Genomic DNA, 72089 nt, shown 5'->3' with positions numbered 1-72089 from the left:
TGAGCATGTGTGAGGTGCTAGGATCGATCCTCAGCACAACATAAAAATAAATAAATAAAAATAAAGGTATCTACCTACAACTAAAAAAATATTAAATATAAAGATTTACTTTAAAAAATTTTAAAAAGAGTTGGGGATGTAGCTTCTTGGTAAAGTACTCCTGGGTTCAATCCTGAGTACCAAAATAAATCTAAAAAAAATAAATAGAATCAAGAATGAAAATCACATGATTATTTCAATAGATGCAAACTAAGCCCTTGACAAAATTAAACATTGCTTCATGATAAAATCCCTGAATAAATTAGGTATAGAAGGATCATACCTCAATATAATAAAGGCTATACTCAACAAACCCATAGCCAACATCATAATAATGGGGAAAAACTGAAAGCATTTCCTCATGAAATTAGGAAAAAGTGTATCCACTCTCACCACTCTTATTCAATACAGTACCTGAAATTTTAGCCAGAGAAATTAGTCAAGAGAAAGGAAGAAAGGGGATATAAATAGGAAAGGAATAAATCAAGTTATCCTTCCTTGAAGATTATACGATTCTATACCTAGCTCTAAAGACTCCAACAGTCAGGTGTGGTGGGGCATACTGGTAATTCCAGCAACATGGAAGGCTGAGGCAGAAGGATTCTAACTCCCAAGCTAGCCCCAGCAAATTTGCAAGACCCTGTCTCAAATAAAAAGGACTGTAATGTAGCTCCATGGTAAAGTGGCACTGGCTTCAATTCCCAGTACCACAAAAAAAAAAAAAAAGACTCCACCAAAAGACTCTGGGAAGAGATAAACAAATTCAGCAAAGCAGCAGGATCCAAAATTAACATACAAAAACAAGAGCTCTTCTTTTTTTTTTTTTTTGGCGGGGGGGGGGGGGGTTGGGGGGATGGGGGGGTGGTACTGGGAATTGAACACAGGGGCACTTAAGCACTGAACCACGTCCCCGCACTGAACCACGTCCCCAGCCCTTTCTTAATATATTTTTAAAAAATTTACAGACAGGGTCTCATTAAGTTGCTTAGGGCCTCACTAAGTTGCTGAGGCTGGCTTTGAACTCACAATCCTCCTGCCTCAGCCTCCTGAGCAGCGCTGGAATTATAAGCATCCACCACCGCACCTAGCTAAACAGCAGCTTTTCTTATATACCAATAATGAACTTGCTGAGAAAGAAATCAGGAAAACAATCCCATTCACAATAGCCTCAAAAAATACCTAGGAGTAAAGCTAACCAAGGAGGCAAAAGACCTCTACAATGAAAATTGTAAGACACTGAAGAAAGAAATTGAGTACACTAGAAGATGTGAAGAACTCCCATATTCATGGAGTCAGAGAATGAATATTACTAAAATGACTATACTACTGAAAGCAATCTACAGATGCAATACAGTACCCATGAGAATGTCATTCTAGAAAAAACAATCCTAAAATTTATATGGAACCATGAAAGACCCTGAATGACCAAAGCAATCCTAAGCAAAAAATGCAATGCCGGAGGCATCACAATACCTGATTTCAAAATATGCTACAAAGCCATGGTACCAAATGGACACGAACCAATGGACAAGAATAGAGGACCCAGAAATAAACCCCTGCCTCCATAGCTGATTCTCAACAGAGGTGCCAAAAACATACATTGTAGAAAAGACAGCCTCTTGAACAAATGGTGCTGGGAAAACTGGAAATCCACATGTAGAAGACTGAAACTATACCCCTATCTCACCCTGTGCAAAAATAAAACTCAAAGTGGATCAAAGATGACTAATGTAAGACCTGAAACTCCTAGAGGATAACATAGGGACAATACTTCCAGGTACTGACACAGGCAAAAATTTCCTGGATAGGATTCCAATAACTTAGAAAACAAAAGCAAGAATTTACAAATGGGATTACATCAAATTAAAAAGCTTCTGTATAGCAAAGGAAATAACTAATAGAGTGAAGAGACAATCCACAGAATGGGAGAAAATCTTTGCAAGCTATTTATCTGAGAGAGGATTCATACCCAGGACATATAAAAACTCAAAAAATTAATAACAAAAGAACAAGTTAATTCAATCAAAAATGACATACCATTTCAAAAGAAGAAATATAAATGGTGAATAAATATATGAAAAAATGTTCAAAATCTTTAGTCATGAGGGAAATGCAAATCAAAAGTATACTGAGGTCCGGCACAGTCGTGCATGCCTGTAATCCCAGTGGCTCTGGAGGCTGAGACGGGAGGATCGCGAGTTCAAAGCCAGCCTCTGCTAAGCAACTCAGTGCCCTGAGATCAAACCCTGGTACCCCCCCCCCAACAAAAAAAGTACACTGAGATTCCATCTTATTCCAGTCAGAATGTCTATTATCAAACAAGCAAGCCAGGCACAGTGGCACACACCTATAATCCCAGTATCTTGGGAGGTTGAGACATGAGAATCACAAGTTCATGGCCAGCTTCAGCCACTTAGTGAGACCCTGAATAATTCAGTGAGACCCTGTCTCAAAATAAAAATAAATAAATAAATAAAAATAGCTTGGGATATGGCTCAGTGGTAAAGCATCCCTGGGTTCAATCCCCAATATCAAACACAAACAAACATGGGCTAGGGTTGTGGCTCAGTGGTAGAGCACTCACCTAGCATGTGTGAGGCACTGGGTTCAATTCTCAGCAGCACATACAAATAAATGAATAAATAAATATCAATATCTAAAAAAAAATTTTAAAAAACCAACCAAACAAACAAACAAAAATGCTAGCAAGGATGTGGAGGAAATGGACCTTCATACACTGTTGATGGGAATGTAAATGAGTACATGGAAAACAATATAATGTTTCCTTAAGAAGCCAAAAACAGAACAACCATATGATTAAGCTATCCCACTCCTGGGTATACAACCAGAGGAAATGAAGTAAGCATACAAAAGAGATACCTACATACCCAAGTTCACTGTAGCACTATTCACAATAGCCAACATATGGCATCAGCCTTAGATGCCCATCACAGATGATTGGATAAATAAAATATCGTAGGGCTGGGGATATAGCTCAGCTGGTAGAGTGCTTGCCTTACATGCACAACGCCCTGGATTCAATCTCCAGCACCACAAAAAATAAATAAATAAATAAATAATAAAATATGGTGCAAACCAGGTGTGGTGGCACACACCTGTAATCCCAAGTGGTTCGGGAGGCCAAAGTAAGAGGATTGTGAGTTCAAAGTCAGCCTCAGTAACTTAGTGAGGCCCTAAGCAACTTAGTGAGACACTGTCTCCAAAGAAAATACAAAAAAAATAGGGCTGGGGAAGTGGCTCAGTGGTTGAATGCCGCTGAGTCCAATCCTCGTTACCAAAAAAAGTTTTTTTTCAAATGGCTGAGGGTGTGGTTTGCCTAGCAAGTGCCAAGCCCTGTGTTCAAATCCTAGTACCATTATAAAAAATAAAAATAAAAATTTTTGTGATTATATTGGACCTACCTAGAAAATTTTAGAAAATCTCCACATCTCAAGATGTTTTATTTAACCACATCAACAAAGTATTCTTTTAACATGTAAAGTCATATATTCAGCTTCCACATTAGGACAGGGGCATCTTTAGGGGGCCCAAAATCAGGATAGCACAGAAATATAGACACAAACCATTAGATACTTTCCATCACAAAACACACACCTCCAGAAATCTCAGAGGCCTAAAATTTAGACATATTTGGGGACACCACAAACAGTTCACAGACCCCATCCTGGGTCATATATCTAGAAAGTAATCAGAGATTTCCAACCTTGAGACACACACTTAACAAGATCAGACACACCCACATTCTAAGACATATACACACAAACAGCTCTGGGACTTCACAAATTGGAATATATACCCACAAACAGAACAAACTTCATACCCACAAGTCAGCAAAAGAATTTGCTTTGTTTTGTTTATTTGCAGTGCTAGAGATGGAACCCAGAACTTCACACGTGCTAGGCAAGTGCCCTACCACTGAATTACATCTCTAGCCCTCTTTATTAAATTTATTTATTGATTTTTGGTACTGGGGATTGAACCCAGGGGCATTGAGCCACATCCCCAGCCCTTTTTATGTTTTATTAGAGATAGGGTCTCACTAAGTTGCCCAAACTGGCCTTGAACTTGCAGTCCTCCTGCCTCAACCTCCAGAGTAACTGTGACTACAGGTCTGTACTCCCATGCTGGGCTCCAAAAGACATTTTTAAGAAATCTTACAAAATGTGATTTATCCTGCAGCAAGGATCCACAACATGTTAGATACTTCAAATCCTGAAAAATATACCCAGAATAATTAAAGATATTTAACATCTTAGATATATATATCCACAAGATGATGAGACTACTCCAATCCTGGGACATATATCTGCAAAAAGATCAGAGGCCTTAACCCTGAGATATTTACCCCCAAAGAACTCAGAAACCTTGTACCTTGAATATATATACATCAATGAATAATAAACTTCACCACCTGTTATATATATAAGCATACAAATCAGAAATCTCATATTCTTGCAAAAATGCCAAAAGCATCAGAAATATGACAACCTGGGATGTGCATCCACAAACCTCTGAAAACTCACACCTGGAATATATCCCCACAGCTTTGAGATCTCATATCATAGTACATGTATTCAGAAACAGAGCAGAGAGAACTCACATCCTGGGAAAACACCCTCAAACACATTAGTCCTCTGAACCTGGCCCATTTTCTATAAAATATCAGAATCTTCATACCACTAGCCAAATACCCACGAAAAAAGATCAGGGAGTTCCCATCTCGGGATATACCTTCAAAAACAGATCAGCTGTACTTCATAAGCTGGATAAAGAGATCACAGACCTCAAAGCCACAAACCCAACAACATATACCCACAAAGAGATCAGAGACATACACCACCACCAACAACAAAAAATACTGGGAAGCTCACGTCTTGGTATATACTCCAAAACACATCGCAGACCACATACAAATACAAACACCCACTAATAGATCGGAAATCTCAAATGCCACAACATACACTTATAAGCATATCAGAAACCAGACATGCTATGAAAAAGAGCTAGAAATACATCATAGACCTAATATCCTGTAACTTATACCCACAAAGAGATCATAAAGCTAATATCTCGGGATGTGTACCCACAAAGAAATCAGAGGATTCAGTCTAAAGGATATACACTCACAATCAGCTCTTTGAAACTAGACATTCAAAACAAAACAGATTAGGTTATGCATATGTACACCTAGGACATACATGTCATATGTCATGTATCAAAGCCCGGTACATATACCTTAAAGAGTTTAGATAAGACTGGGGATATAGCTTGGTTGGTAGAGTGCTTGCCTCACATTCACAAGGCCCTGGGTTCAATCCCCTGCACCACACACACATACACACACACAAAAGAGTTCAGCTAGGGCTGGAGATGAAACTCAGAAATAGAGTGCTTGCTTAGCATGTGTGAGGCCCTAGGTTTGATTTGAGCAATGCAAAAAGAAAAAAAAATAGTTAAGATATGTCATATTCTTTAATCTAACCCAAAAAAGATCAGAGACCTGAAAGCCTGGGATATACATCCCCAAACCCATCACAACCCTTATTCCCTGGGACATAAATTAACAAAGAGCTCAGAAACCTCACATGGTAGGACAGTCAACACCAAACAAAGTTTATGACTTCCATAAAACAGATAAGAGAACTCACATCCTTGAAGAAATTCACAAAAATCATATATTAAAACATGTAGCAATGAACAGAGACTTTATACCAAGAAATATACAACCACAAGAAAGTCACAAGGGCTGGGGAGATAGCTCAGCTGGTAGAGTGCTTGCCTCCAAAGCATTAGGCACTGGGTTCGATCCCCAGTACCGCAATAAAAAAAAAAAAAGAAAGTCGCAAACCTTACACTCTAAATATATATGCACCCTAAGAGATCCTTCACATTTTGTAGGGCACATACTGAATATAGACTTCACACACTGAGACACATACCTCCTTAATAAGAGACCTCACACTCAGGTTCATGCAATCACAACCATATCAGATAACTTCTATTCTTGTCATATACCCAAGAAAAACATCTCACACACTGGTAATTATAGTGACAAGCATTATCAGACCTTAAATCCTGGGACATACCTGCATGAGAAGATCACTGATTAGCACTGATCAGCTATTTCACTGCTGTGACTAAATGATATGACCAGAACAATTATAAAGGAAGAAAGGTTTAACTGAGGACTCATAGTTTCAGAGGTCTTAGTCCATAGAAGGTTGGCTCCATTCCTTGGGGCTCCAGGTAAGGCAGAACATCATAGAGGAAGAGCATGGCAGAGGGAAGCAGCTTGCATCATCAGGAAGCGGAGAGAGTCTCCACTCTCCAGGTATGAAGTATATACCCAAAAGCCACACCCCAATTCCAATTTCCTCCAGTCACACCCTACCACTTCAATTAATCTCATTAGGGATTCATTCACTGATTGAGTTAAGGCTCTTACAACTCCAGTCATTTCTCCTCTGAACCTTCTTGCATTGGCTCACATGTGAACTTTTGGGGGACACCTCATATCCAAACCATAATCTTCCACCCCTGGCCCCCAAAAGCTCACACTCATCTGACAATGCAAAATATATTTAGTCCATTTTCAAGAGTCCCTATAGTCTCAATAGTTCCAAGATTGCTCCATGGTCTTCTCTGAGGCTCAGGCAATCTCACATTGTGAGCTCCTTAAAAGCAATCTACAAATGCTCAACATATAAAGGTGCTGAGTAAACATTTCCATTTACAAAAAATGGGGCATAGAAAGAAGGGATAGGACCAAAATGAGACCAAAATTCAGCTGGGCAAAAAAGTCCTGTAGCTCCAAGTCTAGCACCTGAGGCACATGGCATCTTGATGTTCTCTCCAAACAGCATGTGTAGCTCCGCCCCTGTGGCCTATCTGTTGGCTTGTCTCTGCTCAATTCCTGCAGCTTTCCTAGGACAATGTTTGACATTACTAGCATTTCTTAATCTTGGGGTGTTTCCACTGAAACTTCAGCTTCCTCCTTACATCTTCACACTTTGACTTCTCAGGGGGTGCCTATGGGGACTCTGACCCTGCTGCACTTTGCCTGGCCTACCAGGCCTTCCTCTGAAATCTTGGTGGAAGCCTCCATGACCCCCTAACTCCAGTATCCTGCATTTCTGCAGAGCTAGTACCATGTGGTTCACACCAAGGTCTGCCGCCATCTTGAACAGTAGCCAAGCCTCCAGGATCTGTAGCAGCCTCTGAGGGTCAAGGTGGCTGAGCATGTTGAATAAACTTCCTAGGCCTCCTTGTGTAAGAAGGGTGCCCCACTGAAGTCTCTTCTCAAGAGCATTTTTACCTTTATACCCTTGAGTTTGAGATGGGTGTGGCCTTGCCAGCTCCAAGATGCCCTCAAGACATTGTTCTCATTGTCTCTAGGCATAGTCTTTAGCATTCCTTTGATGGCCCTAATGTCTTTAACAGTTGAAAATTCCTTAGCCCTGGTTTTACTCCTGCCTTTCAAGTTGACCTTTTTAAAATCTTTTTGCTCTGCTTTCTGCTCCTAATTATCATAATAAATTTGGCTAAAAGCTACCAGCAATATCCATGCCACTTCCTGAATGCTATACTGCCTAGACATTTCTTCTGCCAGATTAAGAAGTCCATTGTTTCTAAAATAAGCCTCATAGAAAGTCTCTGGACATGGGCAAAATGCAGACTTCTCCGCCAGACCATAACATGAATGGCCTCTACTCCAAATTCCAATAGAATTCTCCTTTTCTAAATCCTCTTGAGCCCTGTCTTCCCTGACCATGGTCCTATTGAGATTCTGGTCTTCTGAGCTCCCACCACAATCGGCCATTAATCTCCACTTACAACAATATAAAGCATTTCCAGCTTGCACTGCTAAGCATCTTAAAATTCCTCCCATCAATTCCAGGAAACTCCAAAATCTTCTGAAACACATGGTCAGGACCCCACTTCTTGGTACCAATTTCTGTTTTAGTCAGCTATTTCACTGCTGTGACTAAATGATATGACCAGAACAACTGAAAGGAGGAAAGGTTTATTTGAGGGTTCACAGTTTCAGAGGTCTTAGTCCATAGAAGGTTGGCTCCATTCCTTGGTGCTCCAGATAAAGCAGAACATCATAGAGGAAGAGCATGGCAGAGGGAAGCAGCTTGCATCATCAGGAAGCGGAGAGAGTCTCCACTCTCCAGGTATGAAGTATATACCCAAAAGCCACACCCCAATTCCAATCTCCTCCAGTCACACCCTACCACTTCAATTAATCTCATTAGGGATTAATTCACTGATTGGGTTAAGACTTAACCAAATCATTTCTCCTCTGAATCTTCCTGCATTGTCTCACATGTGAGCTTTTGGGGGATACCTTACATCCAAACCATAACAGTGACCTCACACTCTGCGGCACACACCCACAAACATATCAGAGATCTCTCATTCTATTAAACATATCCACAAACAGATCAGATCATAGATCTTCACCTCAAATCCTGGGATATACATCCACCAACAGGTCAAAGAACTCATATCCTGGGACAAACTTACAGGAACAACCCAAAAACCTAAAATTCTGAGACATAAAGTCACAAACATAATATAGTCAGTATACCTAAGGATTATAACCTTTATGGAAAGAGAAGGAAGACCTCAAGTTCTCAGTATATCCAGAAACAGATCAGAGACCTTACATAGAGAGGAATGTATAGAAAAACAGATATCTCACTCTGGGACACACATTCAGAAACAGATCAGAGACCTAATACCCTGGGAAATACACCCACACCCTGACCTTGATATGAACCAGTGAAGACAGATTCACATAGTAGTATACATCAACAAAAGAATCGGAGACCTTACATTCTGAGAAATATACCACCAAAGAGATTAGAGAACTCACTTCAGTATATATACCAACCAAGAGCTCAAGGATCTCACACCATGGGACACATGGACCAGAAGAGATCAAAGACCTCAATCTGAGGTCATATGGTCACATACAGACTTAAGAACTCACTCTGTAAAATCTACCCCAAACAGGTCAGAGACCTCATATCCTGGGACCTATAAACCACAAAAATACCAAAGACCTCATACCCTTGATAAACATCCATGAAAAGATACCTCATATACTGGGACATATATAGGGACAGCCAGGAATAAACCTGAAACCTCACATTCTGGGACATACATTAAGTAAGAGTTCAGGGAACTCACATCCTGAGAAGTGCAACCACAAATATTTCAGAGAACTCACACCTAGAGACATATACCCACAGCCAGAGAGAAGAAACCTTATACCCTGAGACATACACCCTTGGACAGAATACTCATCATGTTATGAAACACACACACGACAAACAGATCAGAGTATTCACATACCTAGATAATACAACCTCCAAAGATCAGAAATATAGCCCCAAGGAGTATAACCCACAGGGCTTAGAAGCCTGACACCTTGGGACATATACCCACAAATAGATCAGAGATCTAACATCCAGGGACATAAAACAGTTTGGAGATCTCACACTCCTGACTTATACACATGAAGAAAGACCTCACATCCCAGGACATACAATGAAGGATAATCAGAGACCTCACATTTTGGAGCATACTCCCACAAACAGCACAGAAATCTCATGTATACCCTGTAACAGATTCAAGAATTCCCAGCTTGGGATATATACCTATAAGTGAGTCAGTTATCTTTTTTCTGAGACATACAGACCTAAATAGATCAGAGACTAAACGACCTTGGAAACACACACACACACACACACACACACACACACACACCACACAGAGGTTAGTCAACCCATAAGATGACACACAAGCCCATAAACAAAGATATCATATACTGCAACATACAACTATTATCATGTCAGGGATACCCATGAACAGCCCCCCAAACACATATCGGGATATACATTCATAAACAGTTCAGAGAGCTGAGACTCTAGGACACAGATTCCCTCTTTCCTCAAATAGAAATATCAATATCTGGACACACATCTTAAAATGCATCAGAGACATTGTATCCAGGAACTCAGTGTTCCAAATTGCTCTGATATCTACTGTCCTGGATGCAGATTCCAGTTACCTTGGTGATGTCTCTTCCTGTGATTAAAAAATCCATATAACTCAGAGAACAGATAAAACCAGTACACAGTGTTCCGAAGAGTTCATGGATGCGAAACCTGAGACACAAACTCCCACACACCTCAAGATCTCACATCCAGAAAACAGACTGCCAAAGAGCTCAGAAGCTTCAAATCCAGGTCCAAAGCACCAAGTATCTTAGAGACATCACACACTGGAATTAAGGATAACAAACAGTTACCATCACATTATGGACATGAACAGAAAAACAGCCCAGAATCCCCACACTTTGAAACATAGATCCCCTACTAATTCAGAGACCTAAAAGCCTAGAGAGAGAATGCACAAGGATCAGAGATTTAAAAAGGTGAAATCCAGCATGCCTCCCAAACCCAGCCATCACAGGAGGGGTAAAATTCTTGAAAAAGTCCAAATTTCAAACCCTTAACAGCCCCTTGAAGAGGTCAGAAACATCATTTATAAGTTATCCATTACTGCATCACAAATTACCCCAAAATCGACCTTCTCAAAATAGTAAACATTCATTTTCTCACAGTTCTTGGGAGTGAAAAATTCAGGAGTGACTAAGCCGGGCGGTTCTGGCTTTGGATACTCAGGCTGCAGTCATTTGAAGACTTGACTGGGGCCAGGTGCACCACATCCATGTTGGATCACTCCTGCAGGTGGCAAAGTGGCACTGGCTTTTGGTTGGGATGCCTCAGTGCTGCCTCATCCTCAAAGCTATTGAGTGTCGAGGTGTCCTTAAAACATGGTGCCAACTTCCCCTCAAGTCAGTCATCTGAGAGAGGGCAAGGCCAGGCTGGGGATATAGTTCAGTTGGTAGAGTGCTTGTCTTGCAAGCACGAGGCTCTGGGTCCAAATCCCCAGCACTGCCCCCAAAAAAAGGGCAAGGCCAAAGCCAGAATGCCTTTAAAATTTCTCTCTTTGGAAGCGCTGCTTTGCTATATCCCACAAGTTTGGCACGTCTTAATTTTGTTGTGTCCAAAGACTTTTTTTTTAAATTTTTGAGACAGGGTCTAAGTTGCTCAGGCTGGCCTCAAACTCACGTATCTCCTGTCTCAGCCTCCCTCAGCCTTTCAAGGAGCTGGAGTACAGGTGTGTATCATCATGCCTGGCCATACTATTTTTACCTTTCTCTGAAGACTTCTTTATGGTGTAATGGTCAGCAATCTGGACTCTGAAAACTTCTCTGCCCCACTGAGGTCCTGCACTCTCCCCCACAAAACCTTTCTCTACAGCTCATATATATATATATATATATATATGTATATATGCCTATCTCCCCATCCCCCTCTGTTGCAGTGCTGGGGATCACACCCAGGTCCTCACACATGCTAAGCCAGTGCTCTACCACTGACCTACACCCATAGCCTGAAGCCTGTCTGTTTTATAACCAGATTCAGTAATCAGAAGAGGAACAACTGTTTTCTGTCACTATGCATCCTGGCCTGATGATGCTGTTAATGGTGTATATTCTCAAGGTAACAGCTGAAGTAAAATGGTGGATATATACAGAACGACACACAATTCTGGACATACTTTCTTGAGTTCAACACATTATGATATTAAACCCAACACATTATTGAGATTGCCGTCTATACACATTGTTCCTCTATTCCAACTGAGACGCTCTCACACTTTCCCCTGGCCAGTGTGACAATTTTTTAAGAACAAATATTGGATTTTCTTGGAGACAGAATTTCAAACTGTTTGGTTTCAAACTCCTGGGCTCAAGCAATCCTCTGACCTCAGCCTCCTGAATAGCTGAGTGTACAGGCACAGGCCACTGTGCCCAAGACATTTATGGTTTATTATAAAGGATATTATAAAGAATGCTTATGACTACCAGACAGAAAAGATGCATAGGGCAAGGTATGGAGGAAGGGGCACAGAGTTTCTTGCCCTCTCTGGGCATGCCATACTCCAGGATCCTCCATGTGTTTGGCTACCTGGATGCTCCAAGAGATGGAATTTACCTGGATCGCTTGCCTCCCGTCCCCCACCCCCAAATTCTGCTTTCAATGGGGTGTGTGAATAGGGAGAAGGGGCTCAAATCAAGGGAGCTCCCTCAGTCCATTCCATATTGCTATAATAAAATAACAAAGGCTGAGAAAATTATAGAATAGAGGTTTATTTGACTCATGATTCTGGTGGCTGAAAGGTCCAAACAGCATGGAGATGGCATTCTGCTGGGGGCATCAGTGTCTGGACTGTATATTATCTTACTGACACTGACCAGTATTGTCTGCAGTTCAAGTCAAGGCCTCTGGAGTTGCAGGCTTTGAAATGAGCTCTACCAGGCTCCAAATCCTACATGCACTGGATTATTATAGGTATGAATAGGCCTGAGGGGAGATGGACACTAACATTTGAGCAGTGTGCATTCTGAGACAGGGGTTTTGCTCCATGGTTGGTGTCAACAATTGCTGAATAAATGCTGCTCTATAACACAGTCTCCACAAATGGTTTCATTAGGGACCGTGACCTTCAGAACAGAGGGTGAGACTGAGGTTCTGCAGGAGGCAGGTCACCAATACTTCATGGTTTAGACAAGAGAATCTGGATTGCTGTAAACCCCAATCCTAATGTAGAAGAGTTCACACACAAAAATAAAATAAAATCACACAATTCCCACTTCTATCTTTCTAAACTGGCATGGATCATGGATGGGTGGGACGTACCACATGGACTTTATGTTTGGATTTCACTCACTCCTGGTACAGTATCCCAAAGAGCTTTCAAACTGTGGGAGAGAATCCCTGAGACAGACCAGAGACCCCAAACACTAAGACTCAAATACCTCTCAGAGTACACAAACGTCAGACAATATCCCTTTAACTGTTCTAACCCTTGGTACCTTAGACCAGTGATTCTCACCAGAGGCAATTTTTTGCCCCCTCAGGGATATTTTGGATATCACAAATATGGGGGGGATGCTAATGCCATCTAGTGGGTAGAAACCAAGGGTGTTGCTTGTCACTCCCCTTTAGCCAAAGATCCCCCAAGAACATACCTGTAGTTGAACATGTTATTATTCATTATCACTCATTAGAGCCAAGAAGGATGTACACCATGGGGAACCATGAGATGGCACAGTAAAACTGTGTTAGAACTGATTACAGGATCTAAACTGTGGTGTAACAGTTTAGGGAGGGGGTCTAAGAAAACAGGGGCTCATCCTAGATTGGATGATGTCATAAAATGAGGCCAATTTCATGTCTGAGTCTCTCTCTCTCTCTCTCTCTCTTTTGCAGTACTGGGGATGGAACTCAGGACCCTGTGTAAACTAGACAAGTGCTCCACCACTGAGCTATACCGCCAGCTCTATAAAAACCATCTTGAGGGAACTAATTCAGGCCACAGACTTGCATTAATCCCTTCCAAGGGTGGCACCTCCATGATCTGATTAATTTTCCCTAGACAACCTCTTAAAGATCACACTGGGGATGAGGACTCCAGGAGACAAACCATATTCAACCATAGCAGGCATGTTAGTAAATATCTTTAGGGAGGCCTCGGGTTGTAGCTCAGTGGTAGAGTGCTTGCCTAGCATGTGTGAGGTACTGGGTTTGATTCATAGCACTGCATAAAAATAAATAAAATAAAGGTATTGTGTCCATCTACAATATATTTTTTTAAACCTACAGGGAGGGGGAAGATTTGAGTGAGGCTAGAACTCCAACTGCCAAAGAAGCAGCAGTCACTTGTTTTAACTGAGGGAGGGGTAGTGCTTGGTATCCTGTGGGTGACACAATGTCCTTATCTATGCTTAGACAACATTATAAAGGAGCTTTGGAAGCCAAGTGTGGTGGTGTGTGTCTGTAATCCTAGCAACTTGAGAGGCTGAGGTAGGAGGATGCAAGTTTGAGGCCAACCTGGACAACTTAGTGGGGTCATAGCAACTTGGTGAGGCCCTGTGTCAAAACCAAAAGTAAAAAGGGTTAGAGAGTAGGTCAATGGTAAAGTGTCCCTGGGTCCAATCCCTACTACCAAAATAAATAAAGGAGGTTTTGTTTGTTTCATTTTATCATGGCTTCAGAGTAATCTTTTCTGAGGCAAGTATTCTGTGAGATTTTTTATGGCTAACAGAATGACAAGGCCAGGCTACTAGTGCCATGCCAGCTTTTCGATGTCACAGACTGCTCCTTCCTTCTTTCCTTTTATTCTCATGCTAAACATGCTATGGGTAGAAGTGTGTCCCCTAAAAATGCATATGTAAGTCTTAATTGTCACCATCTCAGAATGTCCCCTTACTTGGAAATAGAGTCTTTGTGGATATAGTCAGTTCTTTTTGATGAAGTCATGCATGATCAATGCGTGCTGTATACATGTGTGGAAACATCACAGTGAATACCACTAATTTGTATAATTAATATGTTAATTATAATTTTTTAAAAAGACTACCACAATGGAGTAGTCCAGTGTGACTGGTGTCTTTATTGAAAAGTTAAGTTTAAACACACACAGGGAGAATACCATATGAAGAGGAAGGCAGAGATGGCGGTGATACTCCTGAAGGCCATGGAATGCCATGGATTTCCAGAAAACCACCAGAAGCAAAGAGAAAGGCCTGGAATAGATTCTCTTTCTCAGCTTGCCTAAGGAACTAGCCCTGCCAACACCTTGATTTTGTACTTCCAACTCCCAGAACTGTGAGACAATACATTTCTATTGTTTAAGTCCCCCCACCTCCAACCGTATTTTGTTAGAGCAGCCTGAGCAAATGAATACAATATCCTACAATGCACAGAATAGCCCTCCATAACAAAAGAATATTGGGGTCCAAAATGTCAGTAGTACTTAAGTGGAGAAACCCTGCCCTACACACAGAACCTAAGTGTTTACTGACCTAATAATTTCTCATAGAGGCCAACAGAATCTTGCTGAAAGTACATCAGCTTTGAATATAGTCCCCCCAAATACTCAAAGACCTCAACCTAAATGCAGAAACATCAACAACTCAGAGAAAATAAGCCCAGAAGAGGCCTCCAATAGGTCAAAGGCATCCTACTCTGAGACAAAAATTACTGAAGGAAATGGAAAGATTTAGCATCAAAAAACATACACTATGGGCTGGGGATATAGCTCAGTTGGTAGAGTGCTTGTCTCACAAGCCCAAGGACCTGGGTTCAATCCCCAGCATCAAACACACACAAAAAACACACTAGGGTTGGGGTTGTAGCTCAGTGGTAAAGTGCTTGCCTAGCACACAAGGCACTCACTGGATTCGATCCTCAGCACCACATAAAAATAAATAAATAAATGAAACAAAGGTACCATGTCCATCTACACCTAAAAAATATTTTTAAAAATACACTAGGACTAGGGTTGTAGCTCAGTGATAGAGCACTTGCCAAGCATGCACAACACCCTGGGTTCCATCCCCAACACTGCAAAAAATAAAACTAAAAATTAAAAAGATGAAACAAAAACATACATTAAATGCTTGTAGACATCACATCATGGGACATTTTGTGAATCAAGAAATCTCTGAGGAGGCTGGAGTTGTGGCTCAGTGGTAGAGCGCTTGCCTAGCAAGTGTGAGGCACTGGGTTCAGATGCTCAGCACCACATAAAAATAAATAAGTAAAATAAAGGTATTGGGTCCACCTACAACTAAAAAAATAAAAATAAAAAAGAGGTCTCTGGTCCAAAAGTTCAGATATTTCACATACTGGACACAGACACCAAATAGATGAACAAGAGCTCATACACAATAGTATTATCCATTTCCTGGATTTAAAATTGTACTGGAATTTTGTAAGTTCTTAACATTATGGGATACAGGGTGAAGGTATACACCAATTCTTCATACTCTCTTTTTGTAATCTTTCTTTAAAATGATTTTAAAATTCTCAAAAATTGATTTTTTTCATGGTACTGGAGATTGAACTCAGGGCCTTATATATGCTAAGCAAGTACTCTATCATTGAGCTATATCCCCAGCCCAAAATTTTAAAAAAACTGAAAAAGGAAAAATGATCACAGGTCATAAAATATAATTTATAAAACTTAAATAAATTTTGAAAGCAACACAGATAACCATGTTAAGCATCTCTATAATTCATAAACATGCCAATAAAACAAAAATGAAAATGAATTTTAAGAAAAAAATAAGTTTGTGCATCTTGGGGCAAAGCCCCAAATGGCTTAGAAATTTCACATCCTAGAACAGAGGTCCACAAAACTTCTCAAACAACTAAAATTCTGAGACACAGGATCTCCAAACAGCTAACAAACTTCCCAGCCTGTGTATAGATGTTATATCCAGAAGTGAGATTCCAGAACAAGATTCCAGAACATTTACATCCTAGACTAAGTCCACCAAATTTCACATAGCCATATATCTACCTTATAATGAGCTGACTTGAGAACCACTTTCCTTACTTATTTTCCTTTCCTCTTACTTACCTACACTCAGCAAAACACCTCCCCTGCCTGATGCCTGAAATCCCTTTATTAAAAAGTTGAGCTGCTGGTGGTGGTGATGATGGCACATGCCTATTTAATCCCAGCAGCTAGGGAGGCTGAGTCAGAAGGATCACAAGTTTAAAGTCAGCCTCAGCAATTTAGCAAGGTCCTAATAAGCAACTCAATGAGACCCTTTAAATAAAAATTTAAAAAGGCTGCAGATATGGCTTAGTGATTAAATGCCCCTGGGTTCCATCTTCAGTACTGGAAAAAAAAAAGTTGGGCTGGGGTTGTAGCTCAGTGATAGAGTGCTTGCCTGGCATGGACAAGGTCCTGGGTTTGATCCCCAGTGCCTGGGGGAATAAATAATATAGTTATAGCCAGGCCCAGTGGTACAGGCCTGTAATCGCAGCTACTCAGGAAGCTGAAGCAGGAGGATTTCAAGTTTGAGGCCACCCTTGGCAATTTAGCAAGATCCTATCTCAAAAATAAATTAATTAACTAACAAATTAATTAATTTTAAAAGGGCTGGAGCCAGATGCAGTAGTGCACGCATATAACCCCAGTGACCTGGGAGGCTGAGGCAGGAGGATTGAAAGTTTCAGGCTAGCCTAGGCAACTAAGCAAGTCCTTAAGAAACTTAGTGTGATCCTTTCTCAAAATAAAATATAAAAAGGGCTGGGGATACAGCTCAGTGGTAAAGTGCCCCTGGGTTCAATCCCCAGTAGCACACACACACACACACACACACACACACACACACACAAAAGGCATCTATGGCCCACCCAATCACCACACTCCTCCTCTCTCTACACACCTCCACACATCTCCACACACCATAGACTGGCCTGCTTCGGAGTGGGACAAGAAGCCTACACATCCTCCCCTCCTGGGGGAGAAGTGCTGGCCCAGAGGAGAAGCATGAAATCACCTTGAACCTTATCTGCTGGACTCAGATCTATGGGTAGCCTAAAAACAAATGCCAGGGTCCCTGGAGAAGAGTTCTTCTTCTTCTTCTTTTTTTTCGGTGCTGGGGAGAAGAGTTCTTCTTAATGCTGCTGTGAAAAGTGAATGGATCCTAAAATCAATATAATAAGATGCAATAAGCATTGCTTTTTTTTTTTTTAAGGAGAATTAGAAGAAGAACTGTAATCTCAGCTACTGAGATTACAGTAGGATCACGAGTTCGAGGCTAGCTTGGGCAATTTAGTGAGACCCCTGTCTCAAAATAAAACATAAAAAGGGCTGGGGGTGTAGATCAGTGGTAGAGCGCCCCTGGGTACAATCCCCAGTACCGCAAAAAAAAAATAGACATAAAACATTAAAAAAGAATAGAAGAGAATAGCCCTTGAGTACAAGTCAATAATGCCAGCTTCTTTTACAGGTGTGCAAGTAGGGATTCGAACCTACGGCCTCCAATAACCAAAGCCCTGCCTCAGCAATCTGAACACCAACCCAGGCTCCAGACGCCTGCGCAGAACCAACAGCCAATGGAAGCAACTGAGCCGGAGGAAGCTTCCCATAAGTAATTCCGGGAAACCTCGGTACCCTGGAAGAGCTTGGGTAAGAATCTCGCGGTTACCAATTGAAGTTCAGGAGGGGATCTGATCCCGCCTTACTCCTCCTGGAGCCAATCATCTCTCTGCGCCCTTCCGTTTCCCCCCAACCGCACGTTTGATTAAAATCTGTAGAGCCAATCCAGAGCAGATGGTGGGAGGGGTGGTTGTTAAGACGAAGGCGGTAGCCGCTGTCAGTCCGGTTGAAGCTTTAGGTCGAAGGTGAGGTTTGTTTGGGACCGGGATGGGTCAACACAGCGCCATTTTTTCCTCAGTTTTGGGGTCGATTCATTGAGGGGATATGGAGCCCTTTCATATCTCCACACATACAATGCATACAATGGTATCTTCCAAAATACGTGACCCCTCTCCTGTGGTACCTCCCAGAGTGGACTGTTCCATTTCCGTGTCTCACGGTAGTGTGTCCCCGAGCTGCACTGGCTCATCTTTAAGACTCCATTCCTTAGAGGAACAGCACTAGCGATTATTGAGTGCCTGATAAATTCCAGGTTCTTAACTAAAAGTAAAAGTAACTAATAATGGTTAAACAATCATTATTTATTTTTAAAAAGACTATTCCCACCCATGCTTTCCTTGTGTATCTGACCTAGAAATGGCTGTGCCATGTCAGTGTGGTAAAATCATTCAGTTTTCAGTTTACCTCAACGCAACTAATAGACTCCTTTACGTCTTCCTCACCCCTGCCCACTTTTATTTATTAATTTTTTGGTACAGGGGATTGAACCCAGGGGCACTCAACCAGTAAGCCACATCCCCATCCCCCATCCCTTTTTAAAAATATTTCATTTAGAGCCAGGATCTCACTGAGTCGCTTAGGGCCTCGCTAAGTTGCTGAGGCCGGCTTTGAACTCATGATCCTCCTGCCTCAGCCTCCATCCACGTTAACTCCTGTCCCCCGCATTCCTCCATGGACTGTTCCATCCCCAGACCATGTTGTTCTTAAAGAGAAAAGACCCAGAATTCCAACCCCTTGCCTCAGAGCCCCAGAGTCTACTGATGGAAGTGTGCATTTATGTGGCAGCATTTGTCAAAATAAAAAAATCTGACACCCGCCCCCCGTGGAATGTCAGCATGGCCAGAGAAGGGATATGTGAACTTCTTAGTTACCCAGTGTCTCCCCAGTGCCCCTACTGTGTGCAGGTGCTCAAAAGGAGGTTCTGTTGAATAATGTCTCCTTTGGCCTGGCAATTCCCCTTCTAAATGTGTTCTAAGGAAATAATCACACGCATGCACAGAACTGTGCTTGGTCTTGCCTAGCATGTGCAAGGTACTGTAAAGAATGGGAGGAATGGTCAACAAGGGGTGGGGGATAAAGGTGATTCATTTTATATCATAAAGTTCCAGTTGACTGTGCAAATGAATAAGACCTCACCTCTGTAAACATACTGCAGATGGCTCAGGGACTTCACATAATTGCTCAGGGAGCATGAGAGAACTCTTAGACCTCACACCATGTCACAGAATCAAAAATGGTTCAGGGATCTCACACTGTGGACACAGACCACAAAACAGCATAGAGACCTCATACTCTGGCCAAAAATTGGCAAAAACTTCAGATAAGTCACATAATGTAACAGATACCCAAACATTTCATATACCTCATCCTCTGGTAACAAACGCCTGCCAAAATTTCAGAAACCTCATACTCAGGGACACAGAGTCCTTGACACCTCAGGGAACTTCCACACTGGGATACTGACTCCAAACAACTCACATACCTCATACCTTAGACATAGACCTTAAAAACAGCTCAGAGACCTCAGCAACTGAGATACAGGTAGAAAATCTGAACGTACCTCATATACTTGACAGTCCCCCAAACAATTCAGAGGCCTGGACACGAACAGAATGAGGGTGACACCTGTACTGGATAGAGGTTCTGCCTAAAAGACATGCTGCTAATGGGGGGAAAGCAATTGGGAAAAATGCTTAAAGACCTCATAATATGAGAACCAGCCCTGCAAAGTATTCTGAGATCTTAACATTTAAACAGCTCAAAGAGCCCAAACTTCCATAATGCCCCCAGGAACACAGATATTAAAAAAAATCAAAGAAACCTCAAACCCTCATAGGAAGGTTCCAAAACAGCTCTGAGACTTAACACCCTGTAACAGAGGGCCTCATACATTACAGACACCACTAAACCTGGGATGCAGATCTCACAACATAGAGACCACATATCTTGGACTTAGAGTTCAAAATATTGTATAGGGCTGGGTGCAATGGTTCACACCTGTAATCCCAGCAAATTGGGAGGCCAAGGCAGGAGGATCACAAGTTTGATGCCAGCTGCAGCAACTTAGTGAAACCCTCAGCAATTTACAGAGACCCTGTCTCAAAAAAATAAAAATAAATTATAAGGAATGGGGATGTTGCTCAGTGGTAAAGTGCCATTGGGTTCAAACCAAAAAATAATTACATTAAAATAAATTAAAATTGAAAAATTGAAAACAACATTTTAGAGAGCTAGAGATGTGGTTCAGTGGTAAAGAACTTCCCTGGCACATGGAAAATCCTGGACAACCCCTCCCCCCCATACCACACACACACAGAACCATTTTAGAGAACTCACAAGCCAGCACACAGACTCATAAATAGATCAGACTTCAGAACCTAAAAGCAACCCCCCAAGAGATTTTATACTCAAGAACACAGACACTCACCAGACATGGTGGCACTTACCTGTAATCCCAGTGACTCAGGAGGCTGAGACAGGAGGATCACAAGTTCAAAGCCAACCTCAGCAACTTAGTGAGGCCCTAAGCAACTTCATGAGACTATGTCTCAAAATTTTTAAAAATAATAATAAGGGCTGAGGATATGGCTCAGTGGCTAAGCACCCCTGGGTTTAATCCCCAGTACCAGAAAAAAAAGAAAAAGAAAAGAACACAGACACCTCACACCTTGGAGAAGAGACACTGATAAAACTCAGGGACCTTGCTGCCTGGAAACGCCCTGAATAAATTAGACATAATACTCTCTAGAACTGAGTCCACCAAGAAGATCAGGAACTTCACAATTGGAAACAACCAAAATTACTCAAAAACCTTCCATCATGTAACTCTGAATCCACATGAGCTAGGAAAACAAGCACACTGAGACAATATGAAACCATAACTCTGAACCTAGATACCCAACACCTCATAGACTTTATACACTAGATGCAGACCTCTAAAATATTTCAGAGATCACACGCCCAGAGATAGTCCCACCAGAGAACAAAGATGTCATAACTTGTGACACATTCCCATAAGTAAATCTGGACATAGACCCCAAATAAGTGAGGGACATCACCATTAAGAAAGTAATCCTAGCTGGGCACAGTGGCCCATGCCTGTAATCCCAGCAACTTGGGAGCCTGAGGCAGGAAGATTGCAATTTGAAGGCCAACCTTAACAACTTAGCAGGACCCAGTCTTAAAATAAAAAATAAAAAAAGGGCTGGGGAGGTGGATTCAGTGGTAAAGCACATCAGGCTTCAAGGTTCAATAGCAAAAAGAAATAGAGAGCAAGAGAGAAATAAAAAAAGTAATCCTGGGGCTGGGGGAAAAGCATGCACAAGGCACAAAGTTCATTCCCCAGCACTGGAGGAAAAAGTAATCCCTACCAGGACAAAGACATTACATTTCTTATTTATTATATTATTGAAATTATGATAAAATTGTGAGTTTTAGACTTAGTATCTGTGTGTGAAAATTATACATTTTTATAAAGTTTACCAGTCAGGAACAGTGGGCCACACCTGTAATCCCAGTGGTTCAGGAGGCTGAGTCAGGAGGATCACAAGTTCAAGGCCAGACTCAGCAACTTAGCAAGACCCTAAGCAACTTAGTGAGACCCTGTCTCAAAATAAATTTAAAATGGGTGGGGATGTGGATCAGTAGTTAAGTGACCCTGGGTTCAATCCCTAGTACCAAAAATAAAAGATAAAAAGTTTACCAATCCAATATTATTTGATTGTATTAGCTGTGTTCTCAGAGAAACAGAACCATTAAGATAGATATATGGGGCTGGGGAGATAGCTCAGTCAGTAAAGTCACCTTTCAAGCACAGGGCCCAGGGTTCGATCCCCAGCACCGCAAAAAAAAAAAAAAAAAAAAAAAAAAAAAAAAAAAAAAAAAAAAGATAGATATATGATGGTAGGTAGGTAGGTAGGTAGAGATAAGAGGGGACTCATCATAACTGGCTCATGCAATTGAAGAGGCTAAGAAGTCCCATAATCTATTCTCTGCAAGCTAGGGAACCAGGGAGCCAATAATATAATTCCCATTCCATTCTGAAGGCCTGAGAACATAGGGAGAGGGGGACTGGTGTAACTTCCAGCCCAAAAGCCCAAGAACCAGAAACTTCTATGGCCCAAAGCAGGAGAAGGTGGATATGCCAGCTCCAGAATAGAGAAAAAGAATTCACCAGTCCTCTATTGTTTTGCTCTATTTAGGTGGCCCTGCAACAGATGGAATAGTGCCTTCCCACATTGATAAGGGTGGATCTTCTTATCTTTATTCAGTCTACTGGTTCAAGTGCTAATCTTTTCTGGAAACACCCTCACAGACACTCCCAGAAATACAGTAATGCTTTCTCAGCTATCTATGTATCCCTTAACCCACTCAAGTTGACACATTAAAATAACCATCATTGTGATGTACCTCGTTGTAATTTTGTTTTCCCCCCATGAATTATGAGATTGAACATCTTTCATATTTATTGGATTTTTGGGCATCCTCTTCTTTAATGAGTCTGTTCAAATCTGTTACTCACTTATCTATTGACTTTCTGAAGCTTGGGGCTATGATTGATTTGCTAACTCTTAGAAGTGTAGTGACTGGCGTGAAGCTATTGTTGATTGATTTTTCAGAGCATGTGTATGAATCCGAAGTTATTGCTAGTTAATGGTAGTTACTTGTTCAAAAGTTGGGATTTTGGTCACAAAACAGTCTTTTCCCTTCTTCAATATGAAAAATAAATATTTTAAGACTGGGGACAGAGCTCAGTGGTAGAGCACCTGCCTAGCATGCACATATGTGTGTGGGTATAAATACATTTATATGTATATATGTATACATATATAAAAATGTATGCATGGAACCCAGGACCTCACACATGCTAGGCAAGCGCTCTACCACTAAGCTACACTCCCAAATCCCCAGTAGTGCCTGTTTTGAACAGTATATAACTGTGAGTTATATTCAGTATATGAGTGAACTTATATATTATGTACCTTGTCTTGCTCCTTTTCTCAACATTATGTCTATGAGATGCATATATGTTGTATGTAGCTATTCATTCTTATTGCCATTTAGTAGTGAAGCAAACCAGAGACCCCCATCCAGAAGACTCTTACCATTATTGAGCAGTAACCCCCACTATATTTGTAACATATAAGTTCCTCTTCTTCTCAGAAAGCTTTATAGAAAGCTTTATAAAAGTATATCAGCAAAAATTTCTGCAAAAAACTCAATGTGGGGTAGAACTTCCTATCTTTTGTGAGGACTACATTGTTCAGTCTTGCAAAAGCTGTTTGGCCGCAGACTTGATGATGTTACTTTTGCCTTTGTGATAAAACTTGTAAAATCTCTGACAAATCTAAAAAAATAGGGGGAGACAAAAAGCAATTGTCATGTAAACCTTCAAACCCCTCCTCCCACTGTGTATAAAGTTCAAAGAATTTCGAGACTCCAGGTCCAGAGAAATTTTAGGTGATAGCCCCTCTGGACCCTCAGCCAATAAACCTGCTTCCTGAAAATTTCTCAGGTGTTCAGCCTCTTCTGTTCTACATCAGTAACTATTGCACAATTTGCTTCTTTGTTCTCTTAGAGTGGAATTTCTACATCGACAGGTGCTATGATTTGGATATGATTTGTCCCCAAAAGGTTCATGTGTTGAAAATTTTGTCCCTCATAAAATGGTATTGAAAGGTAGTGGGATCTTTAAGAATAGGGCCTTGCAGAAGGTGATTTTTTCATGATTGCTCTTATGAAAGGATTAATGCTGGTCTCAGGGAGTGGGTTAGGTCTCCCATGGCTGAATTATTTCCCATGACAGTGTGTTGTTATAAGAGTAAGGATGAGGTGTGTAGGTAGGTGGTATAGGACTTGCCTAGCATGAGCAAGACCCTGGGATCCATCTCCATTCCTAGCACCAGAAAAAAAAAAGAGCAAGCCAGCGTCCTGCCCAGTCTTTTTCTTCCTTGCTAATCATGTGATCTCTTATGTACCGGTCACTTACCTCTGTCTCTCACCATATAATGTCCTGCCCTACCTACCTCAGAACCCTCCACCAAGAAGGCCATCACCAGGTGCAGCCCCTTGATGGTGGACCAGAACCATGAGCCTAAATAAGCTCTTTTCTTTGTAATTACCTAGTCTGTGGTATTGTATTATTAGCAACAGAAATAATGGACTAAGACACTGGGGATGCAGTACTTAAGACTTTATTAAATCATTCCAAATGATTTACCAAATCAGTTGTATCATTTTAAACACACACATTTTACATTTTATTTGAGATAAGGGCCCAGGCAGGCCCAAGTCTCCTGGATTAAAGCATCCTTCTTCCTCACCTCTCCAGTAGCTGGAACTACAGGTGAACTCCACAGTGCTGGGCTTAAATGTGTGTGTGTGTGTGTGTGTGTGTTTCTGCTGAGCATGGAACTAGGCCCTTGTGCATGCTAGGCAAACACCCTACCAATGAGCTATGTCCCCAGCCTCTGGGCTTAGATTTTTTTAAAAATTACCAATGTGGTATTTGCTGTTCCCCTTGTGCTTTTGACTTCTTTTTCCTGTTGAGGAATGAAGTTGAACATCTCTCCTATGTTGACTGGACTTTTGGACATCCCCTTCTGCAGTTTGCCTGTTCCAATCTTTTGCCCACTTGTCTGTTGGCTACAAAGAATTTTTAAAAATATTTAATTAGTGGGCAACATTTAAAACTTTAAGATTCTCTAATAAATTTTAGTGTCTGGCTTTTGTTGAGACATTGGAAGATCTGACTACCTGGACAATAACAGTAGGCTGGAGCTGATATGGCAGCCCCTTTAGATACATCATGCAGTCCCCATGCTGGTCTGTGCCCTCTCCCAAGTAGGCCTCCATTATGAAAAAACATGTTTCTGCAGACATTCAAGTTTGAGACATGCTGGGGCCGACTCCATTTTCATTCCCCTGACTCCATTTCCACCTCTTTCTTTATTTCACCTTTTCCTGCCAAATGGGCTCTCTGCAAATTTAGAAAGGTCAGGGAGAGGTTGTTACTGGGTGGTACTATTATCCTTCAGGAGAAAAGGTTAGGCCACACTGCTGGTTATTCCACACATATTCAAAGGTAAATTGGCAGGAAAATCGGTCTGTCTTAAAACCAGTGAAGCAAAATAGAAGAAATTTTGTTTAAAAATGTCCAGCTTCTTGAGGCTCTGGGGAAAGGAGAGCTTTCAAAAGAGAAGAGGCAGCAAAATGAGACAAAAGACAGGAATATACATATGCAGATTTAGTTAGCTGTGCTAGACAGGTGGAGCAGGGGCAAGTTTCACTCTTAGCTTCCTTGGCACCAGCCAGGCAGGGGGTCCAGGGTCCCAGGGGCAGGGGTGGGTAAGGGGAGCCCTTCAACCTCTACTTTCAGTGTGAAGAATTATGGGATGCAGTAAAGGTTATCAGGAGGTTATCTTTAATTTCAGTCTGTTTCAAAATGTGGCTACATATTTCTCAGACACCAACTAGGGAGTTGGCACATCACCCCACATTCTTCATGCTCTACATGGAGCAATAGCTTGCAGGTAAGTCCTGGATCCCTTCTCCAAGGGATCTGCCCTCACCAAGCCACTCATACCTCCCTGATGCCCCGGGCCACGCATGTCCCCAACCCCCCTCTATAGCCTGGGTATGATTTAGTGAATATTTTCTGAACATAAATGTAACTCTTAATGATAGTATTGGTGGTTTAAATCCTCATTGAAAAACTGAGTCATAGGGGCTGGGCTGTGGCTCAGTGGTAGAGCGCTTGCCTAGCATGTGTGAGGCCCTGGGTTCGAGTTTCAGCACCACATATTAAAAAAATAAATAAAGTTTCATCAATGACTAAAAATATGTATAAACATTAAAAAAAACTGAGTCACAGCTGGACAAGGTGGCACACACCTGTAATCCCAGTGACTTGGGAAGTTGAGTCAGGAGGATTGGAAGTTTGAGACCAGACTCAGCAATTTAGCAAGGCTCTAAGCAACTTAGTAAGGCCTTGTCTCAAAACAAAATAAAAAAAAAAAAGGATTGAGGATGTCTCACTGGTAGAGTGCTCCTGGGTTGAATCCCCAGTTCCAAAAATGAAAAGAAAGGAAAGGAAAAACTGGGCCATAATAGGAATATCTAAATAAAACATGTTAATCAAATCCAGCCTCAATGTGTGAGAGAGAGCATCCAGTGCTTGTTTTGGTTTTTCATATCTCGCTTATTTCACTTAACGCAATGTTCTCCAATTTCATGTGTGATGGCAAAACCAGACCTGGTTGTGAAATGAAATTACAAAAACCTTATGGTAAGAAACCAGTGTCGGGGAAGGGGTGAGTTCTACTCCCCTCTCTCAGCCTTTGTCCAGGAAACCTAATTAACCATGGTTCCCTACCTTTTGCATTGTAAATAACTGCCCAAAGAGTCTGACTATTCCCTCTTGATATGTTAACAGATGCCTGTGAAAAGAGCCATTTCTTATTATCTGTTCTGTGAGCATGCTTTATGATAGAGACCCTGCAAAAGGCCTTTAGCCACGTAGATGAGGAATTTTTTTTCAAAAGAGGAAAAAGCCCCAATGATAGGATGGGTATAAGATGACATCAAATAATTTATAAATATTGTGAGAAACTGTGAATCAGGGTTCAGAATTTGGAGTTTTTGTTTTCCTCTGGGCCCATCAGCATAAAATAAGAGTTCTCCTCTGAGTGCTGCTTGCTAATTCTGGACCAGTCTGTTTTACGCAACACATCCATTTTGTAAAAGACAGGGTTCCATTCTTTAAGGCTGAGTAATACTCCATACACACTTTTTGATTCATTTATCTATTGTTGATCACCTGGATTGATTCTATATATTACCTCTTGTGAATAGTACCTCAGTGAACAATGCTTGTTATTGAAAATACAGTATCAGCTGGGTGTGGTGGTGCATGCCTCCAATCCCAGTGGCTCAAGAGGCTGAGGCAAGAGGTTCACAAGTTCAAAGCCAGCCTCAGCAACTTAGTGAGACCTTAAGCAACTCAGTGAGACCTGTCACTAAATAAAATGTAAAAAAAAGAGCTAGGAATGTGGCTCAGTGGTTAAGCGTCCCTGAGTTCAATCCCTGGTACCAGGAAAATTAACTAATTGATTTTAAAAAATAAAATATTAGTTCTTCAGTAGCGGGAATTGAACCCAGGTCCTCATGCATACAAGTACTCTATCACTGAGCTATACCCCCAGCCCTAAATTTTTTTTAAATCTCTTAATGTCAGGCATGGTGGTACACATTCATAACCTCAGAGACTCAGGAGGCTGAGGCAGGAGTATAGCAAGTTCCAGACCAGCCTGGAACATCTGCCAAGACCTATCTCAAAGTTTAAAAGGGTATGGCATGTAGCTCAGTGGTAGAGTGCCCCTGGGTTCCATCCCTAGTACTGCAAAAAGGAAAAAAACCCAAAAAACCTTCTCACCATGAACAGATTATAAATGTTTGAGATGTGAAGTGACATATGTGTTGATTTCCCTGATTTGTCCATTACACATTATATACATGTATGTAATATCACATTGGACCATATAAATATGTACAAATATTATGTGTCAACTAACTTAAAAATCTTCCTGCCTGCAAAATGTTTGAATTGATGTAGAGAAGCAGGAATGATTCAGTTTGGTTTCAGTTTGTGAAACTAACATTAGCATTTTTTTTTTCTTGGCCCTTGCACATGCTAGACAAACATTCTGCCACTGAGCCAATGCCTGTCCTTTTTAAGTTAAATTTATTTATTTATTTAGGTACTGGGCATTGAACCCAGGGGCACTTAACCCTTAACCACTGAGCTACACCCCCAGTCTTATTTTTTTTTTTTTTTGAGACAAGTTCTCCCAAAGTTGCCAAGGGTCTTGCTTAGTTGCTGAGGTTTCTCTCAAATTTGTGATCCTCTGCCTCAGCTTCCTGAGTAGCTGAAATTTCAAGCCTACGCCACTCACCGTAACCAGGCAACATTAGCAACATTTAAACTAATGTCTACTGTGCCTTTTGTTACTTATAAAAGGCTCTATGAATCATAGGATAGGGTCATCTTAGAGATCAGGGCCAAACCCAAATGCGATGTTTCCAGAAGAAAACTGATGTGATGGACTATGTCCTAGATAGGAAGATGAATGCCCTGGCCTCTTTCCCAGATCTTCCTGATCTCAGTGCTTCTATGCCATGTTCAGGCATGGAGTCTAGAGGTTCATATTTTAGCTGTGGGTTTTTGACTAAGTCATGTGTACCCCATGAGCCTCTTTTTCCTTCAGTCCAATGGGGACTCATAAAGACCATTGTGATTTTTCAGAGGGTCACAGTTTTGTTGGAAGGCTCACAACAGTAAAAATAAAATATCTCTGAGGAATTAAATTATCTCTCTCAGAATATAACACATTTGAAAATTTGTCTAGTCTGGGGATGTAGCTCGGTGGTAGAGTGCTTCCCTAGCAGGCACAAGGTCCTGGATTCCATTCCTAGCACTGCAAAGATAAATATATAAATAAGTAAATGAGTGAGTAAGTAAGGAAAGAAAGGGGGCTGGGGTTTTGGCTCAGTGGCAGAGTGCTCACCTGGAATGCGTGAGGCACTGGGTTCAATCCTCAGCACCATATAATAAAATAAAGGTATTGTGTCCACCTACAACTAAAAAAAAAAAATATATATATATATATATGTGTGTGTGTGTGTGTGTGTGTGAGTTTGTGTGTGTATTTAAAAATGAAAGAAACAACACACAGAAGTTGTAATTAGGATATGATAGATTGCAGTAAAGCCTGATCTACCAGCTTTGCTTTTACACAACTACCTCTTCAAAGGCCCTTTCTCCAAATACAGTCATATTCTAGTATATTGGAGTTTAGGTTGTCAACATATGCTTTTGAGGGGGACATGGTTCAATCTATAATATCCAGATATGAATTCTTCTATGTACCCAAGATGGAGGAATAGGAGAGGGTGGTTGGCTCTGGGCTGTAGGTTTCTGGGGAGACCTCACCAAAGATGGACAGGATGTCCAATAAATGGCTACCATGGGAATCAGTACAGTCTTTGGCAATATAAATGCATAGCCATGACCTTATTACTTGGCAAAAAAAAAAGAGAGAGAGAGAGTTAATAATGTCTGTTCGTTATGAAAAATGCAAAAAATGCAGAAAAAACAAAAAGATGAAAACTTAAAAAAATGTCACTCTATGGCTGGGGATGTACCTCAGTAGTAGAATGCTTGCCTAGTATATGTGAGGCCTTGGGTTTGATTCCCAGCACTGCAGGGGAAAAAAAAATCACTCTAAATTCCACTTCCAAGAAACAGCCACCACTCATGCCACTCTGTCTCCATAGACACAGATAGAAGTTGAGACCCCTGTTGGACTGAAGGTCAGAGAAACAGAAACAGAAACAAAAGCAATTTAGAGAAATGACCATACTGACTGTACATACTGTGTTAGCTTAAGTAAAAGGTGTTAAGTTTTTCTTCAAAGGGATTAAGAGAAGAAAAACAAATGGACATTGTGTCAGTTTCCTATTGCTGCTGTAATAAATTACCAAACTTAGTGACCTAAAACAACATGAATTTCCTATCACACCATTCTGGAGGTCAGAAATCCAACACTGGGCTATGTTCCCTTCTAACAGGTCTGAGAGAGAATCAGTCTCTTGGCCTTTTTCAGCTTTAAGACATTCTTCCCTCCATTCCTTGGCTCATGACCCCTTCCCCCACCATCAAAACTAGGAACTGCAGTTAAGCTCTTCTTATGTTGTATCTTTTCTGCCCTTATGCATCTTTAACTTTGTGTGTGTGTGTGTGTGTGTGTGTGTGTGTGTGTGTTGCTGAGGATTGAACCCAGGACCTGGAGCATGCTAGGCAAGCACTCTTCCACTGAGCTACACTCTAGCCTCCCTTTTTCAAATTTTATTTTGAGATAGACTGTGGCTAAATTGCCCAGATTTGGCAACTTGCTGTCCTTCTGCCTCAGTTGCTAGGATTACAGGCATGTGCCACTATGCCTGGTCCTTTATTTTAAGGAACTTTGTGATTACATAAAACCTGTCAGATGTTCCAGCATAACCTCTCTATTTTAAGGTCAACTGATTAGCAATTTAATTCCATGTGTAATATTAAATCCCCCTTGCCACAAAACATAACATATTCATAGGTTCTGGGGTTGGGGGCATTGCTGTACCTATCATAGAGACTGCTAACCCCCCCCCCCCCCGGAAGGTTTTCCAGACAACATCCTCTATGTTCCAAACTTCGTATGATTCTCTATGTTGGGCTGGCTGTGTAACTCAGTGGTGGAGCACTTGCCTAATATGCCCAAGGCCCCGAGTTCCCACCAGCACTACAGCTGGGCACAGTGTAATCCCAGCGACTCAGGAGGCTGAGGCAGGAGGACTGAGAGTTCAAAACCAGCCTCAGCAAAAGTGAGGCCCTAAGCAACTCAGTGAGACCCTGTCTCTAAATAAAATACAAAATGCGGTGAGGATGTGGCTCAGTGGTGGAGTGTCCACTGATTTCAATCCCTGGTACCAACAAAAAACAAACAACCAGCAGTGAAAAAAATAAAAGTTCATGATTCTCTAAGTTAAAAAATGTTATGTAAAACTTTTATCAGAGAAGATGCATTTGTCTGAACCAGCAACTCAAACAAGCTTGACCAATAATTAAGACAATAGATGAACTCACAAAAGAGATGGGATTCAATCTGGTAGGCACTGGGCTGGAAGCCCCAGGTTCTTATGGCCAAGAGGCTGGTGGGATATTTTTTGTGCTCGTCATGGTTACCTTTTGCAAAGCACGTGCACCTGCACCTTTGTTGAGTGAAGGACACAGGACACTTCAGAGAGCCCAAGTAAAACTTACTGAAGGTCAAACAGCCAGTAAGTAACAGAGTTATGATTCCAGTCCAAGCCCATGATCCTAGAGGCCCGATTCTTATTTGTTTGTGTTGCAGTATTGGGGATTAAACCCAAGGGCACTCTGCTATTGACCTACATCTCTATCTCTAGCCTTTTTATTTTTTATTTTGAGACAGGGTCTAACTAAGTTGCCAGGGCTGGCCTTGAACTTGCAATCTTCTGCCTCAGCCTCTGGAGTAGCTGAGATTACAGGCATACACCACTGTGCCCCACTTAGAGAACAGCTTCTTACCATCACCCCATGTTGACTTGTGTTGGTGTAAACTCTGGCTCAAAGACTGCTCTTCTTCCTGGGAAGGGAGGCTGGTCACATAGGTCCCAGCAACACAGACACAGACACACACACACACACTCCTAACTCTTGAAACTATGAATGTGATCTTTCATGGCAAAAAGAAAAAGACTGCAGGCAGGATCACTTAAGAATCTGGAGATGAAGAGGTCATCTTGCTAGGCACTAAATGTGATCATAAGCATTTTGTTTATTTTTTTGTTTTGGTATTGGGAATGGATCCCAGGGCCTACACAAGCTAGGCAAGCATTCTACCACTGAGCCATACACCCAGACCCCACAAGTGTTCTTATAAAATGGAAGCAGAGGGAGATTTTACAGACAGAAGACTAGAACACACACACACAGGAGGAGCTAATGTGGCCATGAAGGCAGAGATTGGAATAATGAGGCCACAAGCCAAGGAGGCTGACAGCCACTGGAAACTGGAAGAGGCAGGGAATGGATTTTACACTCAAGCCTATGGGAGTACAGCCCTATCAACACCTTGCCTTTGGACTGCTGGCCTGTGGAACTGTAAGAGAATATATTTTCTGATATTTTTGTGTGGCATCTGGCACCAAGACAGAGACACAGTAGGTGTTTAATAAATAACAATAATAAATCATATAAATATAATAAATAATATAAAAGGAAGCTGTGAGCTTAGGAGACTAAGTCAGGAAGATCATTTGAGCTCAGGAGTTCAAAATCAGCCTGAATAGTGAGAACCTGTCTCAAAATAATAATAATAATAGTAAAGGAAGAAAGGGAAGCTGGGAGAGAGGGAGGGGTACAGAGAGACAGGCTATCCACATAACTTTGGGGTTTTCGTGCAGGAATGACAGAAATGAACCCCATGGCCCCAGGACTGGAAGAGCGAAGTTGATTCTGTACTCTGCAGGTAGGTAGCAGTAAAACAACAGACAGGGAAGGTGGAAGATCACTCTTTCAAATGCCAACTTTACCTTTATCTTCCATCCTTTTTTTTTTTTTTTTTCTTGGCAGTGCTGGGGATTGAACCCAGGGCCTTGTGCTTGCAAGGCAAGCACTCTACCGACTGAGCTATCTCCCCAGCCCTGTATCTTCCATCCTTTTTGAGACCACCTACCAGTTTAGTGCTATGAAGTTTAGCAGAGAACATCTTGTCTTATTCCTTCACTGCCCAACCGAGAAACTGAGACACAGAGAGGGCCAGGGATCTGTTCAAGGTCACTCAGCATGACACCAGCAACAGGCCTGAGGCTGGAAACCACTATTTAAGGTCCAGAAATGGGATCTTGCTCTGTCCCAGAGTCCCTGGCGCATACTCAGAGTGACTTCTTCTAGGACAATAAAAATGACTTTGATTCTCCAGGGAGGAGAAATCCTTTTCCTGGATGGGTAGGGGAAAACACAAGCCAAATTGCCTCTGGACCTTCCTATTAAAGGCTCAGTGGGCCTTTTCCACCATGCCATAAATTCCACCAACCCCCAGGTCCAGGTCAAAGCCACACAGCCACCAATGCATATATCTTTTGAGATCACTGAGATCTCAACTCTTTCTGGTACAGAAAAGGAAACCCTAAAAGATAAAGGAAACTCTGGTCCAGAGAGGGCAAGGGACAGAACCCAAGCCACACAGCAGTTCAATGCAGAACAAAGGCTAGAACTCAGCTCACTGTGTCTCCTGCCCTGAGGTTCTATGACAGATACTTTCCACTGCTTCCCCTGTGGACATCACCCCCGTTCCCTTCCTTTTTACTACTCCATCCACAATCTTTTTAAATGGTGGATGTAATAAAAATTAAAAATGGTTGGAGACGTGGTTCAGTAGCAGAGTGCTTGCCTAGCATGCTTGAGGCCCTGGGTTTAATCACCAGTAATAAAAAAAAGGCGGGGGGGAGGCATTGCTATTTTTCCTCTTTAAGGACATACATCATTGTAGGTCAAGTTCCACACACAGGGGCAAGGGACAGTGGGGAATGGAATTTCTGGGTAGGCAAGAAGCTTTGCAACTGCTCAACATGAGAGCAGGCAAAGCTTGACTTTTGAGGACAGTCACTTGTCCCTGTGACACACTCTCCCTCCTTCAGTAATCTCCCATTGTATGTCACCAGCATCATTCTTCCCTATTGTGTGTGACTCAAAGAGTATCATCTCCTCACTCTGGGTGACAGCACAGCTATCCACCCCACAGACTATATAACCCCAGGAGTGTCTACATGTCCATCTGTGTGACACTAGGAGTGTGCACACCCCATGTGTGATGCTAGAAGTGTCCCCATCCCAGTGTGTAGAACACTAGAATGGTGTCCAAAACCTAATTTGTGTGACCACAGTTGTGACACATACCAGTATGTGTGGCCCCAGGAGTGCCTGCCCCCAAAGCTGTGTGACAGACACCAGAAATTACCACACTTCAGACTGTGTGACACCAGGAAGGTCCACATCTCCAAGTGTACGATCTGTGCATGTTCAAACACCTATGTATGTGGCCCCGGGAGTGTTGACTCCCCAGTGAGTGGGACACCTTGAAAGTCCCTCCCTTTCTGTGTGACCCAGGAGCATACTCTGCCCAGGGCTTTCCCCCATTTATTAGACCCCATTCTGTGTGGCTCCAGAATTCACATCCTAGTGTATATAACGCATGGAACACCCACATTACAACCACTGTGACTTCAGTAGTGTCCCCTCCCAGGTATGTATGCTGAGAAGTATCCAAGAATTTCCATGTGAACATGGAAGTATCCCCACCTCTGAACTTGAGGGTGCCCAATTGATCATCCTCTCTCTTTCTCTCTCTCCTCTATTTATTTATTTATTTGTTTATTTGTTTGTTTATTTATTAATTTATTTCAGGGATAGAACTCAGGGGCACTTTACCACTGAGTTACATTCGCAGCCCTTGTTATTTTTTTTTTAATTTTGAAACAGGTTTTCACTAAATTTATAAGGGTCTCACTAAGATGCTAAAGCTGGCCCTGAACTTGCAATCCTCCTGCTTCAGTCTCCTGAGTCTCTAGGATTAGAATCAAATGCTACCACACCCAGCTCATTCTCTTTGACCACAGGTATGTCCATACCCTTAACATTGAAATCACAAGAGTGTCCATAACACACCACAGAACTGGTCCCACCTGTTTCTGTTACCCCGGGAGTGTCCCTACCCCAATCTGTGTGATACCAGGAGCGCCAGTCCACAGTGTATGAACTTAGGAGTAGCCACTGCCCAGTGTGTTTAACATTATGAGTGTCCCAAACCCTCTGTGTAATGCTACATGTGTCTACTCTTCAGTGTGGGTGGCCCTTAGAGTGTTCATATCCTGCATATGTGACTATAACCTTTTCCACACTACAGTCTGAGTGATTCTGTGGATGTCCCATCCCCATCTTTGTGACCCAGTTCTGTCTACCAGTACTCTGTGTGACCTTTTATTGTTCACATCTTGAGCTGTCTGAGCCCAGGAGTGCCACCTCTTAGTTTCTCTCATATCAGGTATGTCTACATTCCAATCTGACACATAACAGGGGTCTCAACACTCCAATCTGTATGAACCAAGGGTGTCTATATTACCAACCATTCAAGTGTGTGTGCCCTAAAGAGCACCCACTAGCCAGTCTGGGTGACTCAGGAGGGTCCACTTTCCACTCTGTGACCCCAGAAGTGTTTTGCAATAAATCTAACCCTGGGAATGTATATACCCCAAGACTGCCCACATCCCACTTTGACTATAAGAGTGGTTACACCCTAGAATTCAACCCTAGAAATCTGCCTCTAGAAGCATCTGGTTCCCACTGTGCATGACCCCAGAAGCGTGCATTCTCCAGTGCGTGTAATTTCAGGAGTCTCTACTTCCCAGTGCATGTGACTTTTGGAAGATCCAGATGCTCATCTGAGTAACCCAAGACTATTCACACTGAGGTATATGCTGCTTCATATGGTGTCCACACTCTCGTCTGTTATAACAGCAGTGCACAACCCTATCTGTGTAACCTCGGGAGTATTCACACCCCTCTCTGTATGACTCCAGGTCTGCCCACAGCCCCATCTAAAAGGGTGTGTCCATACAACAGCCTGTACAATTCAAGTGGTATGCCTATAATCCTAGCCACTCAGGAGCCTGAGGCAGGAGGATCTCAATTCCAAGGCCAGCCTCAGCAATTTAGTGAGGCCCTGTCTCAAAAAATTGCTCAACGGTAGATTCCCAAACCACTAGATCCCTTATCACCACCACTTCCACACAATCTCCATGGGTGTGACCTCTGAGGGGCTGTTCGTGCCTGAATTCAGTGGCTCATTTTGTCCCTAGCTCTCTCCAACACTGTTATGTGGTCTTCTATTCCTATTTCCCTTCATTTTCCTCAGCGGACCATTCCATTCTCATCTCCTTCTTCCCAACCATTTGCAAACACATTCGCATGCACATGCACACATATGTGCCCGGGCTCAGAAACATGGACTTCCACTCTCCAAGGCTGACTCAGCTGTGACCACTGTTGAGTACCCATTCTGCCAACAGCAGAGACCAACACCAAGTCCTTGGTGTGACTCCATTCACCAGGATGATCAACCAGCTCCCTGGTGGCAGGTTGATTCTACTGGACAGCTTCCATTGTAGAAAGGACAGTGTTTTGTTCTTACTGGAACAGATACTCTGGGTACAGATTATCTGCATGCACTGTTCCTGTTGAAATTCCCATCTGTGGACTTACAGTATGCCTCAGCCATTCCCATGCTGTTCCACATGGCATTGTTTACAATCAGGGAATTCACTCCACAGCAAATGAGGTGTGGCAATGGGTCCATGTTCATGGAATTCACTGGTCTTACCAAGTTCCCGGTCATCTTAGAGCAATTGGTCTGACGGGACTGTGGAATGTCCTTTAGAAGACTCAGTTACTGTGCCAGCTAGGATACGATATCTTGAATGGCTGGAACAATGTTCTCCAGCAGGTTGTATATGCCCTGAATTAGTATCTAGTATGTGGTACTGTTCTCCTATAGTGAGGATTTATGAATCCAAGAATCAAGGAGTGGAAATGGAAGTGATACCACTTACCATTAAGTCTAGTGACCCACTAAGTGCAATTTTTGCTTCCTGTTGCTGCTACTTTATATTCTGCTGGCCCAGAGGGCTTAGTTCCAGAAGGAAGAATCTTGCAACAGAGATACAACAGGGGTCCCATTGAACTGGAATTTCAGACTTCCAACAGGCCACTTTGGGCTCCTCATGCCTCTGAGTCAGCAGGTAAGGAGCGGGTTACAGTGTTGGTTGGGTTGACTAACTGATTCTGACCATCAAGGTGATTTGGACTGCTATTCCGCAGTGGAGGTGAGGAATAGTATGTCTGGAAGATTTGAGGTCTCTTGGGCAGCTCTTAATATTCTTGTGTCTGTGACTAAGGTTAAAGGAAAACTATAATGACCCAATGTTGTCAGGAGTATGAATGGCACAGACCCTTTGGGGATGAAGATTTGAGTTTCCCTACAGGGGAAAGAACCATAACCAGTTGAGGTGCCCACTGGGGAAAAAAGGAATACAGGCTAGGCTGGGTGCAGTGGCATGCCTATAATCCCAGCCACTCCAGAGGCTGAGACAGGAGGATCTTATGTTCAAGGCCAGCTTCAGCAACTTAGTGAGACCCTGTCTCAAAATAAAAAATAAAGAGTGTTGGACTGGGGATGTAGCTAGATGGTAGAGCATTCCTGGGTTCAATCCCCAGTACCCAAAAAAAAAAAAAAAAGCGAAATAAAAATAGAAAGGAAGGACTGGAGATATAGCTCAGTTGGTAGAGTGCTTACCTCTCAAGTGCAAGGCCCTGGTTTCAATCCTCAGCACCACAAAAAAATAAATAAAAATAAAATAAATAATAAGGACTTGGGATATAGCTCAGTGGTAAAGAGCTCCTGGTTTCAATCCCCACTGAAAAAAAGATTTAAAAAAAGAAAGAAAAGAAAAGAAATGCAAACTGGGTAGTGGAAGGAAGGAGGTAGTTATGATTACTAGCTAAGACCACAGGACCGATTACAGAACCAAGGACTGTTACTGTCATGAACATTTCCTCCTTATTTTTTTTGTGTGAATGTTTGTGTGTATATAGCAAATATCTTTTATTTCTTACCTCTCTTATTCCCTTAGTGTGTAACATAAGATATGTTGACTTTATCTAAGTCTTGTTAAGTTTGCATCACAGTATTTAAATTGTGGATATTAAGGAAGAGTAAATATTGCTCAAGGACTTTACCTCCTCTTCTGGGGAAGGGCTTATGCAGCTTATGCATTTTCAGTTGTATGCAGGATAGTTGAATCATGTTAGGTGGAATGATGATGACCTTTTTATTGTTTTCATTTGGAGATTAAGTATGGCTCAATGAGATGCATATGAATGCCAAGTGGACAAGAGGTGAATTTTGATGGTTAGTTTCATGTTTCCAATTGACTGAGACATGGGGTTCCCTGATTAAACTGTATTTCTGAGTGTGTCTGCTAGGCTATTTCTGAATGAGGTTTTCATATGCATTAGTAGGCTGCAGATTGCTCTCCCATTGTGAGAAGGCATCTTCCAATCCTTTGAGAGTCTGAATAGAACAAAAGGTGGAGGGAGGGGGAATTTGCTTGCTGCTTGACCTGGAGCTGAGAAGTGTCTTCAGCACTCAAAAGGGGCCTATCCATCAGCCCTCTGGTTCTCAGAATTACACCGCCAGCTTTCGTTGGCCTCCAGCGTGTCTGCAAGATGGCAGATTGTGGTACTTCTCAGCTCCCATAATGGCAAGAGCCAATTCCTTGTAGTAAGTTATATATTGGTTCTCTTTCTCCTACTGATTCTGTTTTCTGGAGAATCCTGACTAATACCCCCCAGCAATTCCACTTGTACCTCTAACACAATCACACATAATCATGTACAAAAATGGTGGGGCCAAACCTGAAGAGAAACATGAGTGGGAAAATATTCTAAATGTCCATGTATAGCCAATGATCATTGTAGAGTGAAATAAATGATGGGGGTTAATGCTGTGCCATAGAGCACCCTCCAGATGTGATACAGAATAAACTGGACCTGGGTGTACCTATGGGACTGTGTACCTTCCACAGGACACTCTCTTAAGTGAAGAAGAGTGGGATAGGGGGTGGTGACCATGTGTGTGTGTGAGGGCACATACAAATGCTATGAAGGAAAATACCTAAAAATAAACACCAGCAGAAGCTGACCCCAGTGGTTATTTTGGGGGAGACGGGGCAGGGATGACCTGCATAGTCTAGGTACTGATGTGCTGTTCAAATCTTTTATACAAACCTGTATTCACCAGTATATGTGTGCAAATCTTTTTAAAGGAAAATAATATGCTTAATGTTGTCTCATATGCAGAAGCTAGAGCAAAGGAAGGGGAAAAAAGTGGAGGTTGGATATCATAAAGACAGAAGGAATATCAGTGGAGAAGAAGGAGATTGAGGAGGTGGGGGGAGGGACTGGAAAGGGAAGGAAATCAGAATGAATTGACAAAATTACGTTCTGCGCAGGTATAAATTTACCAGTTTATTCCACCTATATATCTGTAAAGCACCAATTTAAAATATACAAATAGTGCAATTAAACCAGTAGATTAGAAGAAGGGGAATAGGGGGAGGGAGTTTGGGGAGGGGAAGGGAGGCACTGGGGACTGAAACAGAGTAAATTAAACTCCACACATGTATGATTATATTGAAATGAATCCAACTATTATGTACAATTATAATGCACAGATAACAGAAAAAGAAAGACAATACCTACAGTGTGGAACATTTGCGTTGGAGAGGGGTAACCAGGATGTGTCTAGGAGGAAGAATCTCAAACTCACCTGTCCCAGGAACCAGACAGGTAACCTACAAGAGCCAAGAATGCTCAGCTCAGAGTGAGGAGAATGGCATTGGGCCAAAGGAATGTTCTCTGGCTCTCAGCAGTAAAGGAGGAGGGTGGGGTGAGAGTTGGGTATGGATGGTGAATGAAAGACCCCAGAGCTCATTCCCAACCCCAGAACTCTGAATAGCTTAGAAATCTTGGCTCAGAAGCTGGATTTGATGTCTTGTGCCTATCATACCAACAGCTTGGGAGGCTGACTTACCCAGGAGTTCAGGGTCAGTCTGGGCAACACAAAATAAGACCTGTCTCAAAAAAAAAAAAAAAAAGAAAGAAAGAAAGAGAGAGAGAGAGAGAGAGAGAGAGAGAGAGAGAGAGAGAGGGGCTGGTTGTGGCTCAGTGGTAAAGCACTTATCTAGCATGTGAGGCACTGGGTTCGATTCTCAGCACCACCTATAAATAAATGGATAAAATAAAGTTCCATCAACATTTTAAAAAGTTTTAAAAAGAAATCTTTTAAAAAATTTTGTTGTAAATGAACACAATACCTTTATTTTACTTATTTATTTTTATGTGTGCCTCACACATGCTAGGCAAGCACTCTACCACTGAGCCACAACCCCATTCCAGAGAAAAGAAATCTTGATTCAGACACAAACCCAAAATAGAGTGGCCATACCCTAACTCAGACAGTTCATAACTCCACATGCTGGGAACAGGCTTACATACAGATCAGAAGTACAGCCCTCTGGAGATACACTCCTAAATAGACAATATTCCCACCTGAGAATACTGGTGGTCCCCTCAATTTTTTGTGTGTGACAGGAATTGAACCCAGGGATGCTTAACCACTGAGTCACATCCACAGTCCTTTTTATTTTTATTTTGAGATAAGTTCTCACTAAGTTGCTGAGGTGGGCCTTGAACTTGCAATCTACCTGTCTCAGCTTCCAGAATCCCTGCGATTACAGGCATACAACCCCAGGCCTGGCTCCCTCAACACCTTTGGAAGAGTGGTTTTTCTGTGTTATCGAGAGGGAACCCCTCTCACACACACACCTTAAAGGTTGGTTTTGCTTTCAAGGCTTTGCAGTTTCTTGTTTTGTTTTGCCGTAGTGGGCATGGAATGCAGGGCCTCCTGAAACCCATGTTCTACCACTGAGCTATATCTCCAATCCCTCAAGACCCTAAGTTTATGTCAGAGTCTTTGTACTGGCACCACCTACTTCTGTCCTAACCAATGGTCAGTCCTTAGTCTGCACCCTCCCATTCTTGCTCCTTGATCTCTGGGCACTGAGCCAGAGGGTTGTCTTGGAGGTGCCAGGGCAGGAATGCCTACCCTGCCACACTGAGCTGTCTGCCCTCCAGACTGCCAGCCAGGATGTGGAGCAGAACTTCAGAAAATCAGGTGAATGTGGTGGGCTCTGGGGTCCTAGGGCATGGCTGTTGACACTCAGGCAGGCTGGGGATCTCCCAGCCTGGGTCTGCTCATCTGCTTCTTTTCTCTGTGACCTCCCCTGCTGTGCCATCCTCCATTTCCCCATCCTTTTCTCTTGCTTCCTCTTTCAAAGACAAGCAGAGGGCAGCAGAGGCCCATGGAAAGGCCCTGCTCCAACCCACGGAGGATCCAAGAGACATGTCTGCAAGACAGAAAGGTAGAGGGTCTGGCTGCTCCATCTGGGTGGCTCAGGGGAAGCCAAGTCAGTGTCAACGATAGGTGGAGAGACCCAAAGGTGACTCATGGAGGGTGTCCCAGACTGTTATTTTAGAGCCATATCAGGAAGGACAAGGGAACAAAGCAATGACCTTGAGGTTTGCTAGAAGATTCAGAGACCTCTAACAGCCTGAAGAGGACATTGAAGAAGACTTCAAGACTCCAAGGAAGAGAAAAATCCTTTCCTGTGGAGGAGAATAAAAGAGGGAGGGTATTGTAGTCTGAGCATTTTTCCTATACCTATTTATAGAGCTGTTGTGAGAAGTAAAATGGATTCTACTTTCTTTCTTTCTTTCTTCCTTTCTTCCTTTCTTCCTTTCTTCCTTTCTTCCTTTCCAGTACTGCGAATGGAATCCAGGACCTCACACAGGTAACACAAGTGCTTTGTCACTGAACTACATCCCCGTTCCCACATTCTTTTATTTGAGTCCTAGGGATGGAACTTAGGGTCTTACACATATTAGGCAAGTGCTCTACCACTGAACTATATCTCTGCCTCCCTCTGTATTTTTTTTTTTGTATTGGGAATTGAACCCAGGGGTTCTGAGCTACCTCGCCATTCCTTTTTATTTTGAGATATGGCCTCGCTAAGTTGCTGAGGTTGGCTTTGAACTTGCCATCCTCCTGCCTCGTCCTCCTAAGTCTCAGGGTTTATAGGTGTGTTCCACCAGTCCTGACCCATATTCTTTCTTATATTTTATTTTACTTTTTTTTTTTTTTTGGAGGCGGGGTACTGGGAATTGAACCCAGGGGCTCTTGACCACTGAGCCACATCTCCAGCCCTTTTTATTTTTCATTTTGAGACAGGTCTCACTGAGTTATTTAGGGCCTTGCTAAGTTGCTGAGGCTGGCTTTGAATTCTTGATCCTCCTGCCTCAGTCTCCCAAACTGCTGGGATTACAGTGTGTGCCACTGCCACCCAAATCCCATATTCTTGGGTTTTTTTTTTTTTTTTTTTTTTTTTAGTTGTTAATGGACCTTTGTTTTATTTATTTCTATGGGGTGCTGAGAATCAAACCCAGTGCCTCACACATGCTACACAAGTGCTGTACCACTAAACCACAACACCAGCCCTCCCATATTCTTTTTGATAATTGTTTAAAACAGGGGTCAGCACACAGAACACCTTATAAGATTACCATGTCTTGATCTTCTGTTTTTCTGTTTGTTCCTTTGTTCTGATTTGTTTTTTGGTCCTGAGGATAGAACCCAGGGTCTCACACATGCTAGGCAAACTTTCCAGTGAGTTACACCCTCAGTCCTCATTGTCTTTTTATAAAAGCAAGTTCCAAGGCTGGAGTTGTGGCTCAATGGCAGAGCACTTGCCTAGCACATGTGAGGCACTGGGTTCTATCCTTAGCACCACATAAAAATAAAAAAAAATAAAATAAAGACATTCTATTCATCTACAACCACAAAAATAATGTATTTTAAAAAAGCAAGCTCCATCGCCTCACCTCGGAGCCTGCACATAATCTGGCCCCTGCCTCCTCCTGCCATTCATCTCTCACTTACTCTAGGATTCTAGGCTACACTGGCTTTCTTCCTGCTCCTTCTTAAATTTCCAAGAATGGAGCTCTGAGTCTACCAAGTTGGATCTGGAGAGTGAATCTGAGCCAGCAGGGTACTGAATAATGTGAGAAACTGGTAGATTTTATTCCCATAGACTATCAAAATATGGGGGATGAAGGTAAATCAGTATTTAGGGGTGAAACCTATAACTCTAAACACACAGATTAGAAAAGTAGAAAAGTTGAAGTGAAATGACCTGCATTCCCCTATCACTCCTGGCTGGAAAACGAACAGCACATTGAACCCTGAGGAAGAAGGAAGGAAAGCCTAAAGATAAGAGCAGAATCTTGTGAAGTAGAAAGCAAACAAGAAAAAAATTGATACACTAGAAAAAAATTGATAAAGTTGAAAGTTGGTTCTTTGAACATATTAGTAATTTTTGTTTGAATCTGTTTAAGAAATATGAATTATCCATATCAAAAAAGTAAATGGGACACTCTAAAAGATTCTACAGACACTGAAGGTTTAATAAGACTTTTTGAACATGTAACTTTATTTTCAATGGAGTCCAAATGTTAGTCACTTACTTCTTGCACTGCTTCTGTGTTCATATGGATCCTCTGTATTTATGAGGAAAGAAGAACTCAGCAACTTTGCTAATGCCTCCTCCACTTACGAAATAGAACTGCACAGGATGTTTTAGCTGGGGCTCAGTGAAATCAATTGTTTCAAATGTACTGGTTTGAATGGAATTAAACACGGTGGAATGGAACACAATAAAATAGTGTCAAGTAGAATTGAAAGGAACCGAATCGAATCCGATAGAACAGAATGGAATGGAAGAGAATGAAATGGAATTGAATAAAAAAAGAAGAGAAGAGAAAAGAATAGAATATCAGTCGGGTTTTGTATCAAGAACTGGAAATAGGGCTGAGGTTGTGGCTCAGTGGTAGAGCACTTGCCTAGCAAGTTGAGGCACTGAGTTCGATTCTCAGCACCACATATAAATAAATAAATAAGTAAGTAAGTAAATAAATAAATAAATAAATAAAGTAAAGGTCCATCGATGACTAAAAAAATACTTTAAAAAGAACTGGAAATCATTGTTGTAGTAGATATTCATTCATTGAAGAAACATTGAACTATTTGGGAAACAATGGGAACACAGCCCCTACTCATATTATAGGTAGGAAGACAGATATTAGTATGTGCAAATGTCCCGAGGCTAAAGGTACATTTATGAGGTTCCTTATGAGGAACAGGCAAAGACAGTGTGGCTTGGAGTTCAAGAGCAATGTATGGGGCTGGAGAAGTAGCTCAGTATTTAGCACTTGCCTAACATAAACAAGTCCCTAGTTTTCATCCCCAGCATGGAAAAAAAACAATGAATGAAACTGTAGAGATTGGGGGTTATGGTAATAAAGGTGGATTATTTTCCTTTCTTTCTTTTTCTTTTTTTCTTTTCTTTCGTGTGTGTGTGTGTGTGTGTGTGTGTGTGTGTGTGTGTGTGTATTATTAGGGATTGAACCCAGGGCCTAGCATGCTTGGCAAGTGTTCTACCACTGACCTACACTTCAGACCCTAAGTCTGTTCTTTTAAACACTATATTACTTGTATTGCCAGACTACAGGCACATTATAATCCTATAGCAGATGTCATGTAATTAAACAAATTTACTAAAGAAGGATCTGGAGAGAAGTGGAGAGGGAAAGAAGTGGGCCTGGGCACTGGCTCTATAAATACACATGATCAGAAAGTTTTATCTCATCTGAGAGGCACCCTTCTTGTCCTGCCTTCTGTGATCACAGCTGCAGAGTGGGAAAGGGGGTGGCTAAGAAAAATTGCCAATGGATGGCTTGTACTCAGTGTTGGACCTCTTTTGTGTGTTGTCATTTCTTGGAAAAAAGATGAATTCCAACTTGGGAAAAACAAGGGAGAGTTTGGCTTTAGTCTCTTCCCCTAATTTTCCCTTATGTTCATCTGGAAAGAGAAAGAGAATAAGAAAAGAGTGAAGGGGCTAGGGTTGTGGTAGAGCAGTTGCCTAGCATGTGTGAGGCACTGGGTTTGATCCTCAGCACCACACATAAATAAACAAATAAAATAAAGGCACACTGTCTACCTACAACTACAAAAATAAAAAAATAAATAAAGGAAAGAATGAAGACTGGGTATGACAGACAGACCCTTATGAATCCATGCATGGGGAATAAGACTCTACTGACATTTTCCTTTAGGATTTCCCTTAGAAATTGGGTTGGAAGTGATGGGGGAAAGAGAAGGAAACATGGGAGTGTTCAGAGGCATTGTGATTTCACCTCACATTTTTTTACCTTTTAGTCATGGACGGACAGCAGTCAGATCCCTTCCCAGTGTCTTATCCATAGACTTGACCACATTGTGATGACAGTGAAGAGCATCGAAGATACCACCATGTTCTATTCCAAGATCTTGGGCATGGAGGTCATCACTTTCAAGGTAGCCATTTTCCCAAACATCAAATTGCAGGTGGATTAAACTTTAATGATAACACTTTAACACACAATTTAAGGGCTGGGGGTGTAGCTAAGAGGTAGAATGTTTGCCCACCATGTGTAAGACTCTGGGTTCCATCCCCAGCACCACAAAAAAGGGAGGGGGTAAAATTTAGCTAAACTTCAAAAACAAAATCACAGGAAATATTAAGCAAAGATAAAAGGATCAATGGGGGAAACTCCAAAGTTTGAATAGGGGAATTTCCAGAAAATGGAGAAAAAAAGAGGGGAGGAAATTATCATATAAATAAGGTATGATTTACATATAATTATAATGAACTGATTTTAAAAAAGTGGAGCAAATAATGTGCTGGCCTGGGTGCACGCCTGTTATTCTATCTACTGGGGAGGCTAAGGCAGGAGGATAAAAAGTTCAAAGCCAGCCTCAGCAACTTAGCAAGACCCTGTCTCAAAAAAAAAAAAAGAAAGAAAGAAAAGAAATTAAAAACTGATGATGTGGATCTATGGTTAAGTACTTCTGTTACCAAAAAAAATAAATAAATAAAAAGAAAAAGAAAATAATAGTAAAGGAAAAGGAAAGAGAAAGAGAAAGAAAAGAACAAAGAATAATGCAAGAGAACATTGTGGTCTTTATATACAAAGTGTTAAGTAAGTATCCAGCACATCAACATTAGATACATCTTGATAGAATTGTAAAATGTCAAATTGCAAAAATGTAGATCCTAAGAGCTTTGTAAGAGATTAAAAAGTAGTTCATCTAAAAAGGAAAAAGAAACATTCAAATATCCAATTTCCTGAGTCATACCAGAGACCAGAAGATAATAAAAGGAAGACACCTTAAAGATTCTGGAAAAGGGGCCGGGGTTGTGGCTCAGTGGTAGAGCGCTTGCCTAGCACGTGTGAGGTACTGGGATCAATCCTCAGCACCACATCAAAATAAATTGAAAAAATAAAGGTACTGTGTCCATCTACAACTGAAAAAAATGTAGGGTTGTTTACTCCTATTAAAATTTTTTTTTAAAAAATTCTGGGGAAAATTATTCAATCCTGGAATTCTATGTCCAACCAAACTGTTAACCAAAGTATAGAATAAAGCATTCTTAGACATAAAATGTCTCAGAAAATCTGCCCATTGGGAGCCTGGGGCTCAGTGGTGGGACTCAGTGATAGAGCTCTTGCCTAGCACTCACAGGGCCCTGAGCTCCATCCTCAGCACAGCAAAACAAACAAAATGAGTGATTAAGTTGGGAATAAGGAAGACATGGAAATCAAGTTATGGTGGTTCCCAAGAGGAAGATCCCAGAAAGATGCTTAGAAAACCATCAGTCCTGTTCTGAACAGAACAAAGAAAGGTTCAAGAACAAGAGATTCAAGGGGGAAATGGAGGTTTCTAGAGATGAATATGATCCTGAGAATGTGTGAAAACTTTAGAAGTGGTAAATGCAGATAAAGGCTTCAGCAGGTGAATGGATAAACTGAGGCACGTCCAGATAAGGAAATATCATACAGTTATAAAGAACTGGGCAATATGGTGCACACCTGTAATCCCAGCAACCCAGGAGACTGAGACAGGAGGATCACAAGTTCAGCAACTGAGTGAGACCCTGTCTCAAAATAAAAAATAAATAAGGGGCTGGGGTTGTGGCCCCATGGCAGAGAACTGGCCTAGCATGTGTGAAGCACTGGGTTTGATTCTCAGCACAATAAATAAATAAATAAATAAATAAATAAATAAATAAATATGAAGGTCCATCAACAACTAAAAAAATATTTAAAATACATAAATAGATAAATAAAAGGGCTTGCAATGTAGCTCAGTGGTAGAGGACTCACCTAACAACTGTAAGGCCTTGGGTTCAAGTTTCAATACCACAAAAAATATATTTGCATCTATATATCATGCTGGGCTGTGGATGTAGCTTAGTGGTATGGTGCTCACCTAGCTCTGGGCTCGTTTCCTGGTACCACACACAAAACAAATGCTGATTGCAAAATGTAGAAATAGAATAAGGCCTTACAGCATGGTACCATTTATAATACCCACACAAAACAATAATACTCATTTTTTCAGGCAAGGTGTTTTATCCCTGAACCACATCCCCAGTCCAATGGTAATGCACTTTTTACAATAACTTATGGAAATCAAAGGGTGTACATCAAACACCTTTATAATTGTTGCCTAAAGTAGAGACAGGACACTCATACCAAAGCACAGTCAGAAATAAATAGAGACAGGAATAGAGAATGGAGAAAAAATGCATTAATTAAATGAGATGGGCTTTGCATGGGCCAGTGATGACAATGGCATATATTATGCCTCAACTCCCTGTACTCAAAACACATTGGAGTGAAATTTCAGAACATCTAGGGTCAATAAGATCCTACAAGTTTCAGGAGTGGAAAATGACCAAAGAATGAAAAATGGAATAATATCAGACCTCTTATCAGCAACACCCAATTCAGGGAAGAAAATGAAGCAACATATTTAAAAGGCTGTGGGAAAATGACCTCGACTTAGAATTGTGTACTGGGATGAATTATCGTTCAGTTGTAAAAGTGAAATATAGTCATTTTCTGATAGAATGTATGTGGGATCAAACATAATGATAAAAAAGAAAGAGAAATGGCAGATGCTGAGAAGGTACAAGAGAGGAAGGAGACATGAAGAAGACTATAGAGTGATGTGGGTTATCTATCAAAAAATAAACATAATCCTTAGCACTACAAAAAATAATACCAAATCAGACAACTGGGTTATTTAAAAATTATAAAGGAGGGCTGGGGTTGTGGCTCACTGGTAGAGTGCTTGCCTAGCACATGTGAGGCACTGGGTTCAATCCTCAGCACCTCATATAAATTAATTAATTAATTAATTAAATAAAGGTATTGTGTCCATCTACAACTAAAAATAAAATTATATATATATATATATGAATCAAAAGAGAAATTAAAAATCATGACAGAATTCTTTTGGGAGGGATAGTAATGCATATGAGCTAAATTCTCATTTATCATAGCAGAGAGATGATAGGAAATATCTAAAGTCACTAAATCAAGAAATAGTAGTTCTCAAGAAACTGAAGCAGGATGATTGCAAGTTCAAAGCCAGCCTCTGCATTTTAGTGAGGTCATAAGCAACTTAGCAAGACCCTATCTGAAAATACAAAAATAAAAAATAAAATAAAATAAATAAAAAGGGCTGGGGCTTCAGCTCAGTGGTTAAGTGCCTCTGGGTTTGATCCCTGGTACCAAAAAAAAAAAAAATATATATATATATATATATATAATATATAAGATATATAATATTGTATATAACATGTAATATTATATCTAATATATAATATATATTAGTACATTGGTTATATATAATATATATTAGTGCATTGGTTAGGAATTTTGTTTGGAGGTGCATAGGAGAAAACTCAACTAACTTAAGGTTAAATTTGAAAGTTTACTTTTTCTTTCATTGAACAAGCAGTCAGGGGTAGACAGTCAGAGATTGGGCAGTGGCTGGGAAGGAGGAAATAAACGGGCACAAAAGTGCCAGCTCAATGGGGCAGGAAGGTTCCCAGAAGCCCCACCCACAACCATCTCATGGCCCAGTCTAGCTAACATGGTCTCCCTTACATGATGACCTCCCGTCCAGCAAGGAATGCTGGGAAACGTAGGGGTTTTTGTTTGTTTGTTTGTTTGTTTGGAAACCCAGCACACACTGATTTTATTAGAATTTGGATTTTGTTTATTGAAGAAAAAATTAAAAAGGACAACTTGTGAGACTGGATCCTTGAGAAGGATCACTTGAGCCTAGGAATTCAGGGCTAGCCTGGACAACAGAATGAGACCCTGAGTCTTTCTTAAAAAAAGAAAACTCACCTGCCCTTAATCCTAGCTACTCGAAAAGCTTAGGAGGAGGATTCCAAGTTTGATTTTAGCCTGGGAAACTTAATGAGATCCTGTCTCAACAATAAGAAGGGCTGGTGCCAAGTGTGGTGACTCATTTTTCTAAGACTTTTCCAGAGACTCAGAGGCTGAGGCAGGAGGATCACAAGTTTGAGGCTAGCCTCAGCAATTTAGGGAAACCCTCAGTAACTTAGTGAGACCCTGTCTAAAAATAAAAAAATTAGAAAGGGCTGGGGATGTAGATCATTGGTACAACTCTTGCCTAGCATGTGCCAGGCTCTAGGTTCAATACCCAGTACAGAAAAAAAGATGGGAATGTGTATTGGGTAGACAAACTGCTATTTCTGCCATGGGTGGTATAAACATATTACTTAGATATATGGAAATAATTTCAGAAGAAACAAACACAAAAAAATATGCAAGCATATTAGAAGCAGTTGCCTCTAGGGATGAGACTGGGATGGTGTAAGGGGATGTTGTTTAGTTAGCCCTATTTTACTTTCTTTTAAACTTCCTTGGGGTGAGGGTGGGACTTTAGTCCCCACTTATCTTGAAGGTTTAGTTTTCTTTCTTTCATTCTTTTTTCATTTTCTTTCTTGGTGCTGGGGATTGAACCCCCACATGCTAGGCAAGGGCTCTATAACTGAACTACATCCCCAGTCCTTTATTATTTTTTTATTTTGAGGCAGGGTCTCACTAAGTTGCTAAGGCTGGCCTCAAACCTGTGATCCTCCTGCCTTAGCCTCCTGAGTAGCTGGGATTACAGGTGTGTGCCACCACGCTAGATTGGGAACTTTAGTTTTAGTTTATTTTCTCTCCTTCAAATAGGGAGACCGGAAAGCATTGTGTTTTGGAGACCAGAAATTTAACCTTCATGAGGTGGGAAAAGAATTTGAACCCAAAGCTGCTCATCCAGTTCCAGGCTCCCTGGACTTATGTCTGATCACAGAGGTGCCTTTGGAGGAGATGATCCAGCACCTCAAGGTGAGTGGGCCTTCATTCTTTTTGAGAAAACCACTGCAGATGCCATGAAAATGGAAGCTTGATGTAGGAAGGTCTTCTTCAAACCTCAAACATGACCAGTTTCATCATATCCACCTAATACCTCTACACAATCACCCACTCATTTTGATTGACATCATTGTTTCATGTAACCAGATGGGTTTAAAAATGAAACTTCATATTACCATTGTAAAAAAAAAAAAGAAATATATATATATGGGACTGGGGTTGTAGCTCAGTGATGGGAGTGCTTGCCTAGCATGTGTGAAGCACTGGGTTCGATCCTCAGCACCACATAAAAATAAATAAAATGAAGGTATTGTGTCCATAGACAACTAAAAAATTTAAAGATATATATATATATATCTGAGTTATTTTACATAAACACATTTATATAAAAAGAAAATGTTCTACCAACTATATGAAGCATTCATTATATATAGATATAAAGGGAAAGTAACTATAAAAGCCAACAGCTATAGGGCTGGGGGTGTGGCACAGTGGCAGGACATTTGCCTAGCCCACAGGAGGCCCTGAGTTCCATCCCCAGCACTGAAAGAGAAAGAGAGAGAGAGAGAGAGAGAGAGAGAGAGAGAGAGAGAGAGAGAAGAAGAAGAAGAAGAAGAAGAAGAGGAGGAGGAGGAGGAGGAGGAGGAGGAGGAGGAGGAGGAGGAGGAGGAGGAGGAGGAGGAGGAGGAGGAGGGGAGGGGAGGAGAGGAGAGGGGGGGGGAGGGGAGGGGAGGGGAGGGGAGGGGAGGAGACTTTGGCCCAGACTGCCTACGTTTGAATTCTGGCTCTGTTACTTAGTACATCATACTAGATACTTCTTTTTAATTTTGGTACTTGGGATTGAACCCAGGGGTAGGTACTTTATCACTGAACTATACCCTCAGTTCTTTTTCTTTTCTTTTTACTTTGAGACAGGGTCTCAATAAGTTGCCCAGGTTGGCCTCAAACTTATGTTACTCCTGCCTCAGCCTCCTGAGCTGCCGAAATTACAGACAAGTGCCACCACTCCCAGCCATAACAGACACTATTATTATCCCCATTTTACAGATGAGAAAACTAGCATACAGGCCAATTAGTTACTCTACCCAAGGTCATATAGCTTGACAGGTTTAATGAGTGGAGATTGGCAGGAAATGAGGTCAGAAAGATACTGAGGTGTTCTAGATGCTTCTGAGGTAGTATTAGGAATTGAATTTTGGTTTCACACATTGACTATGACATATGACTGTTGTCTTCTCTTCCCACTTTAGGCTTGTGATGTCCCCATTGAGGAGGGTCCAGTCCCCAGAACAGGAGCAAAGGGGCCTATTATGTCCATCTACTTCCGAGACCCAGACAGAAATCTAATTGAGGTGTCCAACTACGTCTCCTCATGAGTGAGCCTGGTCCTCAGCCCTTCTGTTCCCGTCAGTGTTACCCTCTCCCTTCCTTCCTGAAAACCCTTGCCCAGGCCCAGAGACCTTCATGGACTGAGGACTTCAGCAGTTCACACATCCTGTTGAGGGCATGTGAGATAGGTTTGAGACCAACCTACACGTCTGGATGATCTCCATTCAAGCTGTGCCAAAAAAACGGATAATCCACCACAGTGACCTCTTTGTTCTTTTTGTCTCAGCACTTCACCTGGGGCTTGTCTAGGATATGAGTTCTCTGAACTCTTTAGAGGTCCATGACTGGTTGTGACCAAATCCAGCTCATCTTCCGGGGATTCAGCACCTCTGATGGGTTTCTACTTGTCTGTGCTCCATCCTTCCTCCTTATCTGACTTGCCTCATTCCTCCAGCTTCTCATTTCCCTTCACCTCAGGGCCTCAATGAACCTCAGGATCTGTACAATTCCTGAGGACTCTTCCAGGACCAGCCCAGATAATGCCACCTCTTCCTGCAGAGCCTTCTCTGGTCTCATTCCCAGGGCATCTAGCACTTTCTCCCTTATTGAGGCTTAGCTGCTGAGTATATGGGATAAGGTCAAGTTTCTTCTGTTTCTGTTCCCCTTACCACTGCCACACATTTCACTCAATCAGTCAACTAAAACACATATATTGAGCACCTACTGTGTTGTGGGCCCTGTCCTAGGCATTGGAGAGATGGTGTTGAACAAAAAGGATAAGTACATCTATGCTTGTAGCACTGCCATTCTAGTGGGGGAGATAAAAAATAAGTGAAATTAAAAGGGGGTTGGAGGCTGGGGTTGTGACTCAGTGGTAGAGCACTTGCCTGGCATGTGTGAGGCACTGGGTTCGATTCTCAGCAACACATATAAATAAATAAATAAAGGTTCATCAAAAACTAAAAAAATGTTTAAATAAAAGGTGTTGGGAGCCAGGTGTGGTGGTACATGCTTGTAATGTCAGTAGCTCAGGAGGCTGAGGCATGAGGTGTGAGTTCAAAGCCAGCCCCAGCAACCTAGTGAGGCCCAAAGCAACTCAGTGAGACCCTGTCTCTAATAAAATATAAAATAGGGCTGGGGATGTGGCTAGTGGTTGAGTGCCCCTGAGTTCATTCAATACCCAGTATCCCACCCAAAAAATAAGGTGTTGAGAAGGGAGAAATAGAGAAAGGATGGTTACTGGGTATAGGGGTGCAGTTATATAAGAGGAAAAACTTCTAAGTTTCTATAGCACAGTAAGATAACTATGTTTGGCAACAATTAATTGAATGTTTCAAAATAGCTAGTAGAGGGGATTTTGAATGTTCTCAACATAAAGAAATAATATATGTCTGAGGCAATAGACATGCCAATTGCCCTAATCTGATCATTACACATTGTATACATGTTGTGAAATGTCACACCATACCTCATCAACATATATAATTATTCTGTCAATTTCTAAGACATTATTAGTTAATTAAAAAGAAAGAGGAAAAATAACTAAAATATTAAATATATTAGAGACTGATACTTTGGAGAAAAAGAAAACATGGAGGTTAGCAGTATAGTTCAGTGGCAGAGTGAATGCCGAGCACATACAAGGTCCTGGGTTTGTTTCTCTAGCACTAAAAGAAAACACAGAAAAGAGGGAATGCTGATAAACATTGCTGGAGCAGTTTACAATGTTTAATGGGACTGTCCAGGAAAGCCTGACTGAAGAGGTATTTGAGCATAGACCTGAAAACTTGAGGGAAAAGCCACACGGGTAATAGGAGGAAGAATGCTCTGAACAGGCAGTACAAAGGCCCTGAGGCAGGAATGTATATGGTGTGTGCGTGTGAGAAACAGCTAGAAAGGGGTACAGTGGGAGGAATGAGGAGTAGGGCCTCATGGACCAAGGTGAGGAGTTTGGCTTTTATTCTGAGTGGAGCCGCAGGAGGGTCATGAGCAGAGGGAAGTTATCTGATCCAGATTTAACAGGCTCCTACTGCTGCTGCATAAAACTGGACTGTCAGGGAAGGGCAGAGACGGGGGTGCCCCAAAGGAGGAGGCCACTGCCACGAAGGTGGCAGAGGAGGTGAAAACAAAGGTGGTTAGATTCTGGCAGTATTTTGAAGATAGGGACTGGATGAGTTCATCAAGCATAATGTCAGCTAGAAAAGCCTGAGGACATTTAGAGGTTCAAAACAAGATGCGGTTCAGGCAAGGAGGAAGAGGAAGTGTACAGATGGATTCCTGAGTGAATATGTGATGGATAAAAGAACATGTATGAGAGTCTCTTGAAGTAAAGAGGCCCCCAATCTTGTGAACTCTGGTTTCTAAATACTCTCCAGCTGGACCCTATGAGTGAACCCCAAGAGTACCCCAAAAATGATGTTAAGAAAGGAAGTGGGAGAATGGGAGCTTTGATATATAAAGGACTTTGCCAAAAACTGTAGCAAGTTTCCCGTCCAATTTTAAAAGACAGCTTGCCTTGGATCCAGAAATTAAAAGCCTGGAAATAGATAATTTATGGAAGGAAGCAAGAAGGAAGAAAGGGCAAGAGGAAGAGAGGGAGGAAGGGGAGGATGAATGGGCAGATGGGTCCGATTGATGAATGGATGGGTGAAGAAACAGATGGCTAGGTGGGTAGAGATGAGTACTGTGTTAGCCAGCTTTCCATCGCCGTAATAAATACCTGAGATAAATCAGGTATTAAAAGGAGGAAAGATTTGTTGTGGATCACAGTTTCAGACCATGGTCACTTGTCCTGGTTGCTTTGGGTCTGTGGCAGCATAGTACATTACGGCAGAAGCATGTGGTGGAAGAAGATTGTTCACCTCATGACTGCTGGGAAGCAAAAGACAGAGAGGAAGGGGCCAGGGTCCCAATATCCCCTTCAAGGGCAGGCCCCTGATGACCAGTAGGCCTCACCTCCTAAAGATTCCACAACCTTCAAATACTCCCAGGTGTTCAAAATTTGGTTGTGGGGGCTGGAGTTGTGGCTCAGTGGTAGAGCACTTGCCTGGCATGTGTGAATCCTGGGTTTGATACTCAGCACCACATAAAAATAAAATTTAAAAAATCCATTGACAACTAAAAAATATTTAAAAAAAAAGCTTGGTTGCTTTTAGGCCAGGTGCAGTGGTGCATGCATGTAATCCCAGCAGCTTTGGAGGCTGAGGCAGGAGGATCATGAGTTCAAAGCCAGTCTCTGCAACTTTGTAAGGCCCTAAGCAACTCAATGAGACCCTGTCTCTAATTAAAATATAAAAAAGGGCTGGGGATGTGGCTCAGTGGTTAAGCACCCCTAGGTTCAATCCCTGGTACCAAAAACAAAAGCTTGTTGCTTTTAACTTTGGGGGACACTCCAGATACAAACTATAAAAAATGGATTAAATGAACTCTGGGATAATAAGTCAATGAACTATTACTTAGCAATAAAATAGAATGAGCTTAAGAGGCCAACATTATTCTGATTAGAAAATCAAAGACATAAATATTAAACTATAGACTAGTATCTCTTGAATATAGATGTAAAATCCTCAACAATTACAAATAAATAGAATCCTGCAGCATAAAGAAAAGATTATACACCATCATCAAATGGAACTTATCCCATAAAAGCAAGGTTGGGTCACCATATTAATAGAATAAAGGACAAACAACACATGACAAAAAACCCTTCATGATATAAACACATTCAACAAACCAGAAATAGAACAGAACTTCCTCAACATGATAAAGTGTATCTACAAAAAACCCACAACTAACATCACACTCAATGATGAAAGACTGGAACCTTCCCCTGAAGATCAGGAACAGCACAAGGAGGTTCCTGCTCACCACTTCTATTCAACATTGAACTGGAGGTTCTAGCCAGGGCAATTAGGCAAGAAAAATCAAAGACATTCAGATTAGAAAAGAAGAAATAAAACTATCTCTATTTGCAGAGGACATGATTTTGTACTTAGAAAATCTTAAGGAATCTACCACAAAACCAGTAGAACTCCATTAGTATTTAAGCCCAGCAAGGCTGCAGGATACAAGATTTTGTATGATACAAGATCATACAAAATTTAATCCTAATATGGACTTGGCCGAGTGCACCTATGGTCCCAGGGAGTCTGAGGCAGGAGGATCACAAGTTTCAAGTCAGTTCGGCAAATTAGGCCCTAAACAAACTAGTGAGATCCTGCCTCTGAATTTAAAAAAATCAAAAAAGGGCTGGGGATGTGGCTCAGTGGTTAAGTGCCCTTGGGTTCAATCCCTGGTACCAAAATAAATTAATAAGAGATATTATAGGATTGAACATAATCTTTTCTTAGGTTCTATATTGCCTGAGCTAAATTTATAGCTTGTGGAAATTGAGAAAATTGTGAAGAGACAGGACAGATCTACGGTAAATAAAAAATATATAGGGGGAGGATGATCAATAGAATAGAGGAGGAGGATCAGCAGGATGGAGAGGAAGGAATGAGGAAGTACTAGGAATTGAAATGGAGCAAACTTTGTTATATGCATTTATGAATATGTTAAAAAGAACCCCACTATCATGTATAAATGTAAACACTAATAAAAACATTTGAAACTCACAAAAATGCATAAAATTATGAAAAAAATATAGTGGGATTGTGGTGTAGTAGTAGAGCGCTTGCCTAGCATGGGCCAGGTCCTGGGTTCAATTCCAATATCTCAAAAAAATATCCGTGCTGTTATAAGAAGAACTCCAAAAGAAGCATTCCAAAAATGGAGATGGAAACCTAGTTGCAACCTGGGCATGGTGGCACCCAGTGGCTCAGGAGGCTGAGGCAGGAGGATCACAAGTTCAAGGCCAGCCTCAGCAACTTATTAAGGCCCCAAGGAACTCAGTGAGACCATGTCTCAAAATAAAATACAAAAAAGGGCTGGGGGTGTGGCTCGGTGGTTCAGTGCCCCTGGACTCGATACCTGGTACCAAAAACAAAACAAAACAAAACTCACATGCAGCAACCTAGTTGCAGCAAGATATAAGTAATTTAGTTAACAAGGAAAGTGATAAACCTCTTTCTGATGACAGGGTTTTTTTGTTTGTTTGTTTGTTTGTTTGTTTGTCTGTTTGTGGGAGAGGTGCTGGGGATGGAACCCAGAGCTTCACTACATGTGATAAAAATATTCTACCACTGAACTACATCCCAGCCCTTTTTCATTTTATTTTGACACAGAGTCTAAGTTGCCCAGCTGGCCTCAAATTTGTGATCCTCCTGCCTTAGCCTCCTGAGTGGCAAAGATTACAGATGTGTGCCACCATATCTAGCTAAGTGTAATATTCTGCTGTTCTCCATGTAATAATTTAGTAAAAATTCTTTAAAAATAAGGAATGGAGGCATGGAGTCCCACTGTGCCTCTAGTCCCTGCTACTGCAGAGTCTGAGGCAGGAGGATTGCTTGAGCTCAGGAGTTCAAGGGCAGCCTTGGCAACATAGTGAGACTCCTCTAGCAAAACAAAGCAAGCAAGGCAAAAAAAAAAAAAAAAAAAAAAAGAGAGAGAGAGAGAGAGAGAGAGAGAGAGAGAGAGAGAAGAAGAAGAAGAAGAAGACAAAAAATGGTGAGACTTCTCATTTAGATTTATTACAAAGTGGTTTGGAGTTTGGTAAAGTCCTTCCAACTCTGCAAAGTACTTAGAAGTAAAGGCTAACTATCAACACACTTAAAGCCCAATCATGAGACTATGCTCAGCATACATTAATGTTGGTTTCTTTGTGCACACCTGTAATTCCAATTGTTCAGGAGGTTGAGGCCAGAGGATCACAAGATCCTGCAGGTCAGTCTGGGAAATTTAGTGAGACACTGTGTCACAATAAGATTTAAAAGGGCTGGGGTATAGTTCGGTGGTAAAGTGTTCGTCTAGTTTGGGTGAGGTCCTGGATCTGATCCACATTTTAAAACATTACCCCTTATAGATCCATGCAACAAAAAAATATCGAATTTGCAATGCAAATTGAAAATGAACAGAGGACATAAAAAACATCAGTCAGTGACTTGGTCAGATGAGTTTTTTCTTGTAAGAATATTTGATTTCTAGTGTGTTTTGTGTGGTATATAACTACAAACTAGTTAGATTTGGGAGTAGTTCAAAACAAAAGTTGCTAGCGCAGAGTTCCATGAAATGCAATTAAACAGAAAAAATCAAATATGGAGGAAACAGTCCCGTAAATAGCATTCCAGTAGGAAAAGAACAATGCCAGTCACCCCGACTGGACCTCTTTTGTGTTTCAGACTTTAACTGTTGGGCACCTGAATTGCCTTCTTGGATTCCTAACTCCTGGTATTTAATAACTGTTTCTCTCTTCAGTACCTTTTTGTTTGTTTGCTTCAGGAAAACTTATATTTCAAAAAATACACAAAAGCAAAGGGAAGAATATCTAATCACCGAACAGAAGTAATACGTTGATAGGTGGGTATATAACCTACCAGGGATTTTTGTTCTGTTGTATCGTGGTGCTGGGGATTGAACCCAGGACCTCGAACATGGTACGGAAGGCAGGTGCTCTACCACTGAGCTACATCCCCAGCCCTTTTAGTTTTTTGTATGTATATTAATACTTTTTCATTTTTTGTCAAAATTGAAGTCATTCTCTACCTACTATTTGTAACCAGCTTGTTTTGTAACATGTCATTTTCCTGTGTCAATAATTACACACACACACACACACACACACACGTGTGTGTGTGTGTGTGTATAGGCAATTATTGTAAATTATAGTCATCCTACTATGCTATAGAACACTAGAGTTTATTCATCCTAACAGAGTTTTGGTATCCATTATCTGACATTTATCTCCCTACCCCTACCTTTCTCAGCCCCTCCTTGTGTGTGTGTGTGTGTGCATGGTTCTGGGTATTGAACCCAGGGGCCCTCTACCACTGAGCTACATGCACAGCCATTTTACAATTTTTTTTGAGGTGGAATCTCACTAAGTTGCTTAAGCTGTCATTAAACTTGGAATCCTCCTGCCTCAGCCTCCCTAGCATTTGGTATTGAGATCAACTATTTTAGCTATTATACATGTTTAAGAAGATGGAAATGCCAATTACTCTGATTGGATCATTCCACATTGTGTACATGTATCAAATTATAATGCTATATCCCACACATATGTACAATTATTATGCCTCAATTAAAAATAATTCTTAAAAAAGTGATCAACAGTTTGGTTCTAAGGTCAAACTATGAAACATTAGCCAGACTTTGGTTGATGTCTCTCTCAATGTCCATGACACTAAGGAGATTCAGGCTCCTTTGGTGGACTCCAGTTCTAAGGGATATAAATATTCAAATGCCATGGACTTGGACCACTCAGGAGCTCTAGAATCCCAAAAGATTCCAGGAGGGAGGGAACCAGTCAGTGAAGTCTGCTAGGAAGAGAAGACACTGGAGCCAGTCTGAAATGGAAGTCTGACAGAGAGCACATGGTGACCCGGACACCCCACCCCCGCCCCCGCCCTTGGCTCCCCAAAGCCTGGCCTGGCCCTTGCTGATTCCCTTATCTGCCCACTCCCAGCTGCCTCCCTGCTGGTTGAACTGTTGCCCGCAGACTTCTGGGCCTGTGCCCCCTCCACGGGGATGGGGGAGGGAATGGGGTGAGGCCTGGTCTAGAGCCACCCCACTCCCCACCCTTTACTTCCTTTCCTGAGCCCTTTGTCCTATCCAGGAATGAAAAAAAAAAAAAAGTGGTGTGAGTGCAGCCTCAAACCCTCGTCTTACACATGCCTCCTGCCTGAACTTCCCAATGAGGACAGATGACCCTACCTTGCCTCCAACCTTGCAACTTTTGTATCTAACAATAACGATGATGAGAATTGCCATTTGCAGAGCACAGGATTTATGGCAGGGTAGTGGGGCAGGCCATGACCCAAGTGGTTACATTCAGCCTAGTGGGTGAGGATCTGCGATTATATCCATTCTCCAGGCGAAGCAACTGAGGTTTAAAGAGGGGCTTGCCCAGGAATCGGGCAGCAAGTTGGTCTGAAAGCTGAGACAAGAATCTCCAGCCGAGGATAAAAGCCTCATTTCTGTGCATCTACTTCAGTCTGGAAGAAAGGGACAGTTATACACGTTCACACCACGAGGACCTGATGAGACTGGGGCAAAAATACGCCTGGAAAGCGTTTAGCATAGAGCTTGTGTCAGCGATTAAAACTACTCCTGTTATTCTACTACTGCGAGTAAAATATTAGTATCAGAATTAGTGCTATCATTGTTATTATTCTTAAAATGAATTATAATTAGTTTTAGAATTAGTGTTAATAACAATATTACCATTAGATAAGAATTAATATTAGGTTAGTACTGTTACTATTTCTTTAAATTTTTTTTAGTTATCAGTGGACCTTTATTTATTTATATGCAGTGCTGAGAATCGAACCCAGTGCCTTATGCATGGCTAGACAAGCACTCTACCACCGAGCCACAATTTCAGCCCAGTACTGTTACCATTGACATTAGTATTAGTATCAATATTAGAATTGATATTACTATTGGAATACTAACAGTGTTACTATTGGTGTCAGCATGATATTAACATTAGAACTAGAATTAGTACCAATGTAAATTAGAAATGGTTAGTAAGGACCTAGTAGTATTCCTTGCATACAGTACGTTCTCAATAAGTAAATAAGAACGTGTTTTAAGTCATTTAAAGTAAACTTTATTTTTTTACATTAAGATTTCATATTCAGCTGGGTGTGGTGGTACCAGCCTGTAATCCTAGCAGCTTGAGAAGCTGAGGCAGGAGGATTGAGAGTTCAAAGCCAGCCTCAGCAAAAGTGAGGTGCTAAGCAACTCAGTGAGACTCTGTCACCAAACAAAATATTAAAAAGGACTGGGGATGTGGCTCAGTGGTTAAGCACCTCTGAGTTCCATCCCTGGTACCAAAAAAAAAAAAAAGATAAGAAATTTAATATTCAAATGAGTACTCAATAAGTAAATAAGAATATTTAACACTTATTGAGATTTGGGGTTTAAGTAAGTTAAAACCACTTAACATGAATTGTTAAGTCACCTCAACCTGGAGCATCTTACCCCCATTTAACGCACAAGGAATAAGCCCCAGACAGAATGGTAACTGGTCCAAGTTCCCACCACTACCACCATCACCAGACTAACCAGTGGCTCAGGACTCTTAGAGGGAGGGTGGGCTGGCTCTGGTGTCCACATTCTGACACCTCATCGTAGGTGTTCTTTGCCCTTGTTTTCCTCCTTACTGTCCTCAGTAAGGGCTTGCACAGAGGCATCACACAGCAGTTCAACAAGTAAGAAACTATGGCCTTCTTTTCTCCTCAAACCTCCATGTAAGGACACAAACTCAGGGAGGTAAGATGAGAATGGTCAACTCTCTCTGGAGTGGGCTGGTGGACCAGCACTGGCCCAGGGAGGGAAGCAGACCCAACTGACCCAGGGCTCCATCCTTGCCCTCTACTCTCTGTGGACCTCAGTCTTCCTACCTGTAGAATGGGTGTCTAGAAGAGTTCTCTATCCTCCGGAGTTGAACACCTACTATGTGTGTCAGATTATTTAATATGGAGAATTTAATACATGGATCTGTCGATGTGAGTCACTGTGGTTGTCATTGGTAATACTCGAGGGAGGTGAGGCAGGGCAGGAGAGTGGGGAATGGATTGCAAGGGCCAGTTGACCTACTAGGTGTCCCTAAAGCAGGCTAAGGGTGGAGCCACATAAATCCACATCATTCCACATCCCCCTGTTCCACATGCCCCAGCAGGGCTTACCCGGACTGCCACCTGGGGTCTCAGACTCTGTCTCTGTGCCCCTCTCACCGTCTTTGTCCTTCTTCTCTGTTTCTCCACCTGTATCTTTGGTCTCTATCATTTTCAGGTTTTTGAGTTTACCTTCTGTCCACCCCTGCCTTTCATTCATTCTTTGCCTCTCTCTATATATCTGTATTTAACTGTCTCCAACTCTCTCTGAATGTCTCTCCCTCTTCGTCTCCCTTTCTTTCTGTGCCCTCTCTCTGCCTTCTTCCACCTCTCTGTCTCTTCCTCTTTCTATTTATCTCCGTCACTCTGTCTCCTGGTTTCCATTTCTCTCTGTTCATCTCTGTTCCTCTCTCTGTCTCTCTACTTCTATGTCTCCCCATCTCTATCCCTTCCCTTACCCACCCTATCGCATTACTGGAGGACTCACAGGGAACCAACCCTGGATGTCACTTCAGTTTCCCGCCTCCAAGGCAGTATGGCAGGCAAGAAGTTAAGGCCACTGTCTCTGGGAGTGCCCCCCCTGCCCCCCAACCCCAAGACAGCCTGTTACTGCTGCACCAACAGCCACAGTCGCCTCCATCTGATAAGACTTATCTGCTGCTCCAGGGCAGGCCAGAGCTGGCGTAAGCCCCAGGCGCTGAGTGAGTGTGCCCTTGCCTCCCGCCAGCCCTGTCCTAGCGCCACAGCCTTGGTCATCAAGTTATTCCATAGGCCCTGGCTCCAATCTTACCAAAGCTTTCTGAGCCTCATTCTTCTCACCTGCAAAATGGGTACAGTCACATCCCTCCTCTTCCCTGCAACCAGGAGTGCTCACATACATGGGGTCCAGCCCACATCTGGCCAAGCACTCAGTAGGGACTTTCCTCACTGAAAAACCCAGTGGAGTCATGAAACCATCTCCTCTGTTTTTTAATTTATCTTGGTTTTAGCCCACGTCACTTGGTCGGACACTGAAGTCCATAGTAGCCCAAGTTGAATGGGGTCCAAGAATACATAGGGTGGGCAGGTATGATGGATGAGGGCCCCCAGTGCCCAAGACATGCCACATGAGCAGGGGGCACGCCCCCTCCCCTGAACTGCCCCACCCACTGGGGCACCAGCCACTCCCTGGGGAGGAGGGAGGAGGGAGAAGAGACAGAGGGAGGGCGGGAGGGAACCTCAAAGGCCAAGGCCAGCCAGGACACCCCTTGGGATCACACTGAGCTCGCCACATCCCCAAGGTGGCTGAACCTTCCGCACCAACCCGCCCAGGTCAGTCTCAGCCCCCAAAGAACCCCCAGCAGGGCAAACCCCAGCCTGCTGCCCCTAACCTCACAGCTCCTCTCCTAGCCTGCTGCAGGCTCCCTTACCTACTGCTTGTCTCTAGAGTATTGGCCACCCCTGAGTCCCTTCACAGCAATTCAGACCCATTTCTGTCTTCCCAACCCTGTCTCTACTCCAGATCTACCCCCAAACCCTACCTCTCTCTACCCTGACTTCCATTTACACTTTCCAAGATATCTGTCCCCCTGAGCCCTTAATTTTGCTGCTCATAACCCCAGATCTGCCTCCCCTAAACAGCAACTCTGTCCCCCAAGACATGCCTTCATCCCCCCCAAGTTCTATCTCTGTCCCAGATCTGACTTCCAGTCACCCAAAGTTGTCTGTTTCCCTGAATCCTCCCTCCAAACCTCACTTTTGCTCCCCCAGGCTATTTTTGCTTATAAACCCTTATCTGCTCTATAACATCCTTGTCTCTGCCCCCAATTCTCTCCAGCCTCCCAAACCTGTCTCTAATCGCCAAACCCTAGCTTTATCCTCTTATCCTCATCTCTGATTCTCAAACCTCATATTTGTTCCCTGTGACTTTCCCTGATCTCCCCAAATCATTATCTCTCTCCCAAACCCCTGCCTGCTCATCAGAATACCTTAGTTACTGCAAATACTAAATCTACTTCCCCCAAATCTGTTCTGCTGTATAAGTCTTCATGCCTGCCTTCCCTAAACTCTACCCCAGCCCTAAAACATGTTTCCACTCCCCGAATCTCTCTGGCCCCAAACTTTCTCTACCTCAGTTCTATCTTTGCTTCTCAAAATCTTCCTGTGGCTCCCATGATCCATCTCTAATCTATCTGCCTAAGTCGATTTCTGACTCCTAAACTCTCTCTCTATTCCAACAAAACCCTTAGACTCCTCAAATTTTTCTGTGATTCTCAAAATCCATCTCACCCCTGTAAACTACATCTTGAACTTTTCAGTTTTTATTCTCAAACTTCATCTGATTTCCCAACCTCATCTCTGTTTTCCCAGCATATATCTGAACCCAAAATATGTCTGAACTTCCAAGCTTGTCTCTCTCCTCATATCCCATATTTGCTTCCCCCAAACTCCCTGGTTACCCCTCAGATTTCTCTGACTCCTCAACCCCATAGCCGCCTCTCACATGTCACCTCCGACTTTTCAACTGCCATATCTGCCCCTCACTATGGACCCTATCTCTGCTCCCATCAGTCCTGTGAGACCCTCCCTTGAGGGCTGGATAGGGATGTTACCTGGGGTGAGGGGCTGGGGCCGAGGGAGAGCTGAGGGTGCCCGGTTGCTCCCTGCTGCTGCTGCCGTTGGGGCAACACTTACTCTAGCGGGGCTGCTGATAAGGAGCTTTCATATCCCCCAGCCTCGAGATAAACTTTATCTCGGTCCGGAGAGTGATAACTGGGGTGGGGGGGCCAGCCCTTGCTAGGGGAGGAGTGGGCAGCCCTGGACCCACCAAGGTGCAAGGTGCAGGAGGCACAGTGGGCCTGAAGGGAAATTATGGCGGTGAAGATGTGGAGATGAGGGAAGAGTGGTGACCGAGAAGGAAAACGACACAGTGAGATAGAGAGAGAAGGGAAAGAGAAGCAGAGGGACCTGGGGAGAAGGAGACACCAAGATAGAGAGAAAGCTTAAGAGACAAGCAAGATAATGGAGAAACAGACAAAGAGACAGAGTCAAAGAAATAGTAAGACAGAGACAGAATTTGGGGAGTCTAAGGGTTTTGGTGGAACAAAGAGGGTTTAGGAGTCAGAAATCTACTTGGGCAGAGAGATTAGAGGTGCATCATGGGACAGAGTGAAGGCAGGAGAAAGAGGGAGTACCAGGAGCAGAAATGTAGAGAGAGGAGAAAGGGACCCAGAAATAGCATTGTGGCAAGGAAGAGACAAAGAATGAGAGCCTGAGAGGAAAGAGATGGAGGGTGAGATGGGGAAGCAAACACTTTATCCAGGGAGAGATGATGTGAACCCTGGGGCAGAGGCGGTGGTGGTGGTGGACACACTCAAGGGCTCTTTTTAGGGCTTAGCCTATCTACACAATGGGTCATTTAGACAGGGGTAGGGGGACAGTTTGAAGATGGCCTTCCATTCCATCTCCATCACTCCACCCTACAGACAGGAAAATGAGCAGGTAGGGCCAGGGGCAGGTTTCCTAAACCCTTGTCATGGGCTGCATGTGGCAAAATATGCTTAGGGTTATGGGGATAGAAAAGAGGCATGGATAAAAGGTCAGAGGGCTCCAAGAGCAAAATAGGGGGAAGACACAGTGGGACACACAGAACTAGAAACAGAACTGGAGAGATGCAGAGACGTTCAGAGAGATAAGAGTGAAGAGGGAGACAGCAAGAGTAACTAACATACAAAGAGGGAGAGCTCAGAGAGAGAAAGAGACGACAAAGATGTAAAGAGACAATCAGAGAACTGTAAGGACAGAAAACGGGAGGGAAAACATTAGACATTCATAAAAACACACCGAGAGGGCAGGGTGTGTCACAGAAGCATAGAAAGTTGAGGGGGGACGAGACGCAGGGAGGCAGAGAGCTAGAGACAGAAACACAAGACAAAATGGAGTCAAAGCCCATCTCCTGGGTCTTATCTCAGTCTGTATCAGCTCCAATATAGCAGATGGGGAAACTGAGACCTGGCAATAGTGGGACTTGAAGGTGCCTGAAAGCAGAACTGTAGTGAGCCTCTCCAGGGGAGAGGGTATGGGAGAGGGAACACCTCCCACCTGACACCCTCCTCAGAGGAAGCCAGTGGCCTTAGGGTGATTTCAAAAGTTGGGCGGGGATGGCAGAGATAAGCAGTGTGGGGTACTGACCCCCCCATGGAGCAGGGAGGAACTAAGGGGGCCCTCTGCCTGCAGACCTAACAGAGGTGGGGGAGGGGGAGTGAAGCCGGAAACCATGGGGTTTCTGAGAAAGTTAGAGGGTGAGATGCAACAGATAGGAACAAAGTTGGGGCACACAGAAGGATGAACCCCAAGGTCCTGAGGGAAGTGACCAAGGGTTTCAAGGGACCCCTGGCTATGCATTCCATCCCACCCTTTTATAAAGTAGGAGAGGAGGAAGGATGGGGGCAGAGGGAATAAGAAAAAGCAGAGAAGGAGATGAGGAAAGAGGAGGGAGAGAAGATTGAAGGAGGAAGAGGAAAAGAAGGATAAAGAAAAAGGGAAGGAGAGGGAAGAGGGAAGAAGCAGGGAGGAGAGGAGAAGGGGAAGAAAAAAGAGTGCAGGAGGAGATGTAGAAAGGGGAAGAGACATAGGGTGTATGAAAAAGGAGAGGAGAGAAGAAAAGACAAGGGAGAGAAAAGGAAGAAAGCAAGTAGGAACAGAACATGGAGAGGAAAAAGGTAAAGGAAGAGAATTGGCAAGGAGTAGAAAGAGAAGGGGAAAGAAGAGAAGAAAAAAGAGTTGAGAATGGGGAAAGATGAGATGGAAGGGGGAAAGAAGGAGAGAGATGAGGAGGGGAAGAGGAGGAAGAGGAGAAGGAAGACAAGGGAGCAGGTGAGAAGAGAGCGAGGAGAGAAGAAATGAAGCAAGAAGAGAATGGGAAAGAAGATGAAAGGAGGGGAGGATGAGAAGTGAGGAAGGAGTGGAAGACAAGAGAGATGAAAGTGTGGGAAAAGAGGAGGAGGAAGAAGAGAAGGAGGGGAATTGGGAGGTGGAAAGAAAGAATATGGAGATTGAGGAGGAGGAAAGGAGGGAAGAGGAGCTCATGGAATGAAGAGAGGGGAGATGTATTTCTGTCTGAGGACCCTTTCTGTCCTTACAGGTTAAACCCCAGAGGCCCCATGGAATTCCCTGGCCTGGGGGCCCTGGGGACCTCAGAACCCCTGCCTCAGTTTGTGGATCCTGCCTTGGTGTCCTCGACACCAGAGTCAGGGGTCTACTTCCCCTCTGGGCCTGAGGGCTTGGATGCAGCAGCTTCCTCCACTGCCCCAAGCACAGCCACTGCTGCAGCTACTACACTGGCCTACTACAGGGACGCTGAGGCCTACAGACACTCTCCAGGTAACTCCTTTGGGTAGCTGTCTTGTCATTGGATAGATGCTGTTGGGGTTGCCATGGAGCTCCTTAGTTAGGTCAGAATCCCACTGAGAAGTCATCTTAATAATGACTGGGCACTTTGTCTTTGAATGTACTGAACCCTCTCCCTAGTTAGTCCTGGGAATCCCAATGTTCCTCAACTTGCCACATTGGGACAGCCATTTTGAGAAGCAAGGTTGGAAGAATGTGATGACTGCCCTAGTTGTCAAGTGGTCCATGGGACTCAAATCCCAATGCTAGTCTTCAAAGATCATTTGGTAATGGTTGGAGGCTACTCCTGTTGCTGTGTAGACCAGTGGGTCTCAATCCAAGAATCACCCAATGGCTGGCAATTGTTTTGGTAGCCTGTGGAAAGACTGGAAACCTGGACATCATTTTGGGACTGTTGGACACCACTGCATCCTGAAAAGTGGGGTGACCTTAGATCTCTCCTCTTCTTTCTTCCTTCCTTTCCTTCCCCACCCCCTAACAGTCTTTCAGGTGTACCCACTGCTCAACTGTATGGAGGGGATCTCAGGGGGTTCACCCTATGCTGGCTGGGCCTATGGCAAGACGGGGCTCTACCCTGCCTCAACCGTGTGCCCCAGTCGTGAGGACTCCCCTCCCCAGGCCCCAGAAGATCCAGATGGGAAGAGCAACACCAGTTTCCTGGAGACCTTGAAGACAGAGCGGCTGAGTCCTGACCTCTTGACCCTGGGGCCTGCCCTGCCTTCATCTCTCCCTGTCTCCAGTAGTGCTTATGGGGGTCCTGACTTTTCCGGTCCCTTCTTTTCTCCCACTGGGAGCCCCCTCAATTCAGCAGCCTATTCTTCCCCCAAGCTTCGTGGAAGCCTTCCTCTACCCCCTTGTGGTGAGGGTCTCATAAAGGGACTGGGAGGTTGAGGTAGGTTGGGGGTGGCCCAAGGTGAACTTAAACTGAGCCTGGCTCTCTCTTGCCCTCTGTTCGCTGTCCCCAGAGGCCAGGGAGTGTGTGAACTGCGGAGCAACAGCCACTCCACTGTGGCGGAGGGACAGGACAGGCCACTACCTATGCAACGCTTGCGGCCTTTATCACAAGATGAATGGGCAGAACAGGCCTCTCATTCGGCCCAAGAAGCGCCTGGTAAGCATGCAGGCCCGCCTCACTGCTACAGGCACTGCTGCTCTCACCTGTGCAAGAACTTGTTCCCACCTGGGACAAGAACCCACATCCTCTCATCATGGGGGAACCCATGTCTTCAGATGTACAGGAAACTACTGCCTGCCATCCTAAATAGGACCACTGTACTAACACTGTATAAAGTCCTTGCCCTTTTCTTATATAGGAACCCCTCTATCCTTTTCTCATATGGAAACTTCTGGCTCTTCCTATACAGGGATTCAGCTCTGTACAGGGCCTCTCATCCTCAACCCACACATAGGGGCTTCAAGCAGAAACCCTGTCCTGGGTCCCTTCCTCCTATGTGATTTAATAGAACTGGGGTGCTACCTGGGCATCAGGATTACTTTTGCATGTGTGTGGTGTTAAGGATGGAACCTAGCATAGGCAAGTGCTCTACCACCAAGCTACAGCCCTCCACCACAGGATTTGTTTAACTCCCCCAATGATTCTGATATATAACCAAAGTTAAGAAACATTAATGTAGTTCATTACAGAATACAAAACAAAAATGATCTATCCTGAACAGGAACCCCTGCCTCAATCTGACCCCCATGTCTTTAATCTTCCTGAGAGACCCTGTGAGACCCTGATACTTTTCTTTCCAGCACTGGGGGTTGAAGTCAGTGGTGCTTTACCACTGAGCTACATCCCAACCCTTTTTACTTACTTTGAGCCAGGATCATGCCAAGTTGCCGAGGTTGGCCTTGAACTAGCAATCCTCCTACCTCTGCCTCCCTGGTCACTGGGATTATAAGCATGCACCACCATTCCCACCTGATCTCCTGTCTCTCTCTCTCTTTTATGGGGGTAGAAGGTAGTACTAGGGAAGTAGGTAGAAGGTAGAGGGGTTCTCTACCACTGAGTTATAGCCCCAGCTCTTCTTTGTATTGTATTTTGAGACAGGGTCTCACTAAGTTGCCCAGGCTAGGCTTGAATTTTCAATTCTCCTTGCCTTAACCTCCTGAGTAGCTGGGATTATAGGTGTGCGCCACCATGCCTGACTACCTGATGCCCTCTTCTACCTCTCCAGGGCACTGATCTCATGTTCTTTTGTCCTCCAGATTGTCAGTAAACGGGCAGGTACTCAGTGCACCAACTGCCAGACAACAACCACGACACTGTGGCGGAGAAATGCCAGCGGAGACCCTGTGTGCAATGCCTGTGGCCTTTACTACAAGCTACACCAGGTGACACCATGCCTCTCAGAGCCTCTCCTATTCTCCCATCCTCACACCATGCTTCCCCTCCTCAATCAGTCCCCTTCTACACTGAGCACTCTTTACCCTCAGAGCACCACCTACTCTCTCTTCCTTCTTCCTCTGCCTTCCCCTCACTTTTCCCTCCTTGCCCTGTGTTTCTTTCTTCCCTCTTCTCTTTTATTTTAGCCTTCTCCATTCCCTCCTTTGCTCTCCTCCCTCCCTTTCACCCCCTCCTCGATCTTCTGCCTCTTTCCTCCCGTCTTAAGCTAACTTGTCCGCCCCTGTCCTAGGCCTTGGGTAGCTCCCATCAGGACTGAAGGCTCTGCCCAAGCTCAAGAGCCTCACAACCTCAGGATTCCTTAGCATGATGTATCTGCCAGCCCAGGACCACACTTCCCTAGTCCTTGAACCGATTTACTTTTTCTTTTTCTTTTTTCTTTTTTTGGTACTGGGGATTGAACCCAGGGACAATTTACCACTGAGCCATATACCCAGCACATTTTTATTTTGAGACAGGGTCTCACTAAATGGTACCTTGCTAATTTGCTGATTCTGGCTTTGGACTCATGATCCTCCTGCCTCAGCCTCCAGAGTCACTGGGATTATAGATAGGTATTAGCCACCATGCCAGGCTACAACTGCCTGTTCTTAAAGAAGCTGGGTAGAGCCAGGCACATGCCTGTAATCTCAGAAGATCAGGAGGTGGGGGAAGGAGGATCACAAGTTTGAGAGCTGCCTCAGCAATTTAGTGAGGCCATAAGCAATTTAGCAAGACCCTGTCTCAAAATAAAAATAAAAGGGTCTGGGGATCTGACTCAGTGTTTAAGCAATTCTCAGTACCAAAAAAATATATAAAATAAAAAGCTGGGCGGAGAGGACATCCATAGCCCAGACACTCTGACTAGAGCTGAAAAATCCCTTTTACCTCCCTTTTTGGCAGGTGAACCGACCACTGACCATGCGGAAGGATGGTATTCAGACTCGGAACCGCAAGGCATCTGGAAAAGGGAAAAAGAAGCGGGGGTCAAGTCTGGGAGGAACAGGAGCAGCTGAAGGACCAGCTGGTGGCTTCATGGTGGTGGCTGGTAGCAGTGGTAGTGGGAATTGTGGAGAGGTAGCCTCAGGCTTGACACTGGGTCCTCCAGGTACTGCCCATCTCTACCAAGGCCTGGGCCCTGTGGTGCTGTCAGGGCCTGTTAGCCACCTCATGCCTTTCCCTGGACCCCTGCTGGGCTCACCCACAGGATCCTTCCCCACAGGCCCTGTGCCTCCCACCACCAGCACCACTGTGGTGGCTCCACTCAGCTCTTGAGGGCACAGAGCATGGCTTCAAGGACCAGGGGTGGTGGTTCCCTCCCGTTGCATCCAGCAGTCTATACAACTCAACCCTCTGGGACCCAGTCATCTCCTGCCTGGATTTTCAAAGCTTTTGTAAAATAAAACCACCAAAGTCCTGAAATTGGAGGTGTGAGTCTCTTTGTGACTGAATAAATGGCAGTGGTAGGTGGGGTATATAGGAGTGTCTGTAGTTCTGTGATGCCAGTGTCCAGCTGTCATATATGACTATGTGAGGCTGGGTGAGGTGGCTGAAAGTTATAACGGAAAGTTATAATGTACAAATGTAACAGTATATATGAGACTTCGTGGACAGCATCTGGGTGGTCCCATCTGTCTTGGGAAGATAACATGTGACCAGCTAACTGTAGGATGAGATGGTGTGAGATGGCATGTGTGACAATGGGTGATAATGACAGCATGTGGAAGTGTATGGGGTTGTGGTGGTATGGTTGTGCATGACTCTGACCTTTGAGACAGTGTGGCAGCACACATGCCGGGCACAGAATCTGACCAACAAATATCTTTGGACTGTTGAGCTCGAACTGCATATGATGGCATGTGGACAGCATGTGACTGGGAGGGTACATATGTCTGAATGTCTTTTGGGGTTTGACAATGACAGTATTTCTCTGCAAGTCTCTGTGCTTGAGTGTGGGTGTACATGAGTGTGCATACACATGTGCCATGGAACAGTGTCTCTGAGTGGCTGACAATATGAGCAGCTCTGTATATATTTGTGGAGTTTTCCATGGGCATAATTTACCATGGTGTAAGTTAGGGACCCTCTTCTGAGGAACAAAACACCCAGCCTTCAGGACAGGAAAGGGGGAGGGGGTGGAGCCAAAACGGTAGCTGCCAAGGTCAGAAGGCCAGTACTAGAGCCTGGAGTAGTCCCTCAGCTTCCCTGTCAGTCACCTCTTATCTGTCTCAGTCCAGCACTGGCTGTAGCCCTGAAGGAAATGGAAGAGAATGAGGAGTGAGATTCGGAGAACAAAATAGTTTTTGGAGGTGCTATTTAGATCCTGTAGGTGAGGAGCTCCACACAGTGCCAACTCCCTCTCCAACACTCCTACTCACCTGGGTGAGAGGCCCGCTCAAGTAACATCCGTCCTTCAATCTTAAAACTTATGTAGGTGCATACTCTGAGTTGGGGGACATCCTAAGGCCTATAGGTAAAGTGGCTCTCTTGAGGCTACACAGCTTAGCAAGAGGCTGAGCCAGGCAGTCTGTCCCACAGTCTGTCTCAGCCTCTTTCCCACCTAGCTGCTGCCCATGGCAAGCAGCACCATTTCCTGGGTGCTCACCATGGGTCAGTCAACAGGCTGGGAAGTTTGGGTACCTTTAGTTCATTTACCTGAAGAAAAATACCCTGAGGAAAGAATATCATACTCATTTTACTAATGAGAAAGTGAGGCTCAGAACTGACTGATAAGTACCTTGCCCTGACCATACCAAGTTTAAGGAATAGAATCCAGATGGAGTGACTCACTGCCCCCACCTCCACTCTACAAGTAAGTGTTTCTTACCTGCGATTCAGCTACTTCTCCCAGTTTCTCCCCTACAGCCCCAGAGATGAGTTGCAGGTCCACAGAACCCAAGCACATTATGGAGAAACAGTTATCCTCCGGGGAACACCACCATCAGCTAGATGCCACACCATTGCCACTGAGTAGCCTACTGCAGAATCACAGTAGTCTGTGTACCTTGCAGGGACTACAGAATGGCCCTGACCCTGTAAAAGTTGCCTTCTAGGCCACCAACCAAAGCACAGCTCTCACACACTGCAGGAGCCCTGTCCTCATCTTGACCAGCAGCAACTCCACTCAGAACTGATGCTGAAAAGGTGCTAGTCCCACTCTGCTTAGGGTCCCCTGGCCTCATCCCTTATAGGAACAGCTACTCTAGCCTGGTATGGAAGCTTTTTCAAAAACTGTAAGGGAACCATACCTCTA

General features: G+C 43.0%; 2 protein-coding genes across 2 annotated transcripts; both read left to right on the top strand.

The window, feature by feature from the left end:
- The first annotated feature begins 40684 nt into the window (after positions 1 to 40684).
- GLOD5 (glyoxalase domain containing 5) lies at positions 40685 to 56883 on the top strand. The gene is made up of 4 exons (XM_079123832.1): positions 40685 to 40793; positions 44949 to 45086; positions 49832 to 49987; positions 51265 to 56883. Exons 1-4 carry the CDS (start codon positions 40767 to 40769, stop codon positions 51388 to 51390), a joined length of 447 nt encoding a protein of 148 aa, XP_078979958.1. The 5' UTR covers positions 40685 to 40766; the 3' UTR covers positions 51391 to 56883.
- A 5407-nt stretch (positions 56884 to 62290) lies between these two features.
- GATA1 (GATA binding protein 1) lies at positions 62291 to 70248 on the top strand. Its single transcript, XM_079123676.1, has 6 exons — positions 62291 to 62373; positions 66185 to 66423; positions 66932 to 67309; positions 67416 to 67561; positions 68662 to 68787; positions 69740 to 70248. The coding sequence occupies exons 2-6, from the start codon at positions 66204 to 66206 to the stop codon at positions 70109 to 70111; spliced, it is 1242 nt and encodes a 413-aa protein (XP_078979802.1). The 5' UTR covers positions 62291 to 62373; positions 66185 to 66203; the 3' UTR covers positions 70112 to 70248.
- Positions 70249 to 72089: the final 1841 nt, after the last annotated feature.

The sequence above is a fragment of the Sciurus vulgaris genome (assembly GCF_902686455.1).
Source record: "Sciurus vulgaris genome assembly, chromosome: X".
Classification (NCBI taxonomy): Eukaryota; Metazoa; Chordata; class Mammalia; order Rodentia; family Sciuridae; genus Sciurus; species Sciurus vulgaris.
The sequence above is the reverse complement of the archived record's forward strand: the minus strand, read 5'-3'. Positions and strand labels throughout refer to the sequence as shown.

Coding starts and splice junctions, on each gene's coding strand:
- GATA1 (XM_079123676.1), top strand. CDS start 66,204: ATGGAATTCCCTGGCCTGGGGGCCCTGGGGACCTCAGAACCCCTGCCT. Junction 66,424..66,931: donor GGCCTACAGACACTCTCCAG/GTAACTCCTTTG, acceptor ACCCCCTAACAG/TCTTTCAGGTGTACCCACTG. Junction 68,788..69,739: donor TTTACTACAAGCTACACCAG/GTGACACCATGC, acceptor CCTTTTTGGCAG/GTGAACCGACCACTGACCAT.
- GLOD5 (XM_079123832.1), top strand. CDS start 40,767: ATGTGGAGCAGAACTTCAGAAAATCAG. Junction 40,794..44,948: donor GCAGAACTTCAGAAAATCAG/GTGAATGTGGTG, acceptor TTTACCTTTTAG/TCATGGACGGACAGCAGTCA. Junction 49,988..51,264: donor AGATGATCCAGCACCTCAAG/GTGAGTGGGCCT, acceptor TTCCCACTTTAG/GCTTGTGATGTCCCCATTGA.